General features: G+C 37.1%; 3 protein-coding genes across 4 annotated transcripts; 2 read left to right on the top strand and 1 right to left on the bottom strand.

Moving 5' to 3' along the window:
* The first annotated feature begins 9,785 nt into the window (after positions 1 to 9,785).
* LOC146572089 (trypsin-4-like) lies at positions 9,786 to 15,301 on the top strand. The gene is made up of 6 exons (XM_085278587.1): positions 9,786 to 9,822; positions 10,128 to 10,320; positions 10,440 to 10,646; positions 14,568 to 14,629; positions 14,898 to 15,037; positions 15,131 to 15,301. Exons 1-6 carry the CDS (start codon positions 9,786 to 9,788, stop codon positions 15,287 to 15,289), a joined length of 798 nt encoding a protein of 265 aa, XP_085134713.1. The 3' UTR covers positions 15,290 to 15,301.
* An 8,992-nt stretch (positions 15,302 to 24,293) lies between these two features.
* LOC146572088 (uncharacterized) lies at positions 24,294 to 33,845 on the top strand. Its single transcript, XM_085278456.1, has 4 exons — positions 24,294 to 25,332; positions 26,767 to 27,030; positions 27,797 to 27,903; positions 33,561 to 33,845. The coding sequence occupies exons 1-4, from the start codon at positions 24,294 to 24,296 to the stop codon at positions 33,843 to 33,845; spliced, it is 1,695 nt and encodes a 564-aa protein (XP_085134582.1).
* A 9,526-nt stretch (positions 33,846 to 43,371) lies between these two features.
* LOC146572087 (F-BAR and double SH3 domains protein 2-like) lies at positions 43,372 to 57,512 on the bottom strand. Of its 2 annotated transcripts, XM_085276094.1 has the most exons (6): positions 57,469 to 57,509; positions 51,126 to 56,026; positions 49,694 to 49,789; positions 47,695 to 47,778; positions 46,021 to 46,204; positions 43,372 to 45,936 (listed from the first exon to the last, which is right to left on the bottom strand). In XM_085276094.1, the coding sequence occupies exons 3-6, from the start codon at positions 49,745 to 49,747 to the stop codon at positions 45,851 to 45,853; spliced, it is 408 nt and encodes a 135-aa protein (XP_085132220.1). In that variant the 5' UTR covers positions 49,748 to 49,789; positions 51,126 to 56,026; positions 57,469 to 57,509; the 3' UTR covers positions 43,372 to 45,850. The 2 variants fall into 2 exon arrangements, with proteins under 2 accessions (XP_085132220.1, XP_085132219.1); XM_085276093.1 differs by having other exon boundaries at positions 49,694 to 56,026; positions 57,469 to 57,512.
* Positions 57,513 to 72,089: the final 14,577 nt, after the last annotated feature.

Raw genomic sequence — 72,089 nt, 5'->3', positions numbered from 1 at the left:
TGACTTAGGACTTCTGATCACTTCTTCAAGGTCAAATAAGGTCAAACTTTCATAAAACATCTTTTATCTTTAAAATTGTGCTTAAACTGCCATTGTTTATATTAGCAAGATGTAGGAAATGACAATTGTCAAGCTGGGCCAGGAAGCCAGGACGTGAACGTGGACCCAAACACAGATTCAGATACGGACAGCAGGAATCAGATTTAACTAAACTTTATTTCCAAAACAGCAAATAAACAGTTCATGAGGGAAATGCGCATGGCGTGTGGAACTCGAACGTGGGTCTCTGAAACACAGGGAGAGAGTGATTAGCAGGGGCACCAGGGAATGGAGACGAGACGAGATGTGGTAGTCTGATCTTTTATGATCTTTTATGACTTACTTTAAGACCAGGAGGAGAGTGTTTTGGCCGAGTGAGTGTCCGGACAGATGGGTTTGATTCATCAGTCCAAGCTGAATAATACAGTGATTCAGGATTGCAGCAGCAGGAAGACAGGTAGGTGTGGAGTTGTGAGCATGAACCAGCAAATACTGTTTCCAAAGATGACCAGTGTCCAGGTGAGTGAGCATCTGCAAATGATGAGTATGGTTTATCCAGGAAGCTACTAAGGACACAGGGAAAACGAGGTAAGTCAACTTGAAGATAAAAAACTAAGGCGACCTATTCTAGCATGGGTTAGAATAGTTGTGAATGCTGCTCTTAAATACTACTTGCTGATTATCCCAGATCATGGACAGGTGAGTTGCCAGGTGGACTGATGAGGGCTCCGCCCACAGGTGGAACCACAGCCAAAACATGGAGAAACACAGCCACTCACCGGCCTATGACAGATAATGTTATATGGCAGGCGTGTCGAACTCCAGGCCTCGAGGGCCGGTGTCCAGCAAGTTTTAGATAACACCCTGGGTCAACACACCTGAATCAAATGATGATTTACCAGGCTTCTGGAGAACTGCAAGACACGTTAAGGAGGTAATTTAGCCGTTTAAATCAGCTGTGTTGGATCAAGGATACATCTAAAACCTGCAGGACACCGGACCTTGAGGCCTGGAGTTTGACACCTGTGTTATATGGAGATTCTAAATATCACATTATAGTTAGGTATAGTTTGCATTCAAAAATCATGACACATTAGATGTCTGCTGTAACTTTGTTCTCCTCTGGATATCAGACATCAGCTCCTCTTTACTCTGTTCTGACATTCTTTTAGTGGTAAACTAGACATCTGTCCATTCTTATGTGAATGATCTCTGAATAATTACAGAATATTTCCTCTTTCTAAAAACATCTTCTCACTTCTGTGTAATGTGTCTGTACTTTAGTTCTTGGTATTCTTTCTCCCCTGATATCACCTTCTTCAATCTGTAAGATAAACAGCAGATGTTCTCAAGCTCGCTGTAAACAAGAGGAACTAAAATACAACATTAACACAGAAATCCAAATCACCATGTATGTATATATACTACACTGACAAAACTATTCACCCACCCATCCAAATCATTGAATTGAGTTACAGTCTCTTGCATGTACACACGTGTATAACATCAAGCACTTAAGCATTCACACTGCTTCTACAAACATCTGTGACAGAATGGGTCGCTCTCAGGAGCTCAGTGAAATCCAGCGTGATACTGAGATGCCATTATATTGACTCACTACTAAATATTCCACAGTCAACTGTTAGTGGTATTATAACAAAGTGGAAGTGACTTAGAATGAACGCAACTCAACCGCGAAGTGGTAGAACACATGAAATCACAGAGTGGGGTCAGAGGATGCTGCTGGTGTGCATAGTGTGCAAAGGTCAACAACTTTCAATAGAGACAATCACTATAGACCTCCAAACTTCATGTGGCCTTCAGATTAGCTCAAGAACAGTTGCAGAGAGCTTCATTGAATGTGGGCTTCCATGGCTGAGCAGCTGCATTCACGACTCACATCACCAAGTGAAATACAAAATGTTGGATGCGGTGGTGTTAAGCACACTGACACTGGACTCTAAAGAAGTGCAGATGTATTGTCTGGAGCAATGAGTCACGCTTCTCCGTTTGACAACCGATGGATAAGTCTGAGTTTCGTGGATGCCAGAGGAATGGTACTTTTCTAAATGAATTATCCCAAATGTCCCAAGAGTTTGAATTTCTTTGTTTTATAATATTTGTTTGACACAAATCATTTTGACTTTTTTCCAGTTTCTTTGGATTAATTCTTTTTTATATATATCTTTTGGGGCCTTTGTCAGTTGAAAGTGGAAAGACAGCCAGGACAGAGAGCAGGAAGAAGAAACACAGCAAAGGGCCCAGGGCAGATTCAGTACCAAGCTTCTGCAATAGCAATAGCTTTACAGCATATGCATCACATACTGAACCTGGTGATCTATACTAGTGTCCACTCTGGCTTAGTTATAACATGGCAGCGGAAGTTATCAAAACAATTTGTGAACTTATTTACAGCCTTTATTGCATTTCTCATTATTTGTTGGCATGTGTAAATATTTTTGTACATTTGGGTGATGACTAAGCAAAACTTATGATGTGGACAAACATTTGCTCAATGCCAACTTCTTCTGTGAGAGTGACTCCTTGTTCTTTGTTCTTCTTTTTCTTCATCTGAAATCTGTTTGTTCAATCTGCAAGTCAGGATGAAAAGTCAAAACAGCACATTCTCTGTAAGTCATCTTCACTAAAGTGCTAGCTAACTAGCTATCCAGCTTAATTATCCTGATCAGTGTGTGTAAAATTTGATCTGCTTGGGATCAAGAACTGGATCAGCACATTTCTCCACCCCCCCCCCCCCAAAAATAAAACACTAAAAAAACATATATATATATATATATATAAAATATCACTTCCTCAACAGTCTCTACTGTGTGTGGGATTTGTTCACAATTTCTTTTCTTGACTTTACTCACTGAAAACACTTTTATGGAGGCACACGTGTGTGAGGTCAAGGCAACACAACACGACAGAACACTGCTTTCAATAGTGTCTACAACAGTGTACAACAACAGCTAAAATTTAATATGTAGATCTATCTATCTAGCTGTCCCTGTATGTTAAGCTAAATGATTTTACTCCCTTTGCCTTTCCCTGTCTGATGCTTGGGGATAAATAAAGTTTCTGTCACCTCCAGGTGTGGGTCCTTTGGGACGTCTTAGTCAAACTGCAACTTTAAAGTTTTAAAACTGGCAAAAAGAAAGAGAACTGGCTTTTCAAATTTGGTCTGTGTCACAGCCACACTGCAGACTTTTATTACAAAACTTCTCTCACAATCAAAACTCAGTGAGAAAATTTCCAAGTCTGTAGAATAAGACATGCAAAATAATAAGCTCACAGAACAGTTTGGAATGTAATCTGCTTTCCCCAAATCACAGATCACAGATATGTGATCGCACATATGCGATCGCACAATGGGGTGCTTATGTGTACATGTTGAATGAATGATGAATGACACCATATATGGTGTATTATTTATAGGGTATTTATTATTATTATTATTATTATTATTATTATTATTATTATTATTATTATTATTATTATTATTATAGTGTCGTTATCAGGATAATTTAACAAACTTTTGCAGTTATTGAACTTATGATGTTTCTTTAACAAATATAGATAGATAAATAGAATAGATCTCGCAAGTCAACATCCACAGCATGCATTTTTACAAAGACATTATAACATTAATGCCGACAGCGAGAGGTCACAACCTTGCAGGAGGACAAAGTATTCATTTTGTGTATCAACTTTTTATCAAGCTGATAAATACCTGACGGTTACAAATGGACCAAAAATTAGTTAACGTTCCAGGGAATCTGCTTCCTATAATTCAAGGATTTGGATCCAGCTAGCATCCAGGCCACATCGCTGTCTTCACCCACATTTCCTATTATAAAACTGACAGGAGGTAAATGTGGTCATAGAATGTCTTTTCCAAGCCACACATATGCATAGATTCAGACATAGCTGGACTGGCCATCGGGCATACCGGGCATTTGCCCGGTGGGCCGCTGGTGATTTTTTGTTTTTATGGGCCGATGGATTTTTTTTAATTTTTTTTAATTTTTTTTTTTTTTTAGGAAGGGTATATATAATGAAAGGTGTTGGATTGGCCAATTGGTCATGATCGACTCTGGGCTGGACCAATTACAGCCGAGGAGGCTGGATGCACCCTCCCCCTTGTTTAGCAATCACGTGATTTTCGCGCATTGCATGCCGGGAACTCGTGGCAAAACAATCCAAGTACCGCATCAAATGCAAACATTTGCAGCACCGCAAAACGTTCATTCTCCGGTTCCAATACCTTCTTTTTTTTCTTTGCCGCACAAAAAAGGAATGTACAAAACAAAAGGAGAACAATGCCAGTCCGTACAAAGACAGACTCGACGAAAAGACAAAGAAAAGATACGAGGAAAAAATCAAAGGAGTGAAAGAGTGGACAAAAGACGTCAGCGTGCTGCCCAACTTTCACCACGCTCAGATTTATAATTATACGCTTCTTGGAGTGAGTGCATACACTCATGAAGTTTAGTAACTTCAGGTCACTGCAACAAGCCCAGGTACAGTTTACCGACGGACAGGACCTTGAAACGCACCGTGTAGAACGAAAGACTATTGTACATATCATAAGTTTACCAGTCTCACAAATCGTCTTCATAAATACACATTCATTAACAGTTTATTAATAGGACCTTTGAGCTCAACGGTAATTAATTAGTAGTGGAAATAATTTCTGGTAGTGTAACAGTGTTTATGTGGTATTATTCCACTTGCCACAAATATCAGTGTAATGGGGAAACAGCGCCCCCCCTCTCGGTGTGGCTGGCTGCAGTAATCGCTGCCAGTCTGCCGTAGCCATACGAGAGGTGAGTTGTATTGTTCCGCACACAATATAGCTAAGTAGTACAGACACATAAAACATGTTTGATTAGCTGAAGAGCACCGAGTGTAATAAGTGCTTAGTGGACACATGTCCAACACCAGTTTTATGTACTTTTCATTTGTTTATTAATGTGTGAAACTGCATGCTAAAGCGGAATGCTAATGAGATGTTCTGCCGTAGTGTGCTGTGCGGAGTGGTGTGTGGCGAGCCTGTGCACTGATAATACACCGTTGTTTCCATTCAGGAAATAAAGTGGCAACGATCGATCAGAGACTCCTTGTCTTTTTAAAAACACTACACAACGCAGAGTCGAGGAGTCTGGGCCGAACTGTTGCAGCGGGATGAAGCAGAAACCGGTTACAGTAGCATTACAGAAATGTAGCAGTGACAATAATATTGTATGTTGTAATCGCAATGGACAATTAGTGATACAAAACAACTGTTTTATCTTGTGAATAAAAGTACATGGTTTTGTCAGTGTACCATGGTTATAACAGAAGCGAAACGCAATATTGTGTCAGGACAATTCACTATTTATGCACAATAAACAAAGGAGCATAGCGCGACAATTTCTGTTCAGCGCCAGACTTGCTTGTAACCTATATCACCAGTTATGTTAAGAAAAATGACGCATTAACTACTACAAAACTCTGACCTTTGTGGGAATGCTTGGAGCAGACTAACATGTGAGCTGGAGTGTTCTGAGATGTTATATTTGGTATATCCAGACCATCCGTCGGCTCTTACTTCGGAAACATGGCTTAAAAATTTTCACTTCAACGACGTAATCCGATAAAAAAAAACGATCTCTTTACCCATCGGCTTCCCGTGGCTGTCATGCGACCGGCTATTGCAGTTAATAATACAACAGCTTCCCATTTTTTGGGTTTCTTTTTATCGCTGTGTAAGTGAGTTCAACTGAAAGCCTGCATGCGCTAGTACCTCTTGCCACAAGTTCCCAGAATCCTTTGCGGTTTTATCCCTGAATGACGTCACATTTCAATCTTTATCCTGGTGGGCCGGTCTCTAGTCAAAATGCCCGGGCCGATTTTTTGTCCCAGTCCAGCCTTGGATTCAGATAAACATGCAGTACAATGGGGTGCTCGTGTGCATGACTCATGTAGCACCAAGAAACCGATTAGATGTAACAACAGGAGAATGTGCAGCACCCACTGTACAAAAGTGCACATATAGAGTGTCCTTTTAGAAAAGTACACATGACTTTTGAATGAATTTATGCTGACATACATGCCACAGTCTGACACAAAGAATATTAGCAACAATTTCCTTCTCTTCCTACAAAGTGTGCAGCATTAAAGTTCAAAATGAATAAATAAGTAAATTAATGAATAAAATATCCCAAAATAGTCCCGCAAACAGAAGTGAATAAAAATCTTTAAAAGCTAACAAACAACTCTAATAATTTTTGTTTTCACAGGCAGTGAAAGAATCAGAGAGAGAGAAGTGTCATGAGAAATAGACGGTTTGTTACCAGGTGTTCAACCTGTTCACTCCCTGTTCACTCCCTCATCACCTCGTTTTTGTCTCTCTGTCGTCGACTACTGTTTATGAACGTTATTACAATGAGGTAAATTTAATCAACTTTAGCGAGGAAGGTGACAAACTGTCTCTGCTTGCCTCTGTTTGATAAGCCAACAGCAGTAGAGGCTATTTTACTAATGAAATGCAGAAAGTTTTACAGTAAAGTAGCTCCTGCAAGTAAAAGACAGCAGAGCCAACAAGCACAATTTTCATCATAAAAATACACTTAACACCATCTTTCTGTTTATTGAAGGGGCACAGTATCCTTACATGTTATTTAGTGGTTCTAGTTACACTTGTAAAGAAACATTGTGCACAGACATACTTGCCTTTCTATCCTCAACATAACGCACATCCTGTCCTGTAACCCTAACCCAAGGAACCCAAGTGGAAAGACAATATGTTAGTCTGATATGTTTATACTATAGGTAAAACTGCACTGATCTTAGGAACCTGTACTAGTTTCTAAGAGCATGTTAGCAATATAACACCATGTTAAAAAAATGATGAACAGTTGCATCATCCTTTGGCCTTTCAGCAGCCCTTATGGAGTCCTAAAAGTGGTAGAGCAAGACAGAGAGCAATTAACAAGCTACGCAAGCTTTTTATGTGTTTTGCTCTTGGAAACTATAGTGAGTTACTAAAATTGATAAGCTAGCAGGAAAACCTATGCTAACTTTACACGTGGTAACTACTGCAACAGTGTGAACCCTGTAATGTCTAAAAAAAAAGAAGCGAAAACCAGTTGGAGTACTTGACCTGTGTGTGAAATGGAGTGTTATGTTTTATTTTATTGTCTATTTGATTAAGCACCTTCACAAATGCACCAAAATAATGCAAAATGCACTTTTCTTTTAGTTGTTATTCAGTGCCTTTTCGGGACATTGTCATTTCAGTTATAAGTTATTTCATATGAATAAGTTGTTTAAAACTAATTAAGTTACAAAAATTTCATGATTTGATTACACATGCCTTAAAAAGGGATCTATAAATATATTTGATTGTAATGCTGCAAAGCAATACGAATTCATAGAAACTGAAAAGATGTCAAAACAACAGTGTACTTGATTTTGAAAACTTTATGAGATTTCATTTTATTTAGAAACAACTGTAAGAATTATTTTGTTCATTGCTCTGTACTGTATGGGTAGACTGGATTTTTGTGATCCTGGATCTGATCTTATTTACATTGGTTTATCACACCATTGTAAAGTTGTAATAAACCTGTTCAGTTCTCTCAAATTTATTTTACTCCTATTGAATCTAGTCTCTCTATATATAGACTATAATAATATAATATAATATAATATAATATAATATAATATAATATAATATCATATAATATCATATAATATCATATAATATAATATAAATCTGACTGATGTCTGCACTCATGTCCATTTGAAATCTAGCTTGTAGAGCACGATTCATGGTTTAATGTTTGTAACATGTAAAAAAAATTCACAATTAAAATCTGAACATTTCTAATGTTTATAATATTTATGGGGAACAAATTTCACATGACATAACAAAACTACAGTAAATTTTCAATGGATCTCTTCACTTTCTGTGGAGCCCAAACCGGTCATGCTGAACGATGTTAGAGGCAGCATATTCTCCAGACTCTTTCATGTCTGTCACATGTGCTCAGGATGAACCTGCTCTATCTGTGAAAAAGCAGAGGATGCCAGTACTGGACCTGTCAACTCTCCTATTCTATGACAAATGCTAATCAGGCTCCACGGTGGCAGACAGTGAGCACAGGGCACATCAGAAGACTGGGCCCTCAGGCCACCCTCATGAAGTCTGTTTCTGATTGTTTGGTCAGAGAACTTCACACCAGTGACCTGCTGGAGTTCATTTTGTAAGATTCTGTTGGGACTCCTGTTCTTCCTTGTACAAAGGAGGAGACTGTACTGGTCCTGATGGGTTAAGGACCTTTTATGACCCTGTCCATAGAAGGCATCAACACGTGTCTTCTGGCAGTGGCACGTGTTGATATTCCATCCTGGAGTAGTCCTACATGCTGTATATTTACATTACACAGTGTTCTTCAGGATCTGCAGCCCGGGAAAATACACTGAACTGTAACAGTGAAACTCTGCTGCTAGCATGACATGGGGCAGGATAGGCAATCAGATGTAAGTCTAGACACAGCAATGCTCAGTAGCTAGTGGATCTGAGAGCAGACCACAGCAACCTCCTTAAGCACGGTCCAATAACCATTACAGTGGCAAGAAAGGGTCTCCAGTATGAAGAGTTGGATAGCACCAGGCCCCGATATAGTTCATGCCTACTGGCTGAAGAAGCTGACTGCACTCCATGAGTGTCTGGCAGCACAAATGAACCAGCTGCTAGTCAATGAGAGACACCTGGAATGGCTAACTGAAGGCCGGACAGTCCTGATCCTCAAGGAACCCCAGAAGGGACCGGCCCCATTCAACTACCGACCAATAACCTGCCTCAGCACCACATTGAAGCTCCTGTTAGGAATCATAGCGGCTAAGATGAACAGGCACATGGGTCAATGCCTGAGTGGGGCACAGAAATAGATTACTTTACTCCTAAATTTCCTAACAGTGATTCCACTGGTGCATCCAAGTTTAATGAGAATGTTTGTTTGGCAGCATGGTGGCACAGTGGTCAGCACCGTTGCCAGCAAGAAAGCCCTGAGTTTGAATCTGTGTGTGCATGTTCTCCCCGTGTTTGCGTGGGTTCTCTTCACGTACTCAGCATCTAAAGAATGCAGGCAGTGGGGTTAGCTTAATTGATGATTCTCACTTGCCCATACGTGTGAATGGTTGTTTCTTTGTGTTAGGCCTTTGATAGACTATCCATGGTCTAACCTGCCTCTCGCCCTATGATAGCTGGGATAGGCTCCAGACCCCCCCCCCCCCTCAACTCTGATAAAGTGGAAGAGAATGGAAGCAATGCTCATTTATCGTTTGCTTTTTAAAAATTTTACCAGACATTTTGGCGTTCAACATCCATCATATTTATTTTAACAAAACAAAATTTTAATAATTCTTTTAGCGAAACTAACAAGTTGCACATTAAAGATGTATTCACATATTTGGATACATATGTTGAAAAAATATATATTAATATATATATATATTAAAAAAAGAAACTTATCTTATTTATGTCTGGAGTGTTTGAGAGAAAAATACTAATTAATGACATGCAACACGTAAAAAAAAGATAAAGTCATATTTAAAATTTGCATGAAGAATGTCCCAACCAATGGGGTTTTGTGATAAAATTATGCTCTGTGATTGGTGGCTTCATGGCCACCAGCATAGTGAGAACAGGCTTAAAAGGTCCCAGCACAGCATTCACTGCAAGCTGAATGACAGCAATGGCTCATCTGAAGCTTCTTCTTCTTCTGTGTGTTGGTGAGTGAAATATTGCACTTATTTCTCAGGTTGCGACAAATTCTGTGTTACTAAAGGATTATTTAGGTTTTCACTAAACCACCAGATACTGTTTTTGTTCTTCTTTGTCTCTGCTTTGATATCAGTTATTATACATTTGTCAGAATGTTACAGTATCAGGAACACTGTCTCTACAGTATGATTGTACTTTTTCTTCTTTTCATCAATTTGCAGACACATTTCTGCAAGTATAATAGCTAGAAAGAATATGTTGTTCTTCAGATGGAAGAAACAACCAGTTGTGAGTAAATTATTTTCTTTTTCAGGCATCACAGTCAGCACAGGAGTAGATTTGCACAAAAGGATCTATGGAGGCCACAAGTGTCCAGACACTGAGCGTCAGTATCACGTGAAACTAAAGGCAACCAGTGCAACACATGAAAGTCTCTGTGGTGGCTCACTGATCCATGAACGGTGGATTCTGACTGCAGCCCACTGCTGGAAAAATGAACCTGGATGGTGAATAAATAACAGTTTGACTTAAAATTGTGTTTTATAAGAATTTAAAAATAAAGATAGCATTTCTTATGCTCATGTTCACTAATTACAGTCACTAACACCCATTTCTCCTTGTGCAGGGATATGTATGCAATTTTAGGAATTCATCCAAGTCCATGGTGGACAAAGTTATTACCATTTTTAAAAAAACAAAAAAACGTGAAAGTCACAAGTGGACCAGTGTTTGTGGGCACAAATACGATTGATGACATCATGCTACTGGAAATTCCTCCACAACCAGGCAGGAAAACCGTTGCCTTACCGGACTGTGCAAATCCTCCCAAAATGTAAGTTGTGCGCTTACCTAATAAGTCTGAATCCTTTCTGACTTTTCCACTTTTTTATTTTTATTTATTTGTATTGACATTTTACATTTATTTACATTATGATATTTATTTATTTACAATGTTGAATATAAATGAAACTTGTATGTTTTGGATACTTACTAAAACAATATATGAAAGTGGCCACTTTCATGAGTAAACCATATCAGCCTTATATGATTCACTATATGAAGTAGGCCAAATCTGCTAGTCTTTTATAAGTTTTCACTATTTCTTTTCCATATGGGACAGCTCAATCAACACAATATCACAGTAAAAACTTACATTACACTAAAGAAGGAGTTTAAACATAAACAACAGCAATGACAAACTCCCTCAGCAAGCATAATGTTTTTGTGGGATTGCACCACTGTTGAATAACAAGTACAATCCTTCCAACTTTTCTTTATGTCAGGGCTCTGTGGCAGGCCTGAGGTGCCTCAGGCAGGGATGAGGACCCAAAATACAGGACTCATAGAGAATGAATGGCAAACTCAAAGAACCTCAGCTTTATTGCTGGCATGAAACAAAACATAAACCAAACTGAGAATGTTATGACAAGAACACATAGGCAATTCTGAGGATACAACACAACAGCGAGCAAAGGAAAACACAGGGCTTATATACACAGAGGCGTAATCAGGGAATGGGAAACAGGAGGGAGACGCAGCTGGGAGAAATCAGGGGTAACGAGTAGGGATGGGTATTGATAAGATTTTCACGATTCTGATTCCATTTTCGATTCTGTTTAACGATTCGATTCTTTATCGATTCTTTTTAAAAAAGGAGAACACTAAAGTCGAATAGCTTAGAACTTTGTTTTATATCTTCTCTTTGAACAAGATAGAAATTTAGGAGTAACATGGCCTTACAAACCTAACAGTGAGATCTTAAGAGATCCACAGCCTACGGCTCTTCAATGGGGTGTCACAGGGTCCCCAGGAAAAAAAATTGTAAATGTAAAATAATAAAATAAATATTCTTCTGTAGCAATAACAAAGTATAACATAAATTATTCAGTAGCGATTACACAAGAATATCCAGTAATGTCCCTGCCTACAATTAAACACATTCACTTACCGAAAATCGGGGCATCTGCTGGCAAATGGGTGCAAGCCTTTGACCACAAACTTAGTCACTGCTCGGTGACATTCGTCTATCCTGGCCTGAAAGGAGACGCTACCGGTAGACTTCAGCGAGAACTGCCAGCATCTGAGCCAGACTCTGTCTGTCTCTCTCATCATGGTCACCTAAATGCACAGTAATGGCAGGTTTTGTAATAAGGCAGATCGCGCTAACATAATATGCGCTGTTAGTTGATTATTTACCTGCCGCATTAACAGGAGAGGACGTGCAAACGTTACTGCTGCTGCTGGGTTGAGATTCATGAGTCTGGAGCGGAATTAAAGAAGCGACATTCATTTAAGGTTATCGTGTATTTTGTGAGCAAATGCTTTTGCATATTCGTAGTGTTTCCTCCCTTAAATGAAATGTCTACTTTGCAAGTTGCCCCGTTGTCATCCGTTCTCGTAAAGTATAACCAAACTTTTGAGCGTTTGAGCCGCCATGTTTCCTGCCAGGTAAATGACGCTCCGCAACGTGGTGATGTCATTCGGGGCGACTGGAATCGATAAGGGAATTGTTTGCAAAAATGGCAAACAAGTCCAAGGAATTGAAACAGTGGGAACCAGTTCTCAACAAGAACCAGTTTTCGATACCCATCCCTAGTAACGAGACAGGGGGAAGCAAAACTGAATACACTGACATAAGACATGGACCTCCAAAGTAAAACAGGAAACAATCCACAAAGGCGCAGATTTGACACTGAACTAAACCTACACAAAGTACGAGGGCACAAGACATAAAACCTAAGAACAAAACCCTAAACCAGAATAAACTGAAACATGGAATTAAAACAAGACAATCAGAAGACATAAAAACCATAATACATAAAAATATAACAAACTGAAAATACTGGGTCAAAATGACCCAGAACCGTGACACGTTATACTGTACACATTAACATCATTAACAACATTAAAAATAGTATTTCTGTGTCTTTTAGACAGTGAATTTCATTCAACAAGTGGAATATGAAACATGAATGAATATAAAATAGGACCATTTAAGAAAAATAATATAATATAGTAATAATAAACATACTAATACCAGTTTAAAATAAATGATTATCATTTTCATTCATTCCCTCTAAAAAGAAAATCTCCGTCCCAATCACACAACTTCAATAACATTTCTGTATTTTTAGCATATTATTATGATGTACTGGGTTGGCAGCCTTTTCAGAATTTAGTCTCCCTCTTCTGGGCGACTGGCTTCAGAGTGGTGGACAGTGAAGCAAGGTTAATCTGTTAGTGATGCACGCTGAGCCTAATTTCTAAGTTTCCAGTGTTTCAGGTGGCTCTCTTGTTACCTGGTAAGATCACCATGGAAATATGCTCCTGTTGAGATTATGTTCAGAGTTTTTGTGTAAAATGAGCAGGAAGCATCAAATTTTCATTAGTTATTTAATTTATAGTATGCTTTAAACATGACATAGATTGTCTGCTGAACTAATAAGTTTTATATAAGCAACTTGTTAAGACATACATTACTAACACCATCAGTTTAGGAGCAAACAGGTTTGGTTTGAATCTGCTCTGCTTCACACTGCTGGAAATACAGCTAATAGAACACAGATTAGAAAATGTATCAGTTACATTTGTAAACTATTTATCAGCTGTTCAATCTATAAAATTTCAATTTGATCTGGAGCCAAAATAAAGTGACTTCCTGGCCTTCTTTATTAAGCTATGGGCATTGAAAACAGTGAGTTTTAAATGTACGCCGTTTAAAGTTTCAGATCTCCAATTTGTGGCTGTCATGTTAGATTAAAAACAGCAGCACCAATAGCACAGTGATGATCAAATCATAATGTTTCTGCAACTTTTCTTTGATTTGCAACACCAGCGTTGTAATTTGCTGTTATATATTTTTATATTATTTATAGCACACACACACACACACAACCATCTCTAGGGTATACAGAAAGTGGCATGAAAAAGTAAAATATCCAGTGAGTCGCAGTTTTCTGGATGAAAATGCTTCGTCAGTGCCAGATATCAGAATGGCCAGCCTGCTTTGAGTTGATGGGAAGGCAACATCTCGAACACTTAAAATAAAATCGCAGGAAGGTTAAGAGCCTCTGTAACCACATGTATCTTTGTTTTGTTTTTTTAAACACCATCTAATATGCTTAACACAACTTAACAGATTAGACATAAAGACATAACTCAAAGCAACATCGTAGCAAGATCTGCAACATCTCTTCAACTTTTATTTTGAGTGTATTTTTACATTTTGAGTAGATGTTTGCTGGGTTTCTGCTGACGTCAACCCATTTTTGCGATCATACTAATTTGCCCTGTCTGACTAATGCTGACAGTCTATGGCTGAGAGGATTGCGCCTAATTCATGGATTCTGCATTGCTTGAGAACTGTTTGCTCATCAAGATGACCAAATCCCAAGACTGTAAAAAAACAGCTCTCAATTTGTTCATTCTTGTGTTATAAGCAGACCTTGACTAAAAAATAGTATCTAGTATCTTGTAGCCCATACAAATGGAGCCAAGCCATGAGGCAGTAGCAGGTAAATGACAGTGTGTTGTTAATGCAGCAGAAAGTGTCAGAATTTTCCTTGTGAATCAAACATGTTTATAAGCTTCTTAGTAAAGCTGTGTGGAAGCGACTTGATGACCAGAAAAAAAACATAGTATAGATCATTTTGAGAATAAAGTTGAAATTTTGAGATTTATTAATTTATTTGATGTTTAAAACACATGGATGGACCTGAAAGTAATTGATTATTATTTATTGGTCTGTTTCTAGAGGAGATGTCGTTCAGGTTGCAGGACTTGGTGGGTATAGGGTAAATGCGACAGGCCACACACGTAAGAAAGTTTTTTGATGAATTATTTCACAGTTTATGCTAGACTTTATTTTGGTTTCTGTGTCTGTTTTACAGTTACATTCGCGTTTTATTTGACTACTGTAATATAAACAAAGATTTTATATTTTATAGTAGATATACTGTATGCCAGGTTCCTTGTTTAAAAATCATTTGGAAACATCCAGAAAAAAGACAAAACATCAATTTCCTCAAGATTTTAGTTTTTGAAAGGTTATGAATGACTTTTGTTCTTTGGCTTTTTTCTCCAGTCCCTGGCCAACCACCTCATCTCCAGTGTGCAAACATGCATGTTGTTGACTGTGAGCCTACCAGAAACGCTCGATGTGATTCACATGTGCCGTATAACAACAGGCTGTGTCTGAAAGAACCTAATGTAGATATACGTAAGGTAAGTTGACTGCTAACATCACTGTATATCATCTCTGTATGTTTTAGATCTTTTGGAAGAAACTTGAACACAAACTATATTTTTCTCTCTCAGGGTGATTCTGGTGGTGGAGTGATTTACAACAACATGATTTATGGTGTAATCAGTGGCTGTGGTGTACGTGTCTGTACTGTACCAGCTGTTACTGTGAATGTTTGTTCTTACATGAAATGGATAAACCAGACAATTTATCCAAAAAGTAATGGAAAATAACTGAATGAAAATAACATCCAGAATAAACAATCATCTCTACATGAAACTTGTGTGCTGTGTGTTGTTTCTACTCTAGAATATCTTCATGTTAACTGCAAATTGTGAACCTTTTTCTTTGGTCTAAATTATTGTGTTAGATTTGCAGCTTGTGTGTGTTTGAATGTGGTGTCAGGTGTGTAGCAGCTCATCCTGTTGTTCAGAAACTCTCAGACTCACACTGTGAAGATGCAGAAAGGCTTTCTGATCAGACAATCCACCAATCAGCTGCAGGGCCTGAACATGATAAACTTCATAAATCTGAGTTGATTGTTGGGGGTGGAAATGTTTACGTGGAGGCTGTTGGCTCATTGGTGGCAGATAAACTTTTCTTTTAATCACTTCACTATACAGGGCATTAAAATAAATACAGTAACTATCAAAATAAGTTTTGTTGATAAAATGCATTTTTTGAAACTGTCCATTGTTTTGTCCCAACTCTAATCACACAACCCCCACCCCCAAAACAGAACATAAATAAAATAAAATTATAGTACATATGAACATATGTATTTTATATCTCATAATACATTGTTTCCATCTTATCTTCAGTCCTGCATTTTTATACTTCTAAGACCAAAGTGAAAACTAATCTTTTAATATTCACAAAGCTCATGGACACTATTACTCAAACCAGATGTCGCTGTTACACAAAACTATTTCACTCTAATGCTTCTCGCGTAAACACTGTCATAACTATTCTCATAACCAATAAACTGAGAATGTGTTTCACCTCATCAAAGCTCTATAACATATAGTTTTTAAAAAAAATATTTATATTGCTTATTATCACTGGAGGTTTTTATTTTTAGACCTGTAGAACATTAAAAGAAAATTAATATGAGAATAGATTTCAGGATTTCATCATGATTCATTTTCCATATTAGGCAGCACGTTCAAATTTCCTGGGAAGTAGTGAAAACATTTCAAAGTAGATATCATTAAATGCTAATTAAAACGTCTTTTAAATTGCATCAATATTTTCCTACTGAGCAGTAAAAGCACACAGAGCTCTTTTAACGTGAAGCAGCAAAGTGATGTTTAAATATTGTTTATTATTACAATAAGAGACTAAATTAACTCGTTTTGAACTCTTCAGTTTTCTCTTTCAATGCTGCTGTTTGTTTCCTCCTCCACTTGTATTTTTCTTAACGTCAGGGAATGTGCATAGCGCCCTCTGCTGTGTGTTTGAGAGCACTGCACTGCATGGTCATTAAATTAAACTGCCCGGAGGTATAACATGAGCAAAGGAAGCTCATGAAGTGAAGACGTTTCTTGGATAAGAAGTTAAACATCATCCAGAACCTTAAAGAAGTAAAGTCGCTTTCTTTCCAGGCTCCTTAGACAACCATGACCTGGATGACTGAGAACCTACAAACACACATGAGCAGCAGTTTATTTAATGTGGAGGTGAGCAGTGCACAAACCAACAACCAACAAGTTTTATTGAACCCTACTTCAGCCAATCAGCTGTGTGTGTGTGTGTGTGTGTGTGTGTGTGTGTGTGTGTGTGTGATTATATTGTATGATATTTTAATCGTGCTCTGTTACAATGTTACTGTTTTGGTTGTGCTGCATGAAAGACGTTGAGTGTGTATTAGGGAAGGTTAGTTACCGGAGCTGGAGATGAGTTATTCAGGCAAACTTTCGACAGCATTAACTGTCCTGTTAATGTAAAACCTTAATAAACCACGGTGAAGCAAAATGTCTTGTGCTTAAGACTCTTTTTTTTTTTTTTGTCCCATTTGGATCTTTAGCCATCAGAATTGTTGTCTTAAGGCCAAGAAAGATGCCAAGCGGATCTATTTTACCAAGTGGATCATCATGGCCTTGCCATATTGGTCCATTTGATTGACCTTTATTATAATTATGTATTTATTTTATTTTATTTTCGGTTGCTACAAACGGGACAGACATGACTGAGGGATAGGACAGGGAGAAAGAATGAAAGAAAGAGAGGGAGAGAAAGAAAAACAGAGGGGAGAAGAGACGGTGAGAAAGGGGGGAAGAAAGAAAAACAAACAAAACACCTGGATCACCTGTATGGAGAGAAAAAAAAACAGAAGAGAAAACAAACAAAACACAAAAAATGATAAATACAGCACCATCACAATAAACTAGCTAGCAGTAGATAACAGTAGATACTAAATATTAAACGCTATTGTGCAGCACGCAAGATAGACAGCGCACAATGTGCTTTGAGGCAGCAGCCAAGAAAGGTGTAGTCCGCTCAGATGTAGTGTTGCTGTGTGCTGTTCTAAAGTGCATGCTTTACTAGCTGACTCTACTTTTCCAAGCGATATTTAGAATAGATAACACTCTAATCGAATTTTTAAGTTGTTCCATTCTCCAGCAGAGCATGGTCCTGCTTCCTATCAGAGAGCAGCACGGCTCCTCCCGAAAACCCTGTGCTTAAGACTCTACGTGAAAGTTACAGTGAAAATTAGAGTATATATGTTCAGTGCAGATAGGCATATAGTGTATATAGTTAGATAGTTATACATATCATACAAAAATCCACCACAAACTATTAACTATTTTTCTTCCTCACTCCCTTTCCTCTTCATCCACTTGCTCTCTCAACCAAACCTGTTTTATTCTCTCTTCATTCATTTTCCTCAGTGAGGAAATGAAAGATGATATCTTCTAGAAGTATTGAACAGACTGTTAGTGAACACAGGCTTGTAATTGTTACTTTTTATTGGCATTAATCACAACAGAGAACAGAGTAAACTTCAGACTAGTTGCGATCAGGTTCTAAACCTGCAACATAAAGTAGAGGCCAACACAGCAGTTTACAACAATAAGAGTTTCAGTTCAAGAAAATAACTGAAGATAAAATCTTGGGGATGAAGCACCAAACAGACTTGAACTGCCTTTAGTGACTTTTTACTTGATACATGACCTGAAATATTGATTTGAAATCTCAAACATGATTTCACATCGTCATCGACTTGTCTGAACTTTTCTCAGCTGACCTGATCCAAAACACTGAAAACATCATAAGTTCATAAATTCAAACAATGTTTTGGAGTATAACTAACAAAATAGTAAGAGTGCTTTAAAAAAGTGCTGAACTTTTTAGCTCACAATGTCACACAACATCATTGATCAAATGATTTATTCTTATGATCCTAAACAGAACAATCAGAGATATAAAGACAAATGGATACACCACTACGAAAAGTCAATAAGAAATTCAACATCAATATTTAACCAGTTCATTTAACCCTTTAAAACCGGTCAGAGCGGGCACGCTCCGTTTTGCGTAACTATTTTAAAATCCCGGTAGCACTGCAACCACGTGAGCTAGCGTGGTAGCGTGGTAGCGCAATAATTGTTTTTGCATATGAAACCGGAGGAGTTGTACTTACATCTTATGGCATCAGCTTGTCCTAGGTCACAGTTTCCTTCCACATAAAGCTTTGCAAAAACTGCATAAAAAGCACTTGCAGCAAAAAAAACCATAATATTCCAGAAACAGGCTTTGCCGATCCGATCAGCTGTTCATAACACTTCCTACGTCCATCAGCACAAACGATCGCATGTCCGTCATGTCCTGCCCGAAACCGGAAGTGACGTCATTGTCGCGGAAATGTAGTTTTTTACCACCAAGGCCTCATGAGCCTATACTGGTGTTTTTAAAAGTTATGTTTGACTTTATGACTTTCTCTGTCGTTTCTGGGATGCTTAGGACTCATATTGCACTGCTGGAAATAGTTTATTTTGATGCATATGCTGCTTTTTTGCAAATTTGCACTATAATATTTATTTTCGTTTTTCCTGCAGTGTATAGAAATTGGTGTATTTCAAAAATAAAACTATGAAGACACTCAAAATAAATTTCCTGTGGTGGGAAACTTGTTTGTGCAACTTTTTTGTATTTACAGTTTTGAGGGATAAGCCTCTTAAATTTCTCTAACTAGAAATATATGTTAAAAAACAAAAACGATTTTCAATTTTTTTGTAGTTTATTGCAATTTTTTGCAATTTATGTAATTACTATGCACTTAATGCATGCATATTATTAACATTTAGGCTGTAATGGTTGTATTGATGTATAGCAACTTGAAATGCTCCCAAAAATGGCACTACAACATGTAAAAATATAATATAAGCTCTGGCAGACTTGGTTCTGTGGTAGGTCTTAAAGGGTTAAACACTTCATTCTGCCCAGACTGAAGGGGACACTAAGGCTACGTTCACACTGCAGGTCTTAATGCTCAATTCCGATTTTTTGATCAAATCCGATTTTTTTGTCTGCGTGTTCACACTACAAATAAAATGCGACAGCAAACGCGCTCTAGTGTGAACGCTAAAAGCGGCCCGCATGCGCAAAAGAAGACGTCACACACAACGCACTCCGGTTATACCCTGAGCAAACAATATTGTTTGACTGATGGCCGTTAATATAAAGACTTCCGACTTTACGTTTCCCAATTTTTGCTTTAAGTTATTTTGTTATTTACATAATAATGTAAATAACCTAATAATTATCCTTATTGCTGTTTTAGAGGAGCGGTGCTTCAAAGGATTGTTAGGTATTTTAGTACCATGGGAGCATTTACTGGATATTGTTTTATAGTGACATTATGCAGGAAAACTCTGTCATTCAATAAGGCCCCTTTTGTTTTAGTTATTTTTCTCTTTGACCCAAGAATTGATGTGTGAGAATCACAGGCTGGTACAAGGTTGAAATACCACAGAGATCACTCCCTCAGCTACATTAGTTTCTTAATCTTTTAGACGCCTGTTGAAGGCCAAATGGTTTGTTTCAGTTTTCACTAATGAAAGAACTCTTTGTTTTGTGCCTTGAAAATATGTCGCTGAGATAATCACAATTGTAGCTGAACTAATAAACTACACAAAGGATGCTTCTTCACCCAAGGGCAGGAAGACGCTGCCTTATCTTGGTCTGTACTGGTTTAAACTGATAATCTGCTGTCTCATGAATTTTACCCTCTATATAAACTGTTGTACTTGTGAATAAAGTTGAGTCACTTTGGGAAGACAATCTAAAGCAGTCTCTGTTTTCTTGTTCTCCCAAGCTGCTCCCGAGCTGCTCGTACTAACACGCTGAATGGCATGCTTGAATATTACTTGAGAATATATTTGACTGTGTTACAGACTAAGGGACATTCTCTGCTGATAGGTGAAGGTACATTCTCTGCTGATAGACGTCCACGCCTCGGAGGAAGCCGATCCACGGAGTAGGCCCTGGAAACAGTTTCCTTCAATTTTGGTGTCAGAAGTGGGATCCTGACGAAGGTAGGCACGTGTCTTTTATTTTATAAGACTGTGTTATGCCTTTCTCAGTGATCCACATAGAAACGGGATACGCTGACGAGGCCTTCTTCGGTGGCCCACATAGTAACAAGTGGGATACACTGAGGAGCCTTCTTTAGTGGCCCACATAGAAACACAGGAAGTTGCCTGTTGTTTTGTAAAATAAAAGCAGAAAGGACACAGGAAGTTGCCTGCTGTCATAAACTAAGAAGTTGCTCACCAGCAGAAAGGACACAGGAAGTTGCCTGGGGTCATAAAACGAGAAGTTGCTCGTTAAAAAGTGAGAAGTTGCTCACTAAAAAGATAAAATTGCTAGCAAAAAATCAAGTAACCTCAGGTGTGCCACAGCAAAAATAAAAACTAACTTAAATCCTTCAAAGCGTCTAAACCCCTCTGGAAATCACTGACCATGGGTCAGAATAATTCAAAGACCTTAGACGGGTCCGATAAAAAATCAAAATTAACTGTAAAACCGAAAAAAATAAAATATAAAATCACAAATAGCGGCTCAGTACGACTCCCACTTCCGGTTACGTTTAACCCACGCTCGCGAATCAATGAAGACTTCCATGATTACGTATCCAGAACATGCGGAAGTGCTTACGTGACTGATTTCGTCTCGAACTTAAGAACTATAACTTTAATGCATCCTAATGTATTTCCGGAGCCCTATCCCGAACGATTATCGCCAGAAAACAGGTCAGTAGAAATGTTAAATACTATTTGTGATAAGAAAAGTAGGCTGATTAAAAAGTCCTGTAAAAAATATATGATAGAATGTCGTGATGTGACCAATCGCATGCTACCACTATGGAAAAAAGGACCCGAGCCAGACGTAAATGCTTTAAATCAAGCCAGTGCAGGCTCTAGTAAATCCACTGCAGAAAAAACTAGCCTTATATGCCCATCCGTTCAACCTACGGCTCCGCCGCCTTATGATGAAAAAACAGAATTAATAGCTGCTGCGGCGGCTGCACGTCACCAGCGCGTATATCCTGATTTAACAGCAGAATCCCAAAGGAGTGAGGAAGGCACTGAAATGACACCTAAATCAGAAGAAGATGACTGGTTTAACCTAGATCAAAGACAGGAACGAGAATACACTGAACGAGAAAGAGAGTTACAGGAACATAAAAAGCAAACAAAACAGTTAATGACAGAGTGTGAGGAAATCATGAAAGATCCTTTAACTGAACGTACGGAAGCTGAACTGCAGGAAGCCGTTTCTGTCATAGATAATCATGTTCAGCGCCACACTAGAGTAGCGAATGGTTTGACTGTGCCAAAAGCAATAACTAACACCAGAAATTTAATAAGGAACTACTTAAAGCAGAAAAAAGAGGAAAAAACTCAAGAGGGCCCCCACAAAAACACCCGTTATAAAGAAAAGCAGGGATCACAATTTAATGACGTCAGCACCTCCCTTCCGTTCATGATAATAGGGGACATGTGTTGCATTCAACCCCCTAAAATTTCAGAGTTAGCAGCAACCATTAAAGAACTTCCCGATCCTCTACAAAATCCTACAGCCTTTGTTTCTGCATTACAGAGAAGTACCAGATACCACCACTTGGGTGGGCCTGACTATAGATATATATTATGTCAACGAATTCCAGGTGTGACTGAATCTCAGCTTATTGAAGAAGTAGAGGAACTAGACCCTAAAAATGACCAAGCAGCCAACACCTCCTCGTTTTTGTGGATAAATGATGACAAAATCACAGCCTTTTTTCAAAATCTAAAGAGATTTCTGCTCACAATGTCTAGAGATAAAATTGATTTAAATGCAGTAACCATGTGTAAGCAAAAGCCAGATGAATCCATTCTAGTGTTTATGAAACGTTTCACACACTGCTGGACTAATGAGGCATGCATGCCTGAAGGAGGAAATGATCAGATTTTCATAACAACATTCTTAAACAATATTCATCCAGAATGTTCACAACTATTGAAGCTGACTGCCACTGATAATCTCTATGACATGAAAATAAAGAACTTTATCACACTTGTCAAAACAAAAGCTGGTGCAGATCTTTTCCCCAACAGCACGAAGGCTAAAAGTGTTAAGATGATGTTGAATTTTGATGTTGAAGGCTCAGAGGAAAGTGAAAAAATGATGTATGCAGGGGCCCCGTCCCCTCAACAAGCGCAGCAGGGAGATTTCAGAAGGAGAGATAGGAGTGGAGACGTATGTTTTTACTGTGGAAAAATAGGACACTGGAGGAGGGAATGCAAATCAGCAGCACATAGGTCTCAACCACAAAACACAGGACCAGCTCCTGCCACTAGGCGTCAGCAGAGCTCTTACAGACAAGGTAACTGGCAACGCAGACAGGAATCACATCAAAGAAACGGCCCCTTTGCACTTAGGCAGCAACCTTATAATCCACATTTTAATCCCCACCCATATGATAACGAAAGATTGGACCAACCATAGGGAGGCCCAGGTGAGGATGAGGGACAGTGTGAAGCACTACACACGATGCTGCATTTGCAATTGTCCCGTAACACAGAAAGCTTGCCCATGTTAGATATAGAAATAGGTGAAAAGATTTATTCTTTTTTAGTTGACAGTGGAGCCACTAAAAGTTCACTGTCTGGAAAATTCTATAGTGGGCCTGTTTCCTCTGTGTGCATCAACACCATGGGAATAAACGGAACTCTAGTGCAATGCCCCAAAACTCATTCTCTAAAGACACGCTGGGGCCCAAAACCAGACGAAATTACATATCATCCATTCATAATTATTCCAAGCTCGCCTGTCAATTTATTAGGCAGAGATTTAATGGCAAAAATGAACTTGTGTATTTCATTTAACACAAAGGGTGAAATGTTTGCAGATACTGATAACAGCTATGTTTTCTCTGCCCTATGCACCGACACCATGGAGAAGGAACATCCTCTGTGTCAGCTGGACGCCTCAGCGGAGAATGAACTCAATATCCATCTGACTGGTATCCCACGTCACACTCTGTGTCAAAAACATGTGCAAACACCGTTACCAGGTAGCCCCATGCCTGGAAGCCACATATTTGTTTCTCTCACACTGTTCAACAACATGATAACTGCTCACACCAGTGAAGGCCAAACAGTGGTTTTGTCACATAACTCAGACATAGGCTATGACATCACTGCACCATGTCAACACATAGATCTAACCTACCCCATACACTGTACTATCTCTGCTGTCACATTGCCAGCTGAATATCAAAACATGACATTATGGTCAAGAGGTGAGAATGATGTAGGATTTATTGACTGTACACCTTATCATGCTCAGCTGAAAAACAACAAGCCGGTATATGTCAAGCAATATCCCATTTCCGCTGAAAAAGCCGCAGCCTTAGACATCATCATAGGAGATTTATTGACAGCTGGAGTAATAAAGCCCACAGTATCTCCATATAACACTCCTGTCAATCCTGTGCCAAAGCCTAACAAACCTGGCGTATGGCGTTTCACACAAGACTTAAGGCAAGTTAATGCAGTCATTATGCCTCTACCTCCTCTTGTCCCAGATGTTCCCAGCATACTGACATCTATTCCAGCAACAGCTACACATTTTACTGTGGTGGATTTGTGCTCCGCCTTTTTCTCAGTACCTGTGCATGAAGACACACAGCCGATATTTGCTTTTACACATAGAGATAAGCAGTACACATGGACTCGCTTACCCCAAGGCATGGTAGACAGCCCTGCGGCTTTCTCAATGGTGGTACGTGCTACCCTAGACGGCTTCATTCCTCCAGAGGGCTGTACTCTGATCCAGTATGTAGATGATCTCCTCCTCTGTGCTGAAAGTGAAAAACTATGTCAAACTGCCACACACATGCTACTCCAGCACCTCCAACAGACTGGCCACAAAGCATCAGCAAAGAAAATGCAGTACTGTCAGACTTCTGTTCAATATTTGGGATTTACACTGTCTCACGGACAACGTTCTATGACTACAGACAGGGTCAAAGCTGTGACCTCTGTCCCTAAGCCCACTACACAGAAAGAAATGCTGTCTTTCCTAGGCATGGTGAACTATTGCAGACAGTGGATACCAGACTGTTCTTTTCATGACCACATTCTGCGTGAATGCTGCAAAAAAGACAAGCCTCCTCGAATACTGTGGTCCACAGAAATGACTGCCTCTTTCAATGCATTACAGGGAGCGCTGACCTCCGCCCCTTGTTTGGGTCTGCCTGACTACCACTTACCGTTCCACCTGTACGTCACAGAGAACGGCACAACCTGCGCAGGTGTATTGGCCCAAGAGCATGGCTGTGGCTACCGTCCAGTAGCCTTCTACTCAAAGGTGCTGCCAGCAGTAGTTCAGGGGATGCCGGCCTGCCTGAGAGCAGTAGCAGCTTGCTCTATCATGATAAGGGACTGCGAGAAGCTCACACTCTCACATGACACTATTCTACACACCAATCACCAGGTCACGACCATTCTAGCAAACATAACTACACAACACATGACCGCACAACGTCGCTCAGGTTATGAAGCTACACTGACTTCAACAGCAAATCTCACTATAAAAGCAAGCAGCACACCCAATTCGCCAGCACACTTACTTATTCGTATGCTGTGTTCCTCTGACCGACAGGATGGTTCAGACGACCCTGACGATCATGATTGTATGACACGTATACAGGAATCCACAGCACCACGCCCAGACTTAGAGCAGACACCAATCCCAGACTCAGCCACGGTTTATGTGGACGGGTCCTGTTCAAAACCAAATGACAACTTATTTCTTTGTGGCTATTCAGTGGTCACATTGCCTGACATCATACTAGAGGCTCACTCATTACCATTTCACTCAGCACAAAAAGCAGAACTCATGGCTTTAATACGCGCCTGTGAGTTACATGTGGATAAGCGGGTAACAATTTACACTGATAGCCGTTATGCATTCGGTGTGGTGCATGACTTTGGCACATTGTGGAGACAAAGAGGATTTAGATCTGCTGATGGAAAATCGATCGCTAATTCTGATCTTGTTCAAAGACTTTTGCAGGCTATACAGCTGCCATCGGCAATTGCAGTTGTTAAAACGAAGGGGCACAGCACGGCTGACACAGACGAAGCAGTGGGAAATGCTCTTGCAGACGTAACCGCGAAAGCAGCTGCTGCCTCACAGCAACCACCCAGAAGGGAAGTATTATCTTTGCCTTTACAGCTGCCACTTGTCACGCTCCCAGACTATTTAGAAACAAATGTTGACCTAAAATTCATACAAGAGCAAGCCTCTGCCTTAGATTACACTTACTGGGAAAGTAATGATTGTACCTTAGATAACAGAGACGGCTTATACAAAAACCTTGAGGGTTTGATTGCCCTCCCATCTTCACTACTGCCAATCCTTGTCCGCCATTTTCACGGTGTGAGTCATGTCGGACAAAGAGGGGTAATAGGAGCAATAAAATCAAGATTTGTAATCGAGAAAACATCACACGCAGTAAAACGCATATTAGCAACCTGTCTAACATGTGCACGAACTAATGTAGGAAAACCAAAAGCAAAACATCAGCATTTACCACAACCAGATTTCCCATTTCATACATTACAAATTGATTTTACACACATGCCAGCACAAGGAAGCATCAAGTACTTACTGGTAATAGTGGACCAATTTAGTAAATGGGTAGAAGCTTATCCAACATCAAAAGAAACTGCAGAAGTAGTCTGTCAAAAGTTGTGCAATGAAATAATACCCAGATTTGGAATACCTCACCAAATTAACAGTGATAGAGGACCTTCATTTACATCAGAAGTAATTCAAAAGTGTGCTAAAACTCTAGCAATAGACTGGAAATATCATGTGCCATACCATCCTCAGAGTTCAGGAGTTGTAGAAAGAATGAATAGGACCATAAAAAATCGCCTGACTAAAGCAATGATAGAAACAGGAATGACCTGGATCAAACTACTTCCTCAAATCCTCTGCGAGATTAGAATGACTCCATCCGCAGCAACCAAATTATCTCCATTTGAAATAATCATGGGAAGACCGTTTCCAACACCATGGTCAGCCTCCAGAGGGGCACCGCTATTGGAAGGGGACATAGACACTGCATTGTCTGACTATGTTCATAACCTGGTAGAAACACTGAATAATAACTATCAGAAAGTTTGTCTCTCTCAGCCTCTCCCTTCCATAGATCCAACCCATCCGTGGAAACCAGGAGATGCGGTATTGGTAAAGTCGCTAAAACCAAGGGCACTCGGGGAGGCCGCGTGTTCCAGCCCCCAGACTGTACTTGCAGTGACGAGAACCAGCATCCTAACAGACGGACAACCTCAGTGGATTCATGCCAGCAGGGTTAAGACCAGCCCCACCAAACCACCTAAGGCGTCGGATCAAGTAGATGACGTCTCCGGCGAGCCAGCGCCCGGATTCAATACACCTATAGATGACGACTCAGGCGAGCCAGCGCCCGGATCCAATCCACCTACACACACACAATCACTGATTAACACACAACGTCGGAAAGAGCCAAGACTCAGAAAGCCCTTTGATCCCCCACCTGAACAACAACAAGGTACTCGAACATCCAGCAGGAACAGAAAGCCTAGAGTACCACACAATGTCTAACCTGATAAAGATAGACTCGTTTCATCCTGATAATGGAGAAAATGAAATGCCCATTGTCATCACACGACGCTTATACGGTGTCTCTCGAACCTGGGACCAGGCCAGGAGACGACTAAAGAACTGTCTTTTTTATATATTTAGGTTATTAATCATATCTACTGCATTAACCTTAGGATTTTTATTTACTATTTCGTATTGTAAAGTGCAACCCTGTTCACATTTCTGCAAGCCACATTTTGCTGACAATACCTCATGCTCCACTTGGCAAGACACCCACCTAGTACACTCGTCACGTTCTCTAAAATCAGTAGAAAGCAACACAGACACCACCAATAAACCATCTTATGCACCCCCTAGAACAGGAACTAACGCCTGGTATGACAATGCCAGAATAGCCGCTCGTGACTTAGGAAACAGTAACTGTTATGTCTGTTCAAAGGGTAATCCAGAACAGGTCATAGTGGGATATCCAATTTCAGGTTTTCCCTTAACAAAGATGCTATTCAAAAATGATAAAAAGGGGCCCTTAACAGTAACCCTGATTGAAGCGGTGCGAGTAGAACTAAGTCCTTTAGATTGTTTATTCATATACACAGGACAAGTCTCTAGTAAGGATGTTAGCATGATTAATGATTCTACCCACCCCTGCAACCAAATGAAGCGCCCCGAAGACCGCACTGAACCTCTTTCGCCCCCAACACAGGTGCGCCATCACCCAAATATCTTGATGACATGCATACACCGACCAAAACTTGAAAACATAAATTATGACACACAAAACTATACGTTCTTTTCTGACTCTCCAGGAGCACGCTGTAACGAAACATGGCTAGCAGCGAGTGTTGACAGGACACAATATAAACATATGTTTTCTTATATATATGCATATATAAGTACGCATTCAGATAACTCAACAATCCTGCATTCGCCCAACACACTAAACGACTCGTACTGGGGAGGCATATTAAAAGGCTTTACAGCTTCGCGCCTGACCAGACCAATCCCACATGCTTATTGGATGTGCAATAATACTCTTAGATTAGCCTTACCTGTTAATTGGACCGGTACCTGCGGTCTAGTAACTTTAGCTCAAGAACTACTGATACAACAAACCTCGGATCTGCCTGTATCCAGCAGACGGACGGAACGCTCCGCTTATTCACATAACGTTTACATAGATGCTATAGGAGTTCCACGCGGGATACCAAATGAATTAAAGGCACAAGGAGAAATATCAGCAGGGTTTGTCTCAATACTACCGTGGATACAGGTAAACAAAAATGTAGGCTGGATCAATTATGTTTATTACAATCAGCAAAGACTTACTAATTTGACCAATACGGCCCTTAAAGCCCTAGGAGATCAGATGTCTGCTGCCTCCTTAATGACCATGCAAAATAGAATGGCCTTAGATATGCTGTTAGCTGAGAAAGGAGGTGTTTGTGCTATGTTTGAAGATGTTTGTTGTACTTTTATTCCCAATAATACCGCCCCTGACGGTTCATTTACACAAGCTATGAATAAACTTGAAGCATTGCAGATAGAACTAAGAGCCAATACAGGTCACGGTCAGTGGCTAGACAAGTGGATGCAGGACACGTTTGGAAAATGGAAGGAACTCATTGTAGCCTTTGTAACAGTTGTAGCATGTATTATTTTGTTTTTGATGATTATTGCCTGTTGTGTGATACCCTGTGTACGCTCAATGATAACCCGTATAGCTACCAGTACAGCTACTTCAATGTATTTGCAATTAGCACAAATTGATCCTGAGGATGTGCCAGATGTTACCAATGATGTTCCTGATGTGTATATTGAACATTAGGTTGTGAACTATTACATTTTATGATTTGCTTTTTATATTATGTTATTGCATTTGTGATTTTTCCTTTCTGTTTGAGTTATTATTTTTTTTAAAAAATAATAATAAAAAAAGAGTGGAACTGTTAGGTATTTTAGTACCATGGGAGCATTTACTGGATATTGTTTTATAGTGACATTATGCAGGAAAACTCTGTCATTCAATAAGGCCCCTTTTGTTTTAGTTATTTTTCTCTTTGACCCAAGAATTGATGTGTGAGAATCACAGGCTGGTACAAGGTTGAAATACCACAGAGATCACTCCCTCAGCTACATTAGTTTCTTAATCTTTTAGACGCCTGTTGAAGGCCAAATGGTTTGTTTCAGTTTTCACTAATGAAAGAACTCTTTGTTTTGTGCCTTGAAAATATGTCGCTGAGATAATCACAATTGTAGCTGAACTAATAAACTACACAAAGGATGCTTCTTCACCCAAGGGCAGGAAGACGCTCCCTTATCTTGGTCTGTACTGGTTTAAACTGATAATCTGCTGTCTCATGAATTTTACCCTCTATATAAACTGTTGTACTTGTGAATAAAGTTGAGTCACTTTGGGAAGACAATCTAAAGCAGTCTCTGTTTTCTTGTTCTCCCAAGCTGCTCCCGAGCTGCTCGTACTAACACGCTGAATGGCATGCTTGAATATTACTTGAGAATATATTTGACTGTGTTACAGACTAAGGGACATTCTCTGCTGATAGGTGAAGGTACATTCTCTGCTGATAGACGTCCACGCCTCGGAGGAAGCCGATCCACGGAGTAGGCCCTGGAAACAGTTTCCTTCAAGGATAGTTGCAGATTTCTGTCAGAATCTACAGATTATACAGTACAAATAAAATGTTCACGTTTCTCCAACGTTGTCTTCCCAACAGTTTCACTAACATCTACACTGGATGGCCAGGAAGCGTTCGCAATGTCTTATCGGGCGCTTCTCCGACGCTGATAATTGGCGTCTGTCTTGTGTCAGTGACGTAAAAGACGGATTTAATGCGAAATGACCGTTCAAACAGCAGTCGCTTTCTGAAACATCGGATATGTATCGGATTCAGTACCACATACGAAAGTGACCCAGATCGGATTTGAAAATATCGGATTTGTGCCGTTCACACTGTCATACCATGATCGGACATGGGTCGCATAGGGTCAAAAAAATCGGATTTGATGCGCTTTCGCCTGCAGTGTGAACGTAGCCTTATTTCCTGTTTGCCAATTTTCACCAGTCCAGCTGAGGGAGACATTGTTGAACAATATGACTGAGGACACATCATCACTGTAACATCAGCACATTCAGTTTGTGTTAAAGCTTGTTTTTCCTGAAGAAACATGCACACCATCTTTCAAGTATTATGGCATCGGAAAAGATCACAAAATCTTGAGATGCTCCAAAAAGATGCAGACAAAAACACAACAATGTTTGTCATATTCTCTAAGGTCTCCCAGGCTTGAAATGGATTCTTGTATAACAGCATTTTAGTGCAAATATGGTTAAATGAACAGATATTGTGATAAAGCTTAGAAATAGAAAAAGGTGCTAAATAACGCAAAGTTTAATGAGAAACACAAACTGTAAACTAATAATGGAAGCTGTGATTCATCCCAGAGTGTGACAGAGAGCAGAGACACTCTACATATTAGAAAACACAGAATTTGACCATCTGGAATGCAGGTGACAAAAAAAGGCATCAAAACTTGAAGGCTGGTGTCCTGAAATAACATAATACTAATACTACTAAAACTACTACTACTAATAATAATACATTTTATTTAAGAAAGCGCCTTTCAAAACACTCAAGGACACTGCACACAAGCAATAACAACAACAAACATAACAATTTACAAAATAATAACAACAAGTTATTAGAAAAGTTGAGTAAAAAATAAAATAAATTAAAGTAGCGGGATGGAAAAATTGATGGGGAACAGGCTAATGTGGATAGGTGAGTTTTGAGTCTGGACTTAAAAAGAGGGAGGGAAGTGATGTCATTAGCAAGACTATAGAACTTGACTGCACGCTGAGGTGTTCAGGTCAGGTTCAATACCAGGGGTGGGCAACTCCAGGCCTCAAGGGCCGGTGTCCCTGCAGGTTTTAGATGTGTCCTTGAACCAACACAGCTGATTTAAATGGCTAAATTAGCTCCTCAACATGTCCTGTAGTTCTCCAGAGGCCTGGTAATGAACTAATCATGTGATTCAGGTGTGTTGACCCAAGATGAGATCTAAAACCCGCAGGACACCGGCCCTCGAGGCCTGGAATTGCCCACCCCTGTTCTATACAGTCTTGCTAATGACCTTCTAATTGTATTCAGCAGGGGCACATGTAAAAGTTTCAGAACACCGGCCCTCGAGGATTCGAATTGGACACCCCTGATCTAGATCCACTGAGTAAACACAGCACTGCAAACACAGAAATAGAGTTGGTGGAAATTTCAAATATAATACTTTTACTCAAATGTTTGACTCTCACTTCTCCTCCACCTTGTGCTGTTTAGTCTTAAATGTCTGACTGTGCTGAGAATATGTGTCAGCTATGGTCAGTGTTTTACATGAAGTTTATGATGTGGCGATGAGGAAAAAGGTGGATCTATCTCTAAGTTCGATCTCTTAGGAATAACTCAAGTGCTTTGAATATATTATATGATTTGAAAACAAATAATTGACATTAGAGCCCAGGTTTCCTGTCCACCATCACATTAGCTGAGTAGTTGGCAAATCTGTGGGGAACAGAGAAGATCAGCCATCAGTCAGTCAGAAGTTTCTGTTTTTTGAAGAAAAACAAAATCAGTTGATTTTGACTACAGACACTCCATCACACTAATGCAGGGACCCATTATGAGACATCAGTCCTCTGAGATCTGAGAGGAGACGGTTTGTATCAAGTAAACCAAACTGACAACTGACCACAGAGCATATAATTAAAGTCATTTTGTTGCTCTGTTGGGCATTTATAAAGAGACCATGCCTGGTAAGATAACACAACATTTATACAGCACTGCCCCTGTGTGGTCACACTGAAACACAACAGCTTCTCATTTTCTTTACTTTACTAATCACTGCTGAAAGTGTAATTTTAATCATCCCTTCACTAAAAACAAAACAGTAAGATAAAAATAATGAAACTAATCAAATGAATTAACTCTTGATGATCTTATTATTAGTTTCTATTATCCACCTACTTTCTTACTGCCTCATCTCACATCCACCCTCTCTACTCAGCATCCTCCAGTTTTTATTTGTCTGTCCTTCCAGAACAATCAGTCAATATAATCTGTCATCACCAATAAAATCCTGAAAGTTTATATAAGAACAACTTACAAAATATCTTGTGTAGTATTTTGCAAGACAATCCAGGGATCAGAGTCAAGCTTTTAAAAATGGGTTAAATAAAATTATGTGGCCACATGTTTGTAGTCAAAGTAAATTATTGTGTTTGTGTGCAAAATCCCAGTCATAAAAAGAGCAGCTTATAATAATGTGTTCACTGTTATAACAATGCAAATTGAATCGAACGCACTCTGAGGGAGTATAAGTTAATGTACAACACCACCTCGCCTCTGTTTGATAAGCCAACGGCAGGAGAAGACATTTTACTAACAGAGATAAACGTTAGCAGCTGCTAACCATCTGCAGGCAGACTGGAGGTAAAACAGCTCCTGCAAACCCAAAACTTGCCACTGTTTTACCTTTTTATATAAGTGGCACAAAAATGTAAAGAGACTAAATTTAACTTCACTTGTAAACTGTTGTTTTTGTTAGTCTGTGACAGTGGCGGCTGGCCCATAGGGGGCGCTCGGGCTCCGCCCCCCCAAATGTGGAGGAGTAAAAATATATATTTTTAAAAAATTCATCAATGATAGTTTTACTATGTGTGTGCCCATATACAGCCAGGCGTATTTTAACATTTTCACCAGCTGACTCATTAAAGTTCAACCAACAAACGGTGTTTTTCTTCTTCTGGGGCGCTCGTCAAAGCGCCCTTGATATGCAGCGAAATAGCCTATCATTAAATGGTTGCCAGGGGAAAATAATAAATATTTGACCTATCAGCGTCGCTGAATTAAATGGTTTGGGGGCGCTTAAAATTGCGCCCCTGCAGAAAACGCGCGAAGATTTGCTGTTCTAGAATTTTACCTCAGTCAGTAGCCTAAGTGAGCTATAAGGTCAGAGAGAGACGATGGCAGCGGTATTGTTAACGGTTGAGGCACAGCCTCCCCCAAATTCGGTTAGATCGCTTCTAACCTACCCTTTTGCCAGAAGGACAATGGCAGAAAAACTGCAAGTTAAAGAGTTGGGACCTGACAAGCCCGAAATTCAACTAACCCAGGCAACGAAGGAGAAGTCAAAAGCATACAACAGGACTTTTTGTCGGAGTTGGTTCCAGCGCAAGTCGTGGCTGACAGGCTGTGGAACAGCTAATGCACTTTTTTGTTTCCCGTGCATACTGTTCAAAAGTGACAAGTGTGATTTGACGTGGACACAATCTGGACAAACGCGCTCTATCAGGTTCTGATGGAAAACAACCTTCAAGACACATTCACCGAAACTGTAAGTCTTCTTAACATCCTCATCACCACACCAATGACAACATCAGAATCGGAGAGGTGTTTCTCTACTTTAAAGAGGATAAAAACTTTCCTGAGAAACAATATGGCTCAGGATCGGCTCAACGCTCTGGCTATGCTGTCCATAGAGAAAAAACTCACACAAGAACTTCCTGATTTCAACACCAGGGTCATCGAGAAATTTGCCACTCAGAAAGACAGACGAGCAAAGTTCTTGTACAAATAAGAACCCTTAACCATATTTACTCTCTTTCTCCATCCCTCTCTCTTTCTCTCTTTAGCCCACCCCCCCAATCAGTTTACAGTTGTTGTTTTCAATAGTTATTTTTCATTCATTCATTCAAAAAAAAAAAATCTGTTCATGTTCATTTTTACAAATCTATACAAATGGCCAGAATATGGTTGTTCATTTTTACAAATCTATACAAATGGCCAGAATATGGTTGTTCATTTTAAATTTAAATTAAAATTGTGTTGTTTGATGTACTCATTAAATGGGTCATTTTAGTCGATATCATAAAAATTGCCCCCCCTGAGATTTTTTTCAGGAGCCGCCACTGGTCTGTGAGCTTTGAGTGCAGAAACAGTGAGTATCCTCAAACCACAAAACACATACTGTGCACACTTTTTTCTTTCTGCTGCATTAATAAACGTGCTTGACATGAATTCTCCTGGTATCATGTCTTGACCACAGCTCTGACTTACAGCTGGAATTGAGTGCCAACTTCGCAGTAGCTCCAGTAGTGATTGCAAAATGCATGGACGTGTCTTCTCTTTCAAAATATTGTATATAGTCAGGGCTGGACTGGCCATCGGGCATACTGGGCATTTGCCCGATGGGCTGCTCGTGATTTTTCGTTTTTATGGGCCGATGGGGTTTTATTTCTTTTCTTTTTTAACGATATAAATAAATGGTGGTGGATTGGCCAGTTGGTCATGATCGACTCTGGGCTTGACCAGTTACAGCAGAGGAGGTCGAACTTTAAAGTTGAGGTGAAAAGGAACGCGATTTCATAACTACTTCAGCTAGAAAGATGCTAATTCAATCATGAAACTGATCAATGATCAGCTGATCAGCTTTTCTCTCTGCGCCAGAAAGAGGGAACCAGCAGATGTCGCGCTAAACAACAGCAGCACGTTTAAGCTTGATCAGCTGTCGGTAGAATTTAGTTAATGTTAATTTCTAGTATCAGCTGATGTTTGCTGGAGCCACGGCTGTAAAGCTGCTGGTCATGATTTCGGTTTGGATATGTGGTGAGAGGGAAACATGAAGATGAAACCAGGAGATGTCCTTACTGAATCATCAGAGCTGAACAGGTGATGGAGAAACAGGGTTACCTTTTAGGTGACATGAATGAGTTGAAGGGAAGTTATGAACTGTTTCTGAGAGACAAATAACATCAGGATCCTTACGTTTCTTTCATATTCTCATTTAAAATGTCTCGCTTTTAATAAATATTTATAAGATAAGATAAGATAAGATAATCTTTATTAGTCCCACACGTGGGAAATTTGTTTTGTCACAGCAGGAAGTGGACAGTGCAAAAGTTATGAGGCAAAAATTAGAATACAATATAATATCTGAATCTTACAACCAAAGTTTTCATCTGATGTAAAATGTATAGAAATACATTATTGTATTCAGTAAATATTAAGTCTAGTATATACCCTAGTAAGTTATAGTGTTCTTTCCTTTGGGAAGGTACCATCTGTGCAGTCTGCAATTCTGTTGAAGAAAGATGTTGAATCTATTTGATTACAGGAGAAAAATAATAGATTTCTGTGCATTTGTTTGGTACATGCATTAAATTAAAATCAGTTTTGTCAATTAAGCATCTTGAAACAGAGGGTGGGGGAGTGGTTCCCTATTTTTTTCTCTTTTCTTTTTTTGCTGGGAGTTGGCAACCCTATTAGTTAGGTATATGTAATTATAAATTTGGTTGTTTTATATTTTTGCTAAAGACCGTTTAGAATACGAGAATAGGGAGGGTGGTGTAGGTTTAAGTTTATTATAAAGGCTTTATGGCTTTTCCTATAATACCATGGTGGGCCGGTCACTAGTCAAAATGCCTGGGCTGATTTTTTGTCCCAGTCCAGCCCAGTATATAGTCAGCAGAGCAGAGAATAGACAATAGACAACACAATGGGTATTATGAGAGGAAGTGTATGAATAACCATTGATGTGTCTGATTTGCCTTCTTGTCTTACTGCTGTGGTTTACACTGAGTACAAATGACCACGTTTGCATTGATAAAATAATGACAGGAGCAAATTTTTTACTGTGGAACTGAAACTGATATTTCCAAGAGCACATCAGCAATATAACATCCTGAAGATGAAAATGCTCCTGTGTCCTCTTACCAGCCTAAAAGGTGAATTTGACTTGCAAATGGCATTAAGGAGTTCTGTCTAAGTAGCAGCTGCTTCAGTGCTTACTTATCTTTCACCACTATAAGGAACTGTGGGCACAGCAACATTAACTGCCAAAGAAAAGACGACTCTCTCACTTCTCCTCCACCTCGTGCTGTTACTGGTTGAGCTTTGGTCTTTTGAAGAAACACATGTTTCCAATTCAGCTCCCAATTTTAACCAGTTAAGCAACATCTCAAAATTAAAAACACTTCTGGAGGTGAAGAAGGCACATCTGGCTGCCCAATATATATCAACACAGCAGAACCTGTATGACAGTGAATGACCTGGACATAGTGCTTTTAATAAGTAATTACTGATTATTCACATGAAATAAAATTCATATCAATCAACAAGGAACCTTTAAATTTGAACTAGCACCACTGAATGAACAATGGTCTGGGAGGTCAGTTCCTTGGTAATTAATATACAGATTCTCATGACCATTGATGAACAACTACTGATCAAAGGCCATTGATCAATGGGATCAGTGGTGCTAGTTTCAGTCATTTTGCAAATGTACTGTTTATAAGACTGGGGAAACCTGCAGTCAGCTGAGACTGAAGAAGTCACTTGGATGAGTGACGAAACGTTTCTCTCACTGAAAACGCTACGTCCAGATGATGCATGCTCAGTCATCCAGGTAAGTAAATCCCAAAAGGCTGATTCTTTTCAAGTCAAGTAATAATTACAATAATTAACTTGTGGGTGGGGCAAAACACGCCCACACTACTGTTGCTGTGCTCTTAGCTGCTTCCATGCTACGTTAGCCCTCCTGTGGCATGTTGAAGTAAAACCAGAAGTGAATAATAGATCAGCTCATTGTCACCGATATCTGACCAAGGTTTTCTTGTAAATATGGGACTGATATCTAATCAAACTATTGGATTAGTGGGTCCCTAATACTAATAGCCTATGCAAAATAAACAAATAAAAATCTCTTCCAAGGTTGTTAGTGAGTTCAATTTTGTTTGAACAATTATTGCACACTTTCTGTAAATCCAGTAAACTTCATTTCACTTCTCAAATATCACTGTGTGTGTCTGTTTAACTGACATTTTTTATTGTAACAACCAACGATTTATACAGGAAAATAATGACTATTAACAATGTTGCCCAAACTTTTGCATCCCACTGTACGTTATACTAACAGTGGACTATTGCAGGCTGCTCTTTTCTTACTTCTTTACTGATTCATCTCACATCTACTCTCTCTACTCTGCATCATCCCACTTTATATTTTTCTTTTCTTTTCCCCGTGTCCTTCTCTATTCCTTTTTCATCTTCCTTGTCTGATTCCATCTTATAATATTCTCAGCCACAGCCTCTCAGAACAATCAGTCAATATGATCTGTCATCAAAAATAAATGCTCAAAGTTAATATTACAACGACTTCTCAAATAAGTATTTTGAAATTATGGTCAGTGATCATAAAATATCCTCCACAGCGTTTGCCATGACACTGAAAATTGAGCACAGATACTTCCTGTTTCGAGTGATCATCTGTTAGTTGCTCATGTGCACGAGTCATGTAGCACCAAGAGACTGATTAAATGTTAGAACAGGAGACTGTGCAGCACCCACTGGACCATAGTACATGTAGAGCACTTTTAGAACGGTAAACACGACTGTTGAGTGAATTTATGGTGACATACATGACACAGTCTGACAAAAATACTATTAGCAACAATTTCATTCTTCCTCCAAAGTGTGCAGCACTCATACGGTGCAAAACAAAATCCCCAAATGCCAAAATGGAACAGAACAAAATAAAAACCTTGAAAAACAACAACTCTATGAATAAAGTCTTCTGTTTTCACAGACAGTGAAAGAATCAGAGAGAAAGAAGTGTCATGAGAAACAAAACAGATGGTTTTATCAGGTGGGAGTGGGAAAACTGCATAACGCTCTCTCTTCACTTCCTCATCTCACCTGTTTTGTCTCTCTGTCCTCAACTATATGTACACTATTACACTGTGGTAATATTTAATCAAGTTTAGGGAGGAAGGTGACAGACTCTCTCTGCTTGCCTCTGTTTGATTAGCTAACAGCAAAAGAGGCTATTTGCTAAATGCAGAAAGTTTGGAAGTAAAGCAAACAAAGCAGCAGCAGAGCCAACAGAGCCAAACTAGAACCACATATCTAGTGGTTCTAGTTTCACTTGTAAAGAAACATTGTGCACACACACACACACACAAGGACCATGTTAACGTTTCACACTCTCAGGAACCGAAGCTGTAGGACATAACTCTAGTCTGATATGTTATATACTGCAGGTGAAACTGCACAACACAACAGCTGTCAGGCTCTTTCTTGTTCACCTTCAGTTGACTCAGCTCATATTTCACTGCTGTGGTTTAAACTCCTGTTTGCTTTGAAAAGACAATGACAAGAAAACACAGTTATGGATTGGATTATTGTAATTATGATATTCAAAAAACACATTTTAAAGAAAATACATGATTGTATTTTATACAATAATACATAAACGTTGTGCCTGCACCGAGTGGATAGTCAAACAAATTGAATCATCATACATACATTATTGTATATTTATTACTTCATATTTTTATTCTTATCGCTTTTTTATTATAGCACTAGGAATTAACAATAAGGGAAGGATTCTGGATCAGCGCCATGATGCAAACTTGTGGCCACAGTTTGAGTATGTGAGCGAGAGGAGCAGCGGAGGAGAGGAATTGGACTTTTCTGTGAGAGAGTGGAGCATGTTGGACCCTTTCCCTGTTTCCTTCGGACCCTGGAGCCCCGGACCGCCTTTTCACTGGCACTCTGTACATATATTCACCTGGTGTTTTCTCACTGTAAATAAACGCACTGTCTTCTTTCACAAGGAATTCCTGGTGTGCGCCTGAGTCCGTCTAAAGAACGTGTCAGAAAGTGTTACAGACTAGTTGAAAAAAACTGCTGCATATGTTTTTAGTCCAGGTAAGAAAAAAATAAAACTAAAAACTTAATCTTCTGTTGCACCATCTGAGCCCATAGCAGAACCTTTGAAACATCATCATATGTGACAACAGTCAAGACAAAGGCCACTTTAATTTACTTAGCAAAATATCACAAATTTGACCCAAAAGGCTTTGTCACCTGGACACATCACAAACTGATCTGAAACAGCACAGAGTGAATATCAGAAAAATATGATGAAAAATCAAAGAAACAAACTGATTATTATTAAAATTGTGCTGTTATTAAAAAGCTAAGAATATGATCAGGGAGGATGTCAAACAACTTTTTATCCAAGAATTGATTTATATTTGATTATGAGTACAGAAAAGTGCAATACAAAATACAAACAAAAAAGAAAATAAAAACATTGTTAAATTAAGTCAGTCAATATCTTGCTAATTGAAGAACAGATGTTTTATAGTTTTTCCTTTATGCTACTCTTAGAAAAAGATATACACACACCCTAAAAAGTTGTGTGTGTATAAATTAACTTCAACTTTGAAATTATTCTGTTAAAAAACAACTTATTTTAACAAATGCAGTATCATTTCCTGGAGTATGTGGATGACAAAGACTACAAATAATGAGGACACTTTTTTGTTAAGATGAAGAGATGTTCAACATTTGCATGAAAACTGTCCCAACGAACCAATGGGGTTTTGTTGATAACATTAGGCTCTTTGATTGGTGGATCCATCACTAACTAAAAAATGAGGCTTAAAAAGGTCCCAGCACAGCATTCACTGCAAGCTGAATGACAGCAATGGCTCATCTGAAGCTTCTTCTTCTTCTGTGTGTTGGTGAGTGAAATATTGCACTTATTTCTCAGGTTGCGACAAATTCTGTGTTACTAAAGGATTATTTAGGTTTTCACTAAACCACCAGATACTGTTTTTGTTCTTCTTTGTCTCTGCTTTGATATCAGTTATTATGCATTTGTCAGAATGTTACAGTATCAGGAACACTGTCTCTACAGTATGATTGTACTTTTTCTTCTTTTCATCAATTTGCAGACACATTTCTGCAACTATATTAACTAGAAAGAATATGTTGTTCTTCAGATGGAAGAAACAACCAGTTGTGAGTAAATTATTTTCTTTTTCAGGCATCACAGTCAGCACAGGAGTAGATTTGCACAAAAGGATCTATGGAGGCCAAAAGTGTCCAGACACTGAGCGTCAGTATCACGTGAAACTAAAGGCAACCAGTGCAACACATGAAAGTCTCTGTGGTGGCTCACTGATCCATGAACGGTGGATTCTGACTGCAGCCCACTGCTGGAAAAATGAATCTGGATGGTGAGAAAACAACAGTTTACTTATAAATGTTTTTAATAGAATTTAAAAGTTAGGACAGTATTTCAAATGCTTGTGTTCTGTAATTAGCGTAGCTTACACCCATTTCCCCTTGTGCAGGGATATGTATGCAACTTTAGGAATTCATCCACATCCATCATGGATAAAGTTACTATTTCAACGATCTTCAGATAAAAAAAAAAGGTCAAAATCACAAGTGGATCATTTTTTGTGGGCATAAATACAATTGATGACATCATGCTACTGGAAATTCCTTCACAACCAGGCAGGAAGACCGTTGCCTTACCAGACTGTGCAAATCCTCCCAATATGTAAGTTGTGCGCTTACCTAATAAGTCTGAATCCTTTCTGACTTTTCCACTTTTTTATTTTTATTTATTTGTATTGACATTTTACATTTATTTACATTATGATATTTATTTATTTATTCACAATGTTGAATATTAGTCACCTGCTTACTGAACCCTGACTCTGACCTGACCATGATGTTAATTTACAAAATATATTAAATTATTTAATTAACATTACATTTTGCATTTAACTTAAGTTTTTGTCAAGAAGCCATATTATACTCACAGTGACTCTTATTCTGGCTAGACACGTGGCAGCACTTCTGCTATCATTTTGCATGTATTCAACGAAAGAAAAAACAGACATAAGTGTACACATTAGTTTTTGACTGCTAGTGAAAATGGTTTTCTTTACAAATGACTCTCTCACTGAACTAACACAGCCAGTCCCTCAACATGTTTGTACTCTCTGCTCATATGGCCTTCATGTTAAATCACATTTTTCTTAACTTTAATTGCATTTAACTTATTTTAGCATTGAATAGAATTAGAATAGAATAGAATAGAATAGAATTCAACTTTATTGTCATTGCACATGCACAGGTACAGGGCAACGAAATGCAGTTTGCATCCATCCAGAAGTGCTTTAGTGATATAGATATATTACAATATATATTAGCAATAGTATAGATATGTGAGTATATTACAGAAATGGGTCTATTATGGTATGTTATAATGTACACGGTATGAAGTATGTTGTGAATATTCTATAACTATAGGTATGTACAGGCTGTAGTGAGTACAAGCTATGTACAGGATATGAACAGGATATAAATATGAAAAACTATACAGAATATGAAATAAATAACTTTACAGAATCTGAGATATACAGCTATACAGAAATGGGAACTATGCAAGTTGTAAACAGTTGTAGGGTTAAAAATTATCGTATGTACAGAATGATTATTACAGAGCTATACAGTAGTGCAGTTAAGATAAGTGAGGGTGTAGATAGTTTCTACAGAGGCTATATAAAGTGCTAGTGGTTGTGAGTGGTGGTTCAGTCCATGTTATTATTGTGTGTTTGAGGGTACGGTTGTCCATTGTGGGTGTGTGTGTGTTCAGTCCATGTGTTAACGTGGGTCAGAGGGTACAGTTGTCCATTGTGGGTGTGTGTGTTCAGTCCATGTGTTAACGTGGGTCAGATGTCAGGAGGCAGAGTTCAGGAGTCTGACAGCTGTGGGGAAGAAGCTGTTCCGGTACCTGGTGGTCTTAGTCCGGAGGCTCCTGTGGCGCCTCCCAGAGGGCAGGAGGGTGAAGAGTCCATGTGATGGGTGACTGGGGTCTTTGATGATTTTCCCAGCCCTTTCCAGACACCGCTTTCTGTAGATGTCTTTTATGGCAGGAAGTGGTGCTCCGGCGATGCGCTGGGCAGTTTTCACGACCCTCTGCAACGCCTTCCGGTCCGAGGCAGAGCAGTTCCCGTACCAGACTGTTATACAGTTGGTCAGGATGCTCTCGATGGTGCAACAATAGAAGTTCACCAGGATGTCTGAGGACAGGTGGTTCTTCCTCAGAGTCCTCAAGAAGAAGAGGCGCTGGTGAGCCTTCTTGACCAGCTTGGAGCAGTTGGTTGTCCACTCAACAACAAACAAATCCTCCCTAACAACAACAACAAAAAACCCTTCAAGGGTCAAATTGCATTATATTTCTTCATGTCAATATACCAAGTAGGGTTAACTTGGGCTGCAAGTGGACTCAAGGCTTGAATCCCAGGTATAGAATATAATTGGAAATACTTATTTTTTGTCTTTTTCTAGAGACAAAATTCAGATGGCCGGCTATGGTTTGTTTGAAAAAGATCCTAACACTGGAGAGTTAAGTAAGACCATTTTTGCTTGATTATGTCACAGCTAGACAATTTCTGTTTAATTTGGGGTTTTGTGCACTTTTGAAATTAAATTTTATTTAAAAAATGTTTTGACACATAGTATTTCTTCCGTTCTTCTTTTAACTTCAATTTCTCTTGAAGAATACATTTCTTTTAGTTGGTAATATCCTGAATAAGATAAAATATCCGTCTTGTTAACATAGCATTTAATTTAATGTGTATAGAATTCAACACTATAAAGTGCTTTGTTCTTTTCACTTTTTTGTAGTGGAAACAGAACCAAGTAAACTGCAGTGTGTAGAAATGGATGTTGCTAGCTGTGAGGATATCAGACACAAAAAGTGTTATGACAATGTGCCGTATGATAACAGGATGTGTTACAAAAAATCTAACATGCGTACATGTCCGGTGAGTTGGCATTACTGTTATCATTATTGTATATTTACTGTGTAGACAGCAATTATCCTGAAACAAACTCATAACAAATTACATTTTTGTCTCTCGCAGGGTGATTCTGGTGGTGGAGTGATATACGATAATAAGATCTATGGTGTACACATAGGTAGTAGTAGTTGTGGCTGTACTAGACTATCTGTTTCTGTAAAAGTCTGTCCTTACATGAAATGGATAAATGAGAAAATTAATCCAAGAAGTAATGGAAAATAACTGAATGAAAATAACATCCAGAATAAACAATCATCTCTACATGAAACTTGTGTGCTGTGTGTTGTTTCTACTCTAGAATATCTTCATGTTAACTGCAAATTGTGAACCTTTTTCTTTGGTCTAAAATATTGTGTCAGATTTGCAGCTTGTGTGTGTTTGAATGTGGTGTCAGGTGTGTAGCAGCTCATCCTGTTGTTGAGAAACTCTCAGACTCACACTGTGAAGATGCAGAAAGGCTTTCTGATCAGACATGCCACCAATCAGCTGCAGGGCCTGAACATGATAAACTTCATAAATCAGAGCTGATTGTTGGGGGTGGAAATGTTTACATGGAGGCTGTTGGCCTCCGTGCACTGAGGGCATTAAAATAAATACAGTAACCATGAAAATAAGTTTTGTTGATAAAATACATTTCTTGAAACCGTCCATTGTTTTGTCCAAACTCTAAACACTGAATCCAATTTTCAAACTAAAAGCAGTGCTTTCAAAATTTACACTAAAGCAAAAAACCTACAAGAACAAAAAATAAACAAAATAAAATGATAGTACATAGTGACATGTTTTATTTCTCATAACACATCATTTCCATCTTGTCTTCAGTCCTGCATTTTTATACTTCTAAGACCAAACTGAAAACTAAACTCTTCATATTCACAAACACTATTTGTTTCAGGATTTCATCATGATTCATTTTCCATATGAGGCAGTGCTTTCAAATTACTTTTGAAGTAGTACAGAGAAATTACTCTTCTCCTCTTCTTTTAAATTGCATCAATATTTTCCAACTGAGCAGTAAAAGGACACGGAAGTCAAACATGAAGCATCAACGTGATGTTTAGATGTCGATTAATATTACAATAAGAGACTAAAATAACTCGCTTTGAACACTTCAGTTTTCTCTCTTGATGCTGCTGTTTGTTTCCTCCTCCACTTGTATTTTTCTGCACTTCAGTGAATGTGCATAGCGCCCTCTGTTGTATGTTTGGGAGAACTGCACTGCATTGTCATCAAATGAAACTGTGCAGAGGTGGAAAATGAGCAAAGGAAGCACATCAACTGAAGAAGCTTCTTGGATCAGAAGTTAAACATCATCCAGAACCTTAAAGAAGTAAAGTCGCTTTCTTTCCAGGCTCCTTAGACAACCATGACCTGGATGACTGAGAACCTACAAACACACATGAGCAGCAGTTTATTTAATGTGGACCTGAGCAGTGCCCAAACCAACAACCAAACAATTTTTATTGAACCCTACTTCAGCCAATCAGCAGTCTTTATCTGTTTCAGCATCAAACACAAACCACACCTTGAAGAGAGGTGACAAATCCACAAACACCTTCAAATGTAAACACACATCACACATGATGAACATGGATCCTAACATAGTTGAAACTTTTTTTTTGTAAAGCCTGATACTAAATGTGTGCAGGCCACCTGAACTGCTTTGTCTCGAGTGCCGCCCACTGGGTTGGTCACTAGAACTGTGTGTTGCCATCACTGGAGCCGTGGTTGGTCTTTTAGATTATTTAGACTGGGACTGTTTTTTGTTGATTAGGCGGCATGGTGTCCTGACGGCTGCCTCTGTTGTTTTTTTCCCAGGAGGAGGAGAGTGGAGCACAGGTGGACAGCAGCCACGGAGCAGAGAGCACGGAGTTTTGGGTGAAGACATGACACAGGAGTCGAGGGAGCTCACTGGATTGTTGTGTTGTCTTATTTACTCCACTGTAAATAAAGAGCACTGTCCATCGCACGAGTCCTGCTTTTGGGTCCTCCTTCCCCACTTCACAAAGACTGAAACTAATTATACAGGTAATAATAAAGGAACCAAAAGTTCACATCTATAGCTTTAAATTTGGACAAATCTGTCAACACAACCATCATGAATAGAATAAAATACAAACAAACACTGAAACTAATGAAAAATTACACATGATATATGAACTGTGGAAACTAACTGAACAATAAAACTCAGAATAAACAAATTCAAACATTATATGAAAGGTATAAACTGATTTGCATCTTATTGATTTGCAGGCTCACTTTGCTCCAGGACTTGACGACTGGCCCAACCCGTACAGTCTTTGTCTCTTAATACTGAATGTTGAAAACTGATACTCATGGACACCTTATTTCAGCCTCTTTACTTTGCATAAGAGACCCAAAGCTTTACATCAACATGATGTTGTCTAGTGGACCAGCACGTCCATTACATGTTTTGCTGTTATTGCTGTTTGTTACGAGTTCAAATATTGAGGGTGAGCACAAAACAATAATGGTCCAGAAGAGCTTCGGTCAAACAATGTTTTTAATGAACACGCGCGTGGGGAGATGAACACTGCCCACAGACAGCATCGATCTCCGCCCAATGATACACAAGCAGTTGTTTTATACCATCAGGGTTTACTTTTATGACGCACCCTCATGCGTCAAGCAGATACAACACAGGCATAAGTTTCAAAACCACAAATGTTCTGTTGACGACTTTGGACACATTTAAAAGGACATCTTCTCCGTCTGGAGGCCAGGTGCTTCCTATTAATCTTCTAACTCTCGCTTATCTCCTGGAACAAACTGTCCCTTAGGCAGACACAATTTTGCAGTCACAAGCTTTTGCAAACTATTATTTGAACTCTTACACCAACAACGCCGTTAAACTCGCCCTCCCAGAAGCCATCGTCCTCGTGGGTCTCTCTGCTCAGGATGGGGATGATGGCGCCTTCTGGGAACGACAGCTCATCTTCCGTTTGTCCGCGTAGTCGTACAAAGCCTTTGCGAATGAAACTGCAACACAGACAGTGGCAACGAGGGTATTAAACAAAGCAGGAAATCAAAACTCCGATATTATCTGGTGGAGGCGGATCTCACTCCTCGAGTCTCCGTTGACGGAGCCGGTTGGGAGTTCGGTTTCAGGTTCGGTGGAGTTGCTGGAGGAATGGGATCGGGCGTCCAGCGCGGCCAGCGACTGCAGCATGCTCAGCAGGCTGTTGGAGGAGGGCAGCTGCAGGTATTTCTCCGGGACGTAGCCCACCTGTCCGCTACGGTTTCTGGCCTGGAAACACAGACAATGCACACAGACGATGACAACAGCCAAAAATGTTTCAACAGGAAAACTCCTAATGAGAAAAAATAAAGTCAGATGTAAAGAGTAGGGCTGTAACAATATCACTGCATCGTCGCCAGAATTTAATAACAGCCACAAAGAGAATAATAGGAGAGCTTTTGTTCTCTCTTCCTGAATTAACGAGAAATCTAAAATCCTAAACAAGCCTCTGCTGAATTCATGAAGCTTGATTTCATGAACACCGGTGGCCTCCCCTTCCGCTGCTTACTTATTTTCATTCAGATTGAAAACACTCAGAGGTATTGGGATCTCTGTTGGGGCATGCTGTGGGGAATCACAGCACTAAAACAGATCTATATAAATGATATTGCTCACATTTTTATGTATGATTATATTCATTAAAATAAATACCCCATTAAAACACTATATCTGTATATGAAAAGATAATCACCTAAGTAAATATACATAAAATATTGGCTCAACACGTGGAACATTTGCACAATGGCTCACAGGAAAGCCAGACTTACACAATAAACAAAAGTAAAACAGCAACAATGCACAATGTTCCTTCAGGGAAATGATCTGAAAACAACCACACACAAAGTACACAATGACTACACACCAGCAGCTCTGCAGAGGCGTTTATAAAAGAATGACTTCACACAATGATGGGAGCATCCACAGCTGACATTTCTACATTTAAGTAGACACCACTGACCACCCGAAAAATGTCCTCAAAGACTTCTCAAATTTTCTCCCAAAGGTCCAGGAGCAACTTTGTAACAGTCTGTGACAAACAAAGTGAAAATGACAACTAAGTAGCTGGGAGATCATCAAATTAACATTTTATATCCATGACCAGGTCACTCCACAGATCTCAAACTGATCAAGAGTCCACGAACCGCTGTTAAAAAGCAGAAGCTGACAAACTGTGATCAAACCGGAGCGCTGCTGAGGCAGGATTGGATCACCATCAATCAGGATTTGGTCCAGATTTTCAGTAGCTGCACTTAAGGTATGAATTTAAAAACTGCCTCATTCATGAATTATTGCATTCACAAACTTGGGTGCCATGCCCGCCCACCTGCCTGCCCGGCTGGGTGACGAGAATCTCCCATCAGCCCTTTACGGCTGCAGGGCCAAAAAAGAAGCAGAGAACTGTGTATTTGTACATTTTTTGATTTGTCTTTATGTTCAGCAGAGCTTCTACCACCCAGGCCAACCTGACCTGCCTCAATGCACCGCAGGCATTTTAGTTGAATTATTCTAATTCCTGAAGCCACATCAGTTCAACTGATCCCAGAGAAACACTAAAACGTCCAGTAGATAGTCTGTACCGGTGCGGGGTCTTATAAAAACTGAAACTAAATGTTTGTCAAACAGTCTAAGAGCCAGAGAGTGAACTAATACACAAAACAACCAACCCTCAAACATGAGAGTGCATCTGCTACATAACTGTGTTTGTGTTATTTTTGTACCTTGACCCAGTCCTCCATGTCGCCATCATCGATGACCTCCAAGATTTCCTGCTCCTCGATGGTCAGCTCGTCTGGCTGAGAAGCCTGCAGACAGACAAACACGTTCATTCAAATTAAAGCTGCGATGTAACAGTTTAACCATCTTCATTTCACCCGTGATGTATATTTTTCAAATACCGCCACACTGGTGAACGGACAAAAATGCTCACTGTGGCTTCAATAACATCAGCCAGAACACTGAAGAAAACACTGAGACCATGCCTGCATTTATACCACACTTTACTCAGGATTCAGGTAATATAAAACAACTAATACTCCAAAGCAGCACAAAACTCAGACTTAAACTAGAATTTCTGTACAAATTCAAAGAGCAGGTGTTTTAAGCCTGGACACAGAATCATTAGTGCCACAAAGTTTGGGAAAGTAAATCTAAATGGGGGTTAAACACGACTGGAACTGATTAAAAACAGCCAAAACAAAAAGTGGCTTCACTTCAAAGTCAGAATTATAACTGGTATCCCAGTATTCGCTGCCTGTCTGTTGTCAGACGCATTTGTGTGACCATAAATACCACTTAAGTGGGAAAAGGAACTTCTGGTCATCTCTGCTTGGACTGCTGACTCAAGTGTCAAAAAATGATTTGATAGAGGAACTTGTATTGGAAAAAAGAGGAGCAGGGTATTGATCCCTGTTGATTTACCCGTCAGTCTACAGTCATAACTTTACCTATGACTAAAATCTGACACAAATGAGCATCTTCTGAAGGATGTCACCAGTCCTTCACCTGGTGACATGTTAAAGATCCACGTCCAATCCAAATATTTAATTAAAAGTGGAGGTTGTGCATTTATTTAGGAAGATAAACAGTCTGATAAAGTCGGAACAAACACGAGCTGGAAATAGTCCCACGGTGAGGAAATGAGACGACACATCTGTAAATAAAAACTAAAAATGGGAAATAATCTAAGTTCCTGTGCAGGGCAAGGAGTACAGTACAAAGTTCACTGTTCTGCCTTCAGGCTCATAGTTCAGACTAACAAAGATAAAGACCAATCACGCAGGACTTATTATGTTTCCTGCTTTGACTTCTTACCCAGACTGTTCCATAATGTGTGTGCAGCACTTTTGTGATTAAAATCTATTTAAATTAGTTGTTTATTTCAGTGCAGACAGATTATTGACACTCAAACAATGGAGCTACTTTGTCTGTTACTTACAATTTTTTAGAAAATTAGAACATTTTTTCCTGCTTGTGTATCAATTTAGAGGAAAGGTCATCACCCAGCTTCTCAAGCTTCATACTCCAGTGATCATGAATGTCTAAAAAAAAAAAAAATCTTTTCTGCATCTGGTATTGTTGAGATGTTTAACTCTGGACCAAAAAGGTGGATCTGCTCTGCCTAAAGCCGCTTTGAGCATCAAGGTCCTGAGCCGAGTCCAGTCCGGGCTTTTGTGGCCACGGCCAGCTCAGCTTTCAGGATGCCCGTGAGCTGCTTGTTCCACTCGTCTGACTTTGTATTGATTGTTGTCTAAACAAATTAATCTGTCATCTGTTGAGCTTTGTTCCACTTCTCAACAATCTCCTCTGATCTGTGTTCATTACAGCATTTTACCTGTGGTTTCCAACCTGTGCAGTTCAAACCTGAAGGATCCACATTTCACTTCACTTTTCTGTAGAAATTGATTTTCCGGTAAACTGATTAACACCTCCTGCCAACTAAATTAGTCAAACACGAACCTTATTTTATGCTACAAAATTTGTATTAAAAGCAACCCAAACACTTTGAGATTTGGATTTTAATAGTTTCAAAAATTATTCTTCAAGTTTTACTTGAACATTTTAGAGAAATCATGTTAAGTTCTAAATTTTTAAGGTTGGGGATTTCATTCCATGCATAATAAATACGAGTTTATTTTCCCCAATAATCACTAAAAGCAATCGCATGTGATATTTTATGCATTTAATAATGACTAAAAAGAGAAAAACATCAGTATTTACCGTATCTGAGTCGACAGGCTGGAACATGAAGTCTGGTGCTTGCTGGAACGCCATGTTCTTCTGCACAAACAGCTGCTGGTGAAACTCCTGCAGAACCTGCATGCGTTTCAAGGGAACAGACAAAAATATACATATATACTTATTTAAGGTTTATCACAAGCTTACAAATCAGCCCATGTCTAAACCTGCATAATTAACACTTAGTAAAGCCTTTAGGGTTCAGGCTTGCTCCCTATTTAGTTTTAATTTCTTGCCCACATTTATTTCTATTTAAAATTAACTTTGAAAAAAAAAAAAAGACCTCCAGCTGAATGAATTGTGGCCAGTGATCCGTGTAGCTTTGGGCCACATTTATAATTTTTTATTTTCCATTACTCTGTCAGTTTATTTCTGTTGTATTAAGTTATGTGATTTGCTTATAAAATGAACCCAAATCAGCTTTTTATTATTTTAAACAAGTCAAATAAAAGAAAACGCCAATAACAATTAAGAGAATGACCATAAAGCCGTTTCTGGTTACTATCAGCTGATCTGAATGCTGATGACCACTCTGGTGTTTGTGGTCACAGCCTGACATTAAAAACGTATCACAGGCTCGAGTTCACCGCCTGCCTATTTTCACACAGACTATTTTTAACTCTCCAGCTGCTGAAAGCTTAAAGAGACAGTTAACAAATTACATAACATATCACTGTAAGTAACACAGGTGAAGGTACAAACAGTTTTAATTCTAATTTCAGGTTTTTTCTAAAGCCAGCTAAAGCAGCCGGGGACTGGACCACAACCTGGACCACAAAGCTCTCTGCCCACCCGAGGGAGGACGAAGTACCTGTGTGGATATTTTAAGCTGAACTCATGGGGCACAGCTATTAGCTGTTCTGGAAAACAAAGAAACCTCCCCAGTACTGGTCCCAGGCTAGTAACTTTGGTCTTTTGAATTGTACTTAAGTTTGGCCCCTCATCAAGAACCAGTTGCCTTGGGGAGACCATACCAGGGGACAGCATAGCTTCTCCTCCTCAACTGCGATCATTCACAGAAAGGAAAGGAGCCAGTGTAGGTGGTTTGACTGGCATCTGAAATAGGAGGCCTCCAGAATGTCTCCTAGACGAGCTGGTAAGGGCAGACCAAACACACACTGGACACATTATGTATCTCGGCCGGCTCGCCGTGGTATCCCAGTATTCGCTGCCTGTCTGTTGTCAGACGCATTTGTGTGACCATAAATACCACTTAAGTGGGAAAAGGAACTTCTGGACATCTCTGCTTGGACTGCTGACTCAAGTGTCAAAAAATGATTTGATAGAGGAACTTTTATTGGAAAAAAGAGGAGCAGGGTATTGATCCCTGTTGATTTACCCGTCAGTCTACAGTCATACCTTTACCTATGACTAAAATCTGACACAAATGAGCATCTTCTGAAGGATGTCTGACCTCTGCCTTAGAAACACGATGAAGAGCTGAGTTATTTGGAAAGCTACTCGTTTACACCGAAAGGCACCAGAGTGGCGGCTCACTGTTCTCCAGGAAGAGCAGAAGTAGGTGGCTGGGGAGGGGGACGTCTGGGCATCATGACCGGACTCAGATAAGCAGCAGAAAATAGATGGAAGGAAATCAGGTTTAGTAATATCAGTTTTATATTCTTTAATCTTGTACACCGTATAAATGCCTAACATTTTAATCAGGCTTCCTGTAGAAACAAGATGCTGCTGCGTCTCTGCTCACATGGAGAGGCAGAGGTTGAGGTTGTGTGTGAGAAATATATTACTATGAATTACAAGGCTAACAATTACACCAAACTGCCAGGCTTGACACCATCTGAAAAGTAAAATGAGCATAAAATGAGCAGCTTACCCAAGCCAAGTTAAATAGTATCCCACAAGTAGCTCATTTTACTTTTGCTCCCCCAACTTATTTAATCAACCAGCCACAGTGTGGAGCTGACATTCCAATCAAGCTTAATCAAACAATTAAGCTCTCTCTTTCATAGATATAAATAACTGCTGCTAGCTATGACGTTTAAGGAGTGAATAGTGAACTTCTTTTAATGGTGTGTTTAATTAATTTTATTTAATAACTTGTGACCTTTGAGTCCCTTCCTTGCAAGAATTATGGCCAATGACGGAAATGTATGTATTACATTTAAGATTGGAAAACAATATCAATGCCACAAACGTGAGTTGTCATATACATCTATGAGTTAATCTGCACAACCGTGTGCACATGTGCTCTGTGCATGTACACACACAAAGAATTGACCTTCGTTCCTTAAATTTGTAGCATTGCCTCTGTGCTGACTGATGGTGCTCAGTGGCTTTTGCTTCTTGCTTTTAAATCAGATGTCACTCTCAACATAAACACAAGCTACAGCAGCCAAGCAGTCTTAGCTGAGGAAACAAAGATACATTTCCTCATTTAATGTAAAATATTGTGGTGATGTTATGTTATATTAGGCAGGCAGCTGCCCAAATAACACTGTGACAATCAAAAGTATATCTATTTTGAACGCCTCAGCTGGAAAAATTCAAAATGGTTTGTAAAGTTGGCCACAGGTCTGTATGTAAATGGGAGTTAAAACATTGCTTCATATTTGGATATGTATGATGTTAGTGTTTCTAAAATACTAAAAAATGTGTTTATTAACAAAGTAAACTAAAAATAGACATTATTAAACTTTATACTTTTAACTACTGAATTGAACATAATATGAGATAATGTGTTTCCACTGTGGGAATGATGGATCCAATGACAAATAACTTTCAGATTAGTAAAGCTATATTTTTAATCTTTCTAGTTTTCCATTTCTATTTAGATGATTTATATTTATATTTAAAAGGAACAGGATCATAACAAAATAACACCACTGCAAGTGTAACAAAAATATGTTGAAATCAAATGGTATGTTATTTGAAATCAATATGAAACAATGACACATGCATTTTATCCAATTTTTTTATTTATTTAATTTTTCCCAATTGTCCAAATTAGTCTGTGATTTGCCTTATTGTCCAACAAATCATATTTATATACAAATATATGTGACTCTCAAATATGATTTAAATGGATCATTCCTCACTTGATGACGAATTATCCATTTAAATATTTGCAGAGTCCTAAACTTGATGCCAGTGAACTTATCAGCGGTTGGTTTTAAGAAAAAAAGCCCAAAAAATCCCCTATGAGCAAGCACTTGGCGACGGTGGGGAGGAAAAACTCCCTTTTAACAGGGAGAAACCTCCGACAGAACCAGGCTCAGGAAGGGGTGGCCATCTGTCGCTGCCGAGTGGGCTTAAAATGTTCACTGTCCATCCTCCTTCTGACAGGAACTTCCTACAGACCAGGTATGAAGGATGCCTGAGTGGATATACAAAACTCACAAGTTCCTGGCTCTCACGGCTCCTCTGCAGAGGGTTAGTCGAAGAAGGAGGGGCATCGCGAGGGGCGTCGGGGGACGGGGGACTGTGCCTCACTGCCCTCCCCTTCTCCAAGAAACCCATCTTCAACCGAGCCGAGAGAGCCGGGAACTTGTGAGGTGTGCATGTCCTGGTGAGCCTCCACCGTTTTATGGGTGGGTGCAGCCTCGACTGTACAGAGACAGACCAGACCAGCTGCACCACACAGACACTTCAAACCTGATCTGTGGACAATAAACAGACACACACAGACAGACAGACACACATATACACACACACACACACACACACACACACACACACACACACACACACACACACAGACAGACACACATATATACACACACACAAACACACACACACACACACACACACACACACAGACAGACACACATATACACACACACACACACACACACACACACACACATACATACATACATACATACATCTTACTATTAAAAAAATAAATAAAGTTAGGGTTCCTAACAATTAGCAATACAAGACATAAATACACACATAAACATTACAAGACGTAAAAACAAGTCAAAGATATTTGCAACAAACAGACCTCAGTGCAAGGAAGTTACTTACCAGCAATCCAAGACATACATACAGACATAAGCATTACAAGACATAAAAACAAGTCAAAGATATTTGCAACAAACAGACCTCAGTGCAAGAAAGTTACTTAACAGCAATTGAAGACATACATACAGACATAAGCATTACAAGACATAAAAACAAGTCAAAGATATTTGCAACAAACAGACCTCAGTGCAAGAAAGTTACTTACCAGCAATACAAGACATAAGTACAAATATAAACATTATAAGACATAAAAACAGGTCAAAGATATTTGCAACAAAAAGACCTCAGTGCAAGAAAGTTACTTAACAGCAATTGAAGACATACATACACACATAAACATTAAAAGACATAAAAACAAGTCAAAGATATTTGCAATAAACAGACCTCAGTGCAAGAAAGTTACTTACCGGCAATACAAGACATAAATACACACATAAACATTACAAGACATAAAAACAAGTCAAAGATATTTGCAACAAACAGACCTCAGTGCAAGAAAGTTACTTAACAGCAATTGAAGACATACATACACACATAAACATTAAAAGACATAAAAACAAGTCAAAGATATTTGCAATAAACAGACCTCAGTGCAAGAAAGTTACTTACCAGCAATACAAGACATAAATACACACATAAACATTACAAGACATAAAAACAAGTCAAAGATATTTGCAACAAACAGACCTCAGTGCAAGAAAGTTACTTACCAGCAATTGAAGACATAAATAGACACATAAACATTAGAAGACATAAAAACAAGTCAAAGATATTTGCAACAAAAAGACCTCAGTGCAAGAAAGTTACTTAACAGCAATTGAAGACATACATACACACATAAACATTAAAAGACATAAAAACAAGTCAAAGATATTTGCAACAAAAAGACCTCAGTGCAAGAAAGTTACTTAACAGCAATTGAAGACATACATACACACATAAACATTACAAGACATAAAAACAAGTCAAAGATATTTGCAACAAACAGACCTCAGTGCAAGAAAGTTACTTACCAGCAATTGAAGACATAAATAGACACATAAACATTACAAGACATAAAAACAAGTCAAAGATATTTGCAACAAACAGACCTCAGTGCAAGAAAGTTACTTAACAGCAATTGAAGACATACATACACACATAAACATTAAAAGACATAAAAACAAGTCAAAGATATTTGCAATAAACAGACCTCAGTGCAAGAAAGTTACTTACCAGCAATACAAGACATAAATACACACATAAACATTACAAGACATAAAAACAAGTCAAAGATATTTGCAACAAACAGACCTCAGTGCAAGAAAGTTACTTACCAGCAATTGAAGACATAAATAGACACATAAACATTAGAAGACATAAAAACAAGTCAAAGATATTTGCAACAAAAAGACCTCAGTGCAAGAAAGTTACTTAACAGCAATTGAAGACATACATACACATATAAACATTACAAGACATAAAAACAAGTCAAAGATATTTGCAATAAACAGACCTCAGTGCAAGAAAGTTACTTACCAGCAATACAAGACATAAATACACATATAAACATTACAAGACATAAAAACAAGTCAAAGATATTTGCAATAAACAGACCTCAGTGCAAGAAAGTTACTTACCAGCAATACAAGACATAAATACACACATAAACATTAGAAGACATAAAAACAAGTCAAAGATATTTGCAACAAACAGACCTCAGTGCAAGAAAGTTACTTAACAGCAATTGAAGACATACATACACATATAAACATTACAAGACATAAAAACAAGTCAAAGATATTTGCAACAAACAGACCTCAGTGCAAGAAAGTTACTTACCAGCAATACAAGACATACATACACATATAAACATTACAAGACATAAAAACAAGTCAAAGATATTTGCAATAAACAGACCTCAGTGCAAGAAAGTTACTTACCAGCAATACAAGACATAAATACACATATAAACATTACAAGACATAAAAACAAGTCAAAGATATTTGCAATAAACAGACCTCAGTGCAAGAAAGTTACTTACCAGCAATACAAGACATAAATACACATATAAACATTACAAGATATAAAAACAAGTCAAAGATATTTGCAACAAACAGACCTCAGTGCAAGAAAGTTACTTACCAGCAATTGAAGACATAAATACACACAAAAACATTAGAAGACATAAAAACAAGTCAAAGATATTTGCAACAAACAGACCTCAGTGCAAGAAAGTTACTTACCAGCAATCCAAGACATACATACACACATAAACATTACAAGACATAAATACACAAATAAACATTAGAAGACATAAAAACAAGTCAAAGATATTTGCAACAAACAGACCTCAGTGCAAGAAAGTTACTTACCAGCAATTGAAGACATAAGTACAAATATAAACATTATAAGACATAAAAGCAAGTCAAAGATATTTGCAACAAACAGACCTCAGTGCAAGAAAGTTACTTACCAGCAATCCAAGACATACATACACACATAAACATTAGAAGACATAAAAACAAGTCAAAGATATTTGCAACAAACAGACCTCAGTGCAAGAAAGTTACTTACCAGCAATTGAAGACATAAGTAGAAATATAAACATTATAAGACATAAAAACAGGTCAAAGATATTTGCAATAAACAGACCTCAGTGCAAGAAAGTTACTTACCAGCAATACAAGACATAAGTACAAATATAAACATTATAAGACATAAAAACAGGTCAAAGATATTTGCAACAAACAGACCTAAGTGCAAGAAAGTTACTTACCAGCAATCCAAGACATACATACACACATAATCATTACAAGACATAAATACACACATAAACATTATAAGACATAAAAACAAGTCAAAGATATTTGCAACAAACAGACCTCAGTGCAAGAAAGTTACTTACCAGCAATACAAGACATAAGTACAAATATAAACATTATAAGACATAAAAACAGGTCAAAGATATTTGCAACAAACAGACCTCAGTGCAAGAAAGTTACTTACCAGCAATACAAGACATAAATACACACATAAACATTACAAGACATAAAAACAGGTCAAAGATATTTGCAACAAACAGACCTCAGTGCAAGAAAGTTACTTACCAGCAATACAAGACATAAATACACACATAAACATTATAAGACATAAAAACAGGTCAAAGATATTTGCAACAAACAGACCTCAGTGCAAGAAAGTTACTTACCAGCAATACAAGACATAAGTACAAATATAAACATTATAAGACATAAAAACAGGTCAAAGATATTTGCAACAAACAGACCTCAGTGCAAGAAAGTTACTTACCAGCAATACAAGACATAAGTACAAATATAAACATTATAAGACATAAAAACAGGTCAAAGATATTTGCAACAAACAGACCTCAGTGCAAGAAAGTTACTTACCAGCAATACAAGACATAAGTACAAATATAAACATTATAAGACATAAAAACAGGTCAAAGATATTTGCAACAAACAGACCTCAGTGCAAGAAAGTTACTTAAGAGCAATTGAAGACATACATACAGACATAAACATTATAAGACATAAAAACAAGTCAAAGATATTTGCAACAAACAGACCTCAGTGCAAGAAAGTTACTTAACAGCAATATAAGACATAAATACACACATAAACATTATAAGACATAAAAACAGGTCAAAGATATTTGCAATAAACAGACCTAAGTGCAAGAAAGTTACTTACCAGCAATACAAGACATAAATACACATATAAACATGATAAGACATAAAAACAAGTCAAAGATATTTGCAACAAACAGACCTCAGTGCAAGAAAGTTACTTACCAGCAATCCAAGACATACATACACACATAAACATTACAAGACATAAAAACAAGTCAAAGATATTTGCAACAAACAGACCTCAGTGCAAGAAAGTTACTTACCAGCAATTGAAGACATAAGTAGAAATATAAACATTATAAGACATAAAAACAGGTCAAAGATATTTGCAATAAACAGACCTCAGTGCAAGAAAGTTACTTACCAGCAATTGAAGACATAAGTAGAAATATAAACATTATAAGACATAAAAACAGGTCAAAGATATTTGCAACAAACAGACCTCAGTGCAAGAAAGTTACTTACCAGCAATCCAAGACATACATACACACATAATCATTACAAGACATAAATACACACATAAACATTATAAGACATAAAAACAAGTCAAAGATATTTGCAACAAACAGACCTCAGTGCAAGAAAGTTACTTACCAGCAATACAAGACATAAGTACAAATATAAACATTATAAGACATAAAAACAGGTCAAAGATATTTGCAACAAACAGACCTCAGTGCAAGAAAGTTACTTACCAGCAATACAAGACATAAATACACACATAAACATTACAATACATAAAAACAGGTCAAAGATATTTGCAACAAACAGACCTAAGTGCAAGAAAGTTACTTACCAGCAATACAAGACATAAATACACACATAAACATTATAAGACATAAAAACAGGTCAAAGATATTTGCAACAAACAGACCTCAGTGCAAGAAAGTTACTTACCAGCAATACAAGACATAAGTACAAATATAAACATTATAAGACATAAAAACAGGTCAAAGATATTTGCAACAAACAGACCTCAGTGCAAGAAAGTTACTTACCAGCAATACAAGACATAAGTACAAATATAAACATTGTAAGACATAAAAACAGGTCAAAGATATTTGCAACAAACAGACCTCAGTGCAAGAAAGTTACTTACCAGCAATACAAGACATAAGTACAAATATAAACATTATAAGACATAAAAACAGGTCAAAGATATTTGCAACAAACAGACCTCAGTGCAAGAAAGTTACTTAAGAGCAATTGAAGACATACATACAGACATAAACATTATAAGACATAAAAACAAGTCAAAGATATTTGCAACAAACAGACCTCAGTGCAAGAAAGTTACTTAACAGCAATACAAGACATAAATACACACATAAACATTATAAGACATAAAAACAGGTCAAAGATATTTCCAATAAACAGACCTAAGTGCAAGAAAGTTACTTACCAGCAATACAAGACATAAATACACATATAAACATGATAAGACATAAAAACAAGTCAAAGATATTTGCAACAAACAGACCTAAGTGCAAGAAAGTTACTTACCAGCAATACAAGACATAAGTACAAATATAAATATTAGAAGACATAAAAACAGGTCAAAGATATTTGCAACAAACAGACCTCAGTGCAAGAAAGTTACTTAACAGCAATTGAAGACATAAATACACATATAAACATGATAAGACATAAAAACAAGTCAAAGATATTTGCAACAAACAGACCTAAGTGCAAGAAAGTTACTTACCAGCAATACAAGACATGAGTACAAATATAAACATTATAAGACATAAAAGCAAGTCAAAGATATTTGCAACAAACAGACCTAAGTGCAAGAAAGTTACTTAAGAGCAATTGAAGACATACATACAAATATAAACATTATAAGACATAAAAACAAGTCAAAGATATTTGCAACAAACAGACCTCAGTGCAAGAAAGTTACTTACCAGCAATTGAAGACATACATACAAATATAAACATTATAAGACATAAAAGCAAGTCAAAGATATTTGCAACAAACAGACCTCAGTGCAAGAAAGTTACTTACCAGCAATCCAAGACATACATACACACATAAACATTAGAAGACATAAAAACAAGTCAAAGATATTTGCAACAAACAGACCTCAGTGCAATAAAGTTACTTACCAGCAATCCAAGACATAAGTACAAATATAAACATGATAAGACATAAAAACAAGTCAAAGATATTTGCAACAAACAGACCTCAGTGCAATAAAGTTACTTACCAGCAATCCAAGACATAAGTACAAATATAAACATGATAAGACATAAAAACAAGTCAAAGATATTTGCAACAAACAGACCTAAGTGCAAGAAAGTTACTTAAGAGCAATTGAAGACATACATACAGACATAAACATTATAAGACATAAAAACAAGTCAAAGATATTTGCAACAAACAGACCTCAGTGCAAGAAAGTTACTTACCAGCAATACAAGACATAAATACACACATAAACATTAGAAGACATAAAAACAAGTCAAAGATATTTGCAACAAACAGACCTCAGTGCAAGAAAGTTACTTAAGAGCAATTGAAGACATACATACAGACATAAACATTATAAGACATAAAAACAAGTCAAAGATATTTGCAACAAACAGACCTCAGTGCAAGAAAGTTACTTACCAGCAATTGAAGACATACATACAGACATAAACATTATAAGACATAAAAACAAGTCAAAGATATTTGCAACAAACAGACCTCAGTGTAAGAAAGTTACTTACCAGCAATACAAGACATAAATACACAGATAAACATTACAAGACATAAAAACAGGTCAAAGATATTTGCAACAAACAGACCTCAGTGCAAGAAAGTTACTTACCAGCAATACAAGACATAAATACAAATATAAACATTATAAGACATAAAAACAGGTCAAAGATATTTGCAATAAACAGACCTCAGTGCAAGAAAGTTACTTACCAGCAATACAAGACATAAGTACAAATATAAACATTATAAGACATAAAAACAGGTCAAAGATATTTCCAATAAACAGACCTAAGTGCAAGAAAGTTACTTACCAGCAATACAAGACATACATACAGACATAAACATTATAAGACATAAAAACAGGTCAAAGATATTTGCAACAAACAGACCTCAGTGCAAGAAAGTTACTTACCAGCAATACAAGACATAAATACACACATAAACATTATAAGACATAAAAACAGGTCAAAGATATTTGCAACAAACAGACCTCAGTGCAAGAAAGTTACTTACCAGCAATACAAGACATAAATACACAGATAAAAAATTACAAGACATAAAAACAGGTCAAAGATATTTGCAACAAACAGACCTCAGTGCAAGAAAGTTACTTAACAGCAATTGAAGACATACATACAGACATAAACATTAAAAGACATAAAAACAGGTCAAAGATATTTGCAACAAACAGACCTAAGTGCAAGAAAGTTACTTACCAGCAATACAAGACATAAGTACAAATATAAACATTATAAGACATAAAAACAGGTCAAAGATATTTGCAACAAACAGACCTCAGTGCAAGAAAGTTACTTACCAGCAATACAAGACATAAATACACAGATAAAAAATTACAAGACATAAAAACAGGTCAAAGATATTTGCAACAAACAGACCTCAGTGCAAGAAAGTTACTTAACAGCAATACAAGACATAAATACACATTTAACAGCAATACCAGACATAAATACAGACATAAACATTATAAGACATAAAAACAAGTCAAAGATATTTGCAATAAACAGACCTAAGTGCAAGAAAGTTACTTACCAGCAATACAAGACATAAGTACAAATATAAACATTATAAGACATAAAAACAGGTCAAAGATATTTGCAACAAACAGACCTCAGTGCAAGAAAGTTACTTACCAGCAATACAAGACATAAATACACAGATAAAAAATTACAAGACATAAAAACAGGTCAAAGATATTTTCAACAAACAGACCTCAGTGCAAGAAAGTTACTTAACAGCAATTGAAGACATACATACACACATAAACATTAAAAGACATAAAAACAAGTCAAAGATATTTGCAACAAACAGACCTCAGTGCAAGAAAGTTACTTACCAGCAATACAAGACATAAATACACACATATACATTAGAAGACATAAAAACAAGTCAAAGATATTTGCAACAAACAGACCTCAGTGCAAGAAAGTTACTTACCAGCAATACAAGACATAAATACACACATATACATTAGAAGACATAAAAACAAGTCAAAGATATTTGCAATAAACAGACCTCAGTGCAAGAAAGTTACTTAACAGCAATACAAGACATAAATACACATTTAACAGCAATACCAGACATAAATACAGACATAAACATTATAAGACATAAAAACAAGTCAAAGATATTTGCAATAAACAGACCTCAGTGCAAGAAAGTTACTTACCAGCAATACAAGACATAAATACACAGATAAAAAATTACAAGACATAAAAACAGGTCAAAGATATTTTCAACAAACAGACCTCAGTGCAAGAAAGTTACTTAACAGCAATTGAAGACATACATACACACATAAACATTAAAAGACATAAAAACAAGTCAAAGATATTTGCAACAAACAGACCTCAGTGCAAGAAAGTTACTTACCAGCAATACAAGACATAAATACACACATATACATTAGAAGACATAAAAACAAGTCAAAGATATTTGCAATAAACAGACCACAGTGCAAGAAAGTTACTTACCAGCAATACAAGACATAAATACACACATATACATTAGAAGACATAAAAACAAGTCAAAGATATTTGCAACAAACAGACCACAGTGCAAGAAAGTTACTTACCAGCAATTGCAGACATACATACAAATATAAACATTATAAAACATAAAAGCAAGTCAAAGATATTTGCAACAAACAGACCTCAGTGCAAGAAAGTTACTTACCAGCAATTGCAGACATACATACACACATAAACATTAGAAGACATAAAAACAAGTCAAAGATATTTGCAACAAACAGACCTCAGTGCAAGAAAGTTACTTACCAGCAATACAAGACATAAGTACAAATATAAACATTAGAAGACATAAAAACAGGTCAAAGATATTTGCAACAAACAGACCTCAGTGCAAGAAAGTTACTTACCAGCAATACAAGACATAAGTACAAATATAAACATTATAAGACATAAAAACAGGTCAAAGATATTTGCAACAAACAGACCTCAGTGCAAGAAAGTTACTTAAGAGCAATTGAAGACATACATACAGACATAAACATTATAAGACATAAAAACAAGTCAAAGATATTTGCAACAAACAGACCTCAGTGCAAGAAAGTTACTTAACAGCAATTGAAGACATACATACAGACATAAACATTATAAGACATAAAAACAAGTCAAAGATATTTGCAATAAACAGACCTCAGTGCAAGAAAGTTACTTACCAGCAATACAAGACATAAATACACAGATAAAAAATTACAAGACATAAAAACAGGTCAAAGATATTTGCAACAAACAGACCTCAGTGCAAGAAAGTTACTTACCAGCAATACAAGACATAAGTACAAATATAAACATTAGAAGACATAAAAACAGGTCAAAGATATTTGCAACAAACAGACCTAAGTGCAAGAAAGTTACTTACCAGCAATACAAGACATAAGTACAAATATAAACATTACAAGACATAAAAACAAGTCAAAGATATTTGCAATAAACAGACCTCAGTGCAAGAAAGTTACTTACCAGCAATACAAGACATAAATACACACATAAACATTATAAGACATAAAAACAAGTCAAAGATATTTGCAACAAACAGACCTCAGTGCAAGAAAGTTACTTACCAGCAATACAAGACATAAGTACAAATATAAACATTATAAGACATAAAAACAAGTCAAAGATATTTGCAACAAACAGACCTCAGTGCAAGAAAGTTACTTACCAGCAATACAAGACATAAGTACACATATAAACATTACAAGACATAAAAACAAGTCAAAGATATTTGCAATAAACAGACCTCAGTGCAAGAAAGTTACTTACCAGCAATACAAGACATAAATACACACATAAACATTACAAGACATAAAAACAAGTCAAAGATATTTGCAATAAACAGACCTCAGTGCAAGAAAGTTACTTACCAGCAATACAAGACATAAATACACACATAAACATTAGAAGACATAAAAACAAGTCAAAGATATTTGCAACAAACAGACCTCAGTGCAAGAAAGTTACTTACCAGCAATCCAAGACATACATACACACATAAACATTACAAGACATAAATACACACAAAAATATTAGAAGACATAAAAACAAGTCAAAGATATTTGCAATAAACAGACCTCAGTGCAAGAAAGTTACTTACCAGCAATCCAGGACATAAGTACAAATATAAACATTATAAGACATAAAAACAGGTCAAAGATATTTGCAATAAACAGACCTCAGTGCAAGAAAGTTACTTACCAGCAATCCAGGACATAAGTACAAATATAAACATTATAAGACATAAAAACAGGTCAAAGATATTTGCAACAAACAGACCTAAGTACAAGAAAGTTACTTACCAGCAATCCAAGACATACATACACACATAATCATTACAAGACATAAATACACACATAAACATTATAAGACATAAAAACAAGTCAAAGATATTTGCAACAAACAGACCTCAGTGCAAGAAAGTTACTTACCAGCAATACAAGACATAAGTACAAATATAAACATTATAAGACATAAAAACAGGTCAAAGATATTTGCAACAAACAGACCTCAGTGCAAGAAAGTTACTTACCAGCAATACAAGACATAAGTACAAATATAAACATTATAAGACATAAAAACAGGTCAAAGATATTTGCAACAAACAGACCTCAGTGCAAGAAAGTTACTTAAGAGCAATTGAAGACATACATACAGACATAAACATTATAAGACATAAAAACAAGTCAAAGATATTTGCAACAAACAGACCTCAGTGCAAGAAAGTTACTTAACAGCAATACAAGACATAAATACACACATAAACATTATAAGACATAAAAACAGGTCAAAGATATTTCCAATAAACAGACCTAAGTGCAAGAAAGTTACTTACCAGCAATACAAGACATAAATACACAAATAAACATGATAAGACATAAAAACAAGTCAAAGATATTTGCAACAAACAGACCTCAGTGCAAGAAAGTTACTTACCAGCAATTGAATACATAAGTACAAATATAAACATTATAAGACATAAAAGCAAGTCAAAGATATTTGCAACAAACAGACCTCAGTGCAAGAAAGTTACTTACCAGCAATCCAAGACATACATACACACATAAACATTAGAAGACATAAAAACAAGTCAAAGATATTTGCAACAAACAGACCTCAGTGCAAGAAAGTTACTTACCAGCAATTGAAGACATAAGTAGAAATATAAACATTATAAGACATAAAAACAGGTCAAAGATATTTGCAATAAACAGACCTCAGTGCAAGAAAGTTACTTACCAGCAATCCAAGACATAAGTACAAATATAAACATTATAAGACATAAAAACAGGTCAAAGATATTTGCAACAAACAGACCTCAGTGCAAGAAAGTTACTTACCAGCAATACAAGACATAAATACACACATAAACATTATAAGACATAAAAACAGGTCAAAGATATTTGCAACAAACAGACCTCAGTGCAAGAAAGTTACTTACCAGCAATACAAGACATAAGTACAAATATAAACATTATAAGACATAAAAACAGGTCAAAGATATTTGCAACAAACAGACCTCAGTGCAAGAAAGTTACTTACCAGCAATACAATACATAAGTACAAATATAAACATTATAAGACATAAAAACAGGTCAAAGATATTTGCAACAAACAGACCTCAGTGCAAGAAAGTTACTTACCAGCAATACAAGACATAAGTACAAATATAAACATTATAAGACATAAAAACAGGTCAAAGATATTTGCAACAAACAGACCTCAGTGCAAGAAAGTTACTTAAGAGCAATTGAAGACATACATACAGACATAAACATTATAAGACATAAAAACAAGTCAAAGATATTTGCAACAAACAGACCTCAGTGCAAGAAAGTTACTTAACAGCAATACAAGACATAAATACTCACATAAACATTATAAGACATAAAAACAGGTCAAAGATATTTCCAATAAACAGACCTAAGTGCAAGAAAGTTACTTACCAGCAATACAAGACATAAATACACATATAAACATGATAAGACATAAAAACAAGTCAAAGATATTTGCAACAAACAGACCTAAGTGCAAGAAAGTTACTTACCAGCAATACAAGACATAAGTACAAATATAAACATTAGAAGACATAAAAACAGGTCAAAGATATTTGCAACAAACAGACCTCAGTGCAAGAAAGTTACTTAACAGCAATTGAAGACATAAATACACATATAAACATGATAAGACATAAAAACAAGTCAAAGATATTTGCAACAAACAGACCTAAGTGCGAGAAAGTTACTTACCAGCAATACAAGACATAAGTACAAATATAAACATTATAAGACATAAAAGCAAGTCAAAGATATTTGCAACAAACAGACCTAAGTGCAAGAAAGTTACTTACCAGCAATACAAGACATAAGTACAAATATAAACATTAGAAGACATAAAAACAGGTCAAAGATATTTGCAACAAACAGACCTCAGTGCAAGAAATTTACTTAAGAGCAACTGAAGACATACATACACACATAAACATTAAAAGACATAAAAACAAGTCAAAGATATTTGCAACAAACAGACCTCAGTGCAAGAAAGTTACTTACCAGCAATTGAAGACATACATACAAATATAAACATTATAAGACATAAAAGCAAGTCAAAGATATTTGCAACAAACAGACCTCAGTGCAAGAAAGTTACTTACCAGCAATCCAAGACATACATACACACATAAACATTAGAAGACATAAAAACAAGTCAAAGATATTTGCAACAAACAGACCTCAGTGCAATAAAGTTACTTACCAGCAATCCAAGACATAAGTACAAATATAAACATGATAAGACATAAAAACAAGTCAAAGATATTTGCAACAAACAGACCTCAGTGCTATAAAGTTACTTACCAGCAATCCAAGACATAAGTACAAATATAAACATGATAAGACATAAAAACAAGTCAAAGATATTTGCAACAAACAGACCTAAGTGCAAGAAAGTTACTTAAGAGCAATTGAAGACATACATACAGACATAAACATTATAAGACATAAAAACAAGTCAAAGATATTTGCAACAAACAGACCTCAGTGCAAGAAAGTTACTTACCAGCAATACAAGACATAAATACACACATAAACATTAGAAGACATAAAAACAAGTCAAAGATATTTGCAACAAACAGACCTCAGTGCAAGAAAGTTACTTAAGAGCAATTGAAGACATACATACAGACATAAACATTATAAGACATAAAAACAAGTCAAAGATATTTGCAACAAACAGACCTCAGTGCAAGAAAGTTACTTAACAGCAATTGAAGACATACATACAGACATAAACATTATAAGACATAAAAACAAGTCAAAGATATTTGCAACAAACAGACCTCAGTGCAAGAAAGTTACTTACCAGCAATACAAGACATAAATACACAGATAAACATTATAAGACATAAAAACAGGTCAAAGATATTTGCAACAAACAGACCTCAGTGCAAGAAAGTTACTTACCAGCAATACAAGACATAAATACAAATATAAACATTATAAGACATAAAAACAGGTCAAAGATATTTGCAACAAACAGACCTCAGTGCAAGAAAGTTACTTACCAGCAATACAAGACATACATACAGACATAAACATTATAAGACATAAAAACAGGTCAAAGATATTTGCAACAAACAGACCTCAGTGCAAGAAAGTTACTTACCAGCAATACAAGACATAAATACACACATAAACATTATAAGACATAAAAACAGGTCAAAGATATTTGCAACAAACAGACCTCAGTGCAAGAAAGTTACTTAACAGCAATTGAAGACATACATACAGACATAAACATTATAAGACATAAAAACAAGTCAAAGATATTTGCAATAAACAGACCTCAGTGCAAGAAAGTTACTTACCAGCAATACAAGACATAAGTACAAATATAAACATTATAAGTCATAAAAACAGGTCAAAGATATTTGCAACAAACAGACCTCAGTGCAAGAAAGTTACTTACCAGCAATACAAGACATAAGTACAAATATAAACATTATAAGACATAAAAACAGGTCAAAGATATTTGCAACAAACAGACCTCAGTGCAAGAAAGTTACTTACCAGCAATACAAGACATAAGTACAAATATAAACATTATAAGACATAAAAACAGGTCAAAGATATTTGCAATAAACAGACCTCAGTGCAAGAAAGTTACTTAGCAGCAATACAAGACATAAGTACAAATATAAACATTATAAGACATAAAAACAGGTCAAAGATATTTGCAACAAACAGACCTCAGTGCAAGAAAGTTACTTAACAGCAATTGAAGACATACATACAGACATAAACATTATAAGACATAAAAACAAGTCAAAGATATTTGCAACAAACAGACCTCAGTGCAAGAAAGTTACTTACCAGCAATACAAGACATAAATACACACATAAACATTACAAGACATAAAAACAAGTCAAAGATATTTGCAATAAACAGACCTCAGTGCAAGAAAGTTACTTACCAGCAATACAAGACATAAATACACACATAAACATTAAAAGACATAAAAACAAGTCAAAGATATTTGCAACAAACAGACCTCAGTGCAAGAAAGTTACTTACCAGCAATTGAAGACATACATACAGACATAAACATTATAAGACATAAAAACAAGTCAAAGATATTTGCAATAAACAGACCTCAGTGCAAGAAAGTTACTTACCAGCAATGCAACACATAAGTACAAATATAAACATTATAAGACATAAAAACAGGTCAAAGATATTTGCAACAAACAGACCTCAGTGCAAGAAAGTTACTTAACAGCAATTGAAGACATACATACAGACATAAACATTATAAGACATAAAAACAAGTCAAAGATATTTGCAATAAACAGACCTCAGTGCAAGAAAGTTACTTACCAGCAATACAAGACATAAATACACATTTAACAGCAATACCAGACATAAATACACACATAAACATTATAAGACATAAAAGCAAGTCAAAGATATTTCCAATAAACAGACCTCAGTGCAAGAAAGTTACTTACCAGCAATACAAGACATAAATACACACATAAACATTACAAGACATAAAAACAGGTCAAAGATATTTGCAATAAACAGACCTCAGTGCAAGAAAGTTACTTACCAGCAATGCAAGACATACATACACACATAATCATTACAAGACATAAATACACACATAAACATTAGAAGACATAAAAACAAGTCAAAGATATTTGCAACAAACAGACCTCAGTGCAAGAAAGTTACTTACCAGCAATACCAGACATAAATACACACATAAACATTATAAGACATAAAAACAGGTCAAAGATATTTGCAATAAACAGACCTCAGTGCAAGAAAGTTACTTAACAGCAATTGAAGACATAAATACACACATAAACATTAGAAGACATAAAAACAAGTCAAAGATATTTGCAACAAACAGACCTCAGTGCAAGAAAGTTACTTACCAGCAATACAAGACATAAGTACAAATATAAACATTATAAGACATAAAAACAGGTCAAAGATATTTGCAATAAACAGACCTCAGTGCAAGAAATTTACTTAAGAGCAATTGAAGACATAAATACACACATAAACATTACAAGACATAAAAACAGGTCAAAGATATTTGCAATAAACAGACCTCAGTGCAATAAAGTTACTTACCTGCAATACAAGACATAAATACACATATAAACATGATAAGACATAAAAACAAGTCAAAGATATTTGCAACAAACAAAACTCAGTGCAAGAAAGTTACTTACCAGCAATACAAGACATAAATACACATATAAACATGATAAGACATAAAAACAAGTCAAAGATAATTGCAACAAACAGACCTCAGTGCAAGAAAGTTACTTAACAGCAATTGAAGACATACATACAGACATAAACATTATAAGACATAAAAACAAGTCAAAGATATTTGCAACAAACAGACCTCAGTGCAAGAAAGTTACTTACCAGCAATACAAGACATAAGTACAAATATAAACATTATAAGACATAAAAACAGGTCAAAGATATTTGCAATAAACAGACCTCAGTGCAAGAAATTTACTTAAGAGCAATTGAAGACATACATACACACATAAACATTAAAAGACATAAAAACAAGTCAAAGATATTTGCAATAAACAGACCTCAGTGCAAGAAAGTTACTTACCAGCAATACAAGACATAAATACACACATAAACATTACAAGACATAAAAACAAGTCAAAGATATTTGCAACAAACAGACCTCAGTGCAAGAAAGTTACTTACCAGCAATACAAGACATAAATACACACATAAACATTACAAGACATAAAAACAAGTCAAAGATATTTGCAACAAACAGACCTCAGTGCAAGAAAGTTACTTACCAGCAATACAAGACATAAATACACACATAAACATTACAAGACATAAAAACAGGTCAAAGATATTTGCAATAAACAGACCTCAGTGCAAGAAAGTTACTTACCAGCAATACAAGACATAAATACACACATAAACATTATAAAACATAAAAGCAAGTCAAAGATATTTGCAATAAACAGACCTCAGTGCAATAAAGTTACTTACCAGCAATACAAGACATAAATACACACATAAACATTACAAGACATAAAAACAAATCAAAGATATTTGCAACAAAAAAAACTCAGTGCAATAAAGTTACTTACCAGCAATACAAGACATAAATACACACATAAACATTACAAGACATAAAAACAAGTCAAAGATATTTGCAACAAACAGACCTCAGTGCAAGAAAGTTACTTACCAGCAATACAAGACATAAATACACACATAAACATTACAAGACATAAAAACAAGTCAAAGATATTTGCAACAAACAGACCTCAGTGCAAGAAAGTTACTTACCAGCAATACAAGACATAAATACACACATAAACATTACAAGACATAAAAACAAGTCAAAGATATTTGCAACAAATAGAGCTCAGTGCAAGAAAGTTTCTTACCAGCAATACAAGACATAAATACACATATAAACATTACAAGACATAAGAACAAATCAAAGATATTTGCAACAAAAAAAACTCAGTGCAAGAAAGTTACTTACCAGCAATACAAGACATAAATACACACATAAACATTACAAGACATAAAAACAAGTCAAAGATATTTGCAACAAACAGACCTCAGTGCAAGAAAGTTACTTACCAGCATACAAGACATAAATACACACATAAACATTACAAGACATAAAAACAAGTCAAAGATATTTGCAACAAACAGACCTCAGTGCAAGAAAGTTACTTACCAGCAATACAAGACATAAATACACACATAAACATTACAAGACATAAAAACAAGTCAAAGATGTTTGCAACAAACAAAACTCAGTGCAAGAAAGTTACTTACCAGCAATACAAGACATAAATACACACATAAACATTACAAGACATAAAAACAAGTCAAAGATATTTGCAACAAACAGACCTCAGTGCAATAAAGTTACTTACCAGCAATGCAACACATAAGTACAAATATAAACATTATAAGACATAAAAACAAGTCAAAGATATTTGCAACAAACAAAACTCAGTGCAATAAAGTTACTTACCAGCAATACAAGACATAAATACACATATAAACATGATAAGACATAAAAACAAATCAAAGATATTTGCAACAAAAAAAACTCAGTGCAAGAAAGTTACTTACCAGCAATACAAGACATAAATACACACATAAACATTACAAGACATAAAAACAAGTCAAAGATATTTGCAACAAACAGACCTCAGTGCAAGAAAGTTACTTACCAGCAATACAAGACATAAATACACACATAAACATTACAAGACATAAAAACAAGTCAAAGATATTTGCAACAAAAAAAACTCAGTGCAATAAAGTTACTTACCAGCAATACAAGACATAAATACACACATAAACATTACAAGACATAAAAACAAGTCAAAGATATTTGCAACAAACAAAACTCAGTGCAATAAAGTTACTTACCAGCAATACAAGACATAAATACACACATAAACATTACAAGACATAAAAACAAGTCAAAGATATTTGCAACAAACAGACCTCAGTGCAAGAAAGTTACTTACCAGCAATACAAGACATAAATACACATATAAACATGATAAGACATAAAAACAAATCAAAGATATTTGCAACAAAAAAAACTCAGTGCAATAAAGTTACTTACCAGCAATACAAGACATAAATACACACATAAAGATTACAAGACATAAAAACAAGTCAAAGATATTTGCAACAAACAGACCTCAGTGCAAGAAAGTTACTTACCAGCAATACAAGACATAAATACACACATAAAGATTACAAGACATAAAAACAAGTCAAAGAATTTGCAACAAACAAAACTCAGTGCAATAAAGTTACTTACCAGCAATACAAGACATAAATACACACATAAACATTACAAGACATAAAAACAAGTCAAAGATATTTGCAACAAACAGACCTCAGTGCAAGAAAGTTACTTACCAGCAATACAAGACATAAATACACACATAAACATTACAAGACATAAAAACA

The sequence above is a fragment of the Mchenga conophoros genome, linkage group LG6, assembly GCF_057382185.1.
Source record: "Mchenga conophoros isolate Kocher_MC1m ecotype Shallow Benthic linkage group LG6, M_conophoros_male_GT1.1, whole genome shotgun sequence".
NCBI lineage: Eukaryota > Metazoa > Chordata > Actinopteri > Cichliformes > Cichlidae > Mchenga > Mchenga conophoros.
This window is presented reverse-complemented; position numbering and strand designations above follow the sequence as displayed.

Excerpts from the sequence above, each read along its gene's own strand:
- LOC146572088 (XM_085278456.1), top strand. The coding sequence starts at position 24,294 with ATGGTAGACAGCCCTGCGGCTTTCTCAATGGTGGTACGTGCTACCCTA. Across the intron at positions 25,333-26,766 it reads GGTTTATGTGGACGGGTCCT|ATCCAACCCATCCGTGGAAA; the intron begins GTTCAAAACCAA and ends TCCCTTCCATAG. Across the intron at positions 27,904-33,560 it reads CTCTTTCGCCCCCAACACAG|GTTCTGATGGAAAACAACCT; the intron begins GTGCGCCATCAC and ends GCGCTCTATCAG.
- LOC146572089 (XM_085278587.1), top strand. The coding sequence starts at position 9,786 with ATGGCTCATCTGAAGCTTCTTCTTCTTCTGTGTGTTG. Across the intron at positions 10,321-10,439 it reads TGGAAAAATGAACCTGGATG|GGATATGTATGCAATTTTAG; the intron begins GTGAATAAATAA and ends CTCCTTGTGCAG. Across the intron at positions 14,630-14,897 it reads AAATGCGACAGGCCACACAC|TCCCTGGCCAACCACCTCAT; the intron begins GTAAGAAAGTTT and ends TTTTTTCTCCAG.
- LOC146572087 (XM_085276093.1), bottom strand. The coding sequence starts at position 49,795 with ATGCAGGTTCTGCAGGAGTTTCACCAGCAGCTGTTTGTGCAGAAGAAC. Across the intron at positions 47,779-49,693 it reads AGCCTGTCGACTCAGATACG|GCTTCTCAGCCAGACGAGCT; the intron begins GTAAATACTGAT and ends GTCTGTCTGCAG. Across the intron at positions 46,205-47,694 it reads ACATGGAGGACTGGGTCAAG|GCCAGAAACCGTAGCGGACA; the intron begins GTACAAAAATAA and ends CTGTGTTTCCAG.